General features: G+C 38.3%; 1 protein-coding gene across 1 annotated transcript; it reads right to left on the reverse strand.

The window, feature by feature from the left end:
* Window positions 1–804: 804 nt before the first annotated feature.
* On the reverse strand, window positions 805–45,860 carry trim71 (tripartite motif containing 71, E3 ubiquitin protein ligase). The gene is made up of 4 exons (XM_041245118.1): window positions 45,098–45,860; window positions 22,123–22,290; window positions 5,409–5,543; window positions 805–3,570 (listed from the first exon to the last, which is right to left on the reverse strand). The coding sequence occupies exons 1-4, from the start codon at window positions 45,779–45,781 to the stop codon at window positions 2,119–2,121; spliced, it is 2,439 nt and encodes an 812-aa protein (XP_041101052.1). The 5' UTR covers window positions 45,782–45,860; the 3' UTR covers window positions 805–2,118.
* Between the last annotated feature and the right edge of the window lie 26,229 nt (window positions 45,861–72,089).

Consider the following 72,089-nt stretch of genomic DNA (forward strand, 5'->3'; position numbering starts at 1 on the left):
TAATAATAATAATAATAATAATAATAATAATATGTGCCATACAAGGGGCATGTTGTGCTAAGTTCTATTCCTCAGTTATGTCCCCTTCCTAGATAAGACAGAGCCCTGCATAATAAAATTTAAAAAAAAAAAGTCCAGCAGCAAGGGCTACTTACATCACAAGATCATTTACAAATATCAACTGAAATCCACAGAAGTTATGGATTTTATCCTAAGCTTGTAAACAGAAAGCGCACCTTTTAAGAAAAAAAAGAAGAGGAAAATCTACAATATTGTTAAGGTACGTAATCAACCATGAATTTTCAGTCTAGTCTTTGAAACCCATTCATGCTAGCCCCAAAAACACCCTATTCTTAGAATTAAAGCTTTCACCTCTTTATCCACTACCAACATAAGTGAAAGTAAAGCTAAGGCTACGGCCTATAAAGGAACCCAAGACAAACCAAATATATTGTATGTTACACCAAATTTGGATTCTTTTGCATGTATTTATTTATTTAGTTTTTAATTTGGCAAGTCCTCCGAGAAATACCAAAACACCACACACCATGTTTTCAGCTCTCAGTATGGCAGGAAAGTCAGGGGTTTAAATCTTCCTTTCTTTGCGTCTGACATGTGGCTTCCTATTCCACAATTCTTCATTAATATACACACTCTATATCTATATATATATATATATATATATATATATATATATATATATATATATATATATATATATATATATATATATATATATATATAATATATATATATATATATATATATATGATATATATCTAAACAAGGTAAAAAGGGTGGGGGTCTTTGCAAACACTGCATATATGACAACATACTGTCGTGTTAATTAAATTATTAATATTATTAATGCCCCAAACGCTAACATTAATCCAGTTCTTTTTCTCTTTGCGCACACTTTTTTTTTTTTTTTTATATTTTCAATCAGCCTGCATGTACATGCTCTGTTATGCTAGCATTACTTCTCAGATGCCAACCAGTTTTCACAAGGTATTCAGTCCAGCTTACACCAGTGGGAACTATCGATCTTATTTCTGGCATAACATTTGAAAAAAGCCAAAGGCTTTTCTTTTCTTGTTTGTAAGTCACAGAACAGACTGTGATTAAAGTCTGAAAGTTTCGGGCGGTTTGGTTTTAACTCACTAAGTTATGAAGCTGACTTGCCACAGTAACCAAGAGGGTAATCATCTTTTGGTAGTAAACAAGCTAACAAAAAGCAAAACCAAAAACAGATGTCTCCACACTTCCTACAATTAACATGTAACCCGTGTATCTGAACATTGTCTCAGCAACACCGAGTATTTTAAATTGCTTAATGTGCACGGTAACTTTAGAAAATGTGTGCGAGCTGTGCAAATATAAACAGCACTTTGTTTCTTTTTTTCTCTCTCAAATAAAAAAAACCAAAAAAAACATTGAGGTAGACATTTTTTTCTTATAAATCTTTACGGACTACATCTCTGCACAACAAACACAAGTACATTCATATGTGAACAAGATGAGGTAGGTATGATGCAGAGTGTAAAACATTCCAAGAATGCAAAGAAATTCCCTGAGATGATTAACAAAAGGGAGTTTAAGACATACATGAAGGGCAAGGCCAGTCAAGACTACAGAGGATGGTGCTCTAGCAGCCAAGCAGTTTGGCAAATATTCTCACTGCTGCTTTTTTATATACCTGATAATAAGCACATCTTCATATTATGCTGTGATTTAGGTTGGAGAGTAAATTATATTCTCCAGTTTAGGTTTATGTTTCTAACAGCTATAACCAGAGGGTCTACATGGGACAAATAGATCCAAGACCACTCTATTCTGCTTTATTAAAATAACTTGACCTACTGACTGCTTCTAGTCAACTGTTCTCTAGTTTCAGCTAAGAAAAATTCCTCAACTCAACACACACATTCAACTGCTACAAAGAACATCAACAAGATCAGTTGTTCAGACTGATGGAGTGCCATATCCATCAGTGGAACACCAGTTTAAACCTACAGCAACCCTTGCTTAAATGACTGCCCCCATCAAACAATACTGTATATCTTAAAATCTCTTTTTTCTCTCTTTTTTTTTTTTACATTACAAAACAGAAAGCGGTTTTCAGAAAACTAGGATTCGATTGTTTCCAAAGTCGACAACCACAATCATTCCGTCAGGAGTAATGGCTATACCCGATGGGCGGTCCATCTGCCCGAAGCCATTACCTTGATTCCCGAACTTGCATAAGAAGTTACCATTGGGTTCGAAGACCTGGACCCTGTGGTTACGGGAGTCAGCAACCACAATGCGCCCCTCCTGGTCCACAGCAACCCCCTGCGGCCGCAGGAACTGCCCGTTGCCCGTGCCCTCTGAACCCAGAAAGCGGGCAGACTGGCAGTCGGGCTTGATGACAAGCAGCCGGTGATTGTTGAAGTCTGTCACCACTAGGTGGCCCTCGTGGTTGAAAGCCACTCCCCTAGGAGAGTCAAAGTGCTTCCAGAGGGCACCCTCAAAGCCATACTTATTCAGGAAGGCTCCATCAGGCCCGAACAGCTGGATGCGGTGGTTGCGGGTGTCAGAAACAAGGATCTTGCCTTCAGGGTTGACAGCAACATCCCAGGGGTAGTTGAACTGCCCATTCTTGGTGCCCTTCTCCCCAAACTTGAAGAGAAACTGTCCCTCAAATGTGAAGACCTGAATGCGGTGATTGTCCTTGTCAGCCACAATAATTCTCCTCTGGCTGTCGCAGGCCACGCCAGCAGGTCGGTCAAACTGGCCAGCTCTTGAGCCCAGGGTCCCAAACTTGTGAAGGAAGGCACCACAGGGCTTGAAGATCTGAACGCGGTTGTTGCTGCGATCGGCCACCACAATGTAACCCTCCTTGTCTACACAGATGCCCCAGGGTCGGCACAGCTTGCCATCTCCATCTCCCTCACCTCCAAATGAGGCCATCGGCAGCCCCACCACCACATAGCTGCGACCTGATTTGACCAGCACCTTGAATGGGCTGCCCTCGATGTGCTGGTTGCAAATGAGAACAGAGATAAGGTGCTCACCCTCTAGCTTGGGCAAGTAGTTGACAGTGTAGGTGCCGCTCTGGTGGTCAGTTACCTCTGCCCCAAACAGGTTGCCGTCTGGGCCCATGGCCACTGCAGAGATGACATCACCGCCAGAGAGTCTGGGCTCACCATCGTGATCATAGCCCACCACGGTGAAGGACGCCATCTTGCCCTGCAGAGCCCTCTTTAAGCCCTCGCCAGTTGCTTTGGTCACTGGGGCGAAGGCGCCGCTGCTGATCAGCCCCATTGACTTGAGTGCAATGAAGAGGGCATGGTCAGGTGGGGTAAACATGATGCGGTCATCCTCCTGTGGCTGCAGGACTCCCCGCAGGGCCTTGAGCTCCTGGATCTGGGTCAGCATGCGCTCCCGGGCCAGCAGGATGTCCATGTTCCTGCCCTCCTCTATCACCTGCTGAACCACATTGATGGTGCTGTCCAGCTTGTTGAGGTTCTGGTGCAGCTTCTCCACCTGCAGGTAGAGGGACTTGGCTTTCACCTGGCGAATCTTCTCCACCTGGGGGGAAAAAAAAAAAAAAAAAAGAGCATGCCAATCAGATTAAAATGAGGCACAACCATGTCCACCCCCCAAAAAAACTATCAGCAAGCTCACCAGTTGGAAACACCATAGTGATGGCTTGTTAGTCATCACTATGGGGTTTGCTATAGTATGATGACCAATCATTGAAGTGGAAATATGCTACCATTATTACGTGGAAATTCTTTTCAATGACTAACTACTGAGGTTAATATATGTTTCATATTGCAATCGACACAGCATCTTGCTTAATTTATAACCTGTAGATTTAACTTCTACTGCTCCTACCAAAGCTTCAAGATTTATAAAAAAAATAAATTAAACAAGCCATGTATTACCAACCTAACATCTTTTACTACTAAAGACCCTTCCCAGTGGCTCTCAGCTGTCACTTCCAGAAGGAAAACTTTATTTTTATTACAGCTTTTTCTAAAGAGTGAAAGGGTAAAAGTTCCCTTTAATGGTTGCCTGCTGAGTATCAAACACAATTCAGAAGTCCTGCTCTTGACATTTAAAACCATTAAGGGAAAGTCCTCTGATTATCTGATTATTTCTATGCTCACAACCAGTTTAAAATGGGTGGTGTTACAAACCATGCAGTGAAGAAACGATTATCTTGTGGACAATTAATCCTTACCTTACACCTTTAAAACAATTCAACAAAGAGCTCCATAAATACATTAGACACTGAACATTGGCATTAACAGACACCTTTGAAAACTGGTTTCAGTTAGAAATAGAGTGACATGATGAATATGTCTTAATTATTTTTCTTTTCTTTTTACAAACATATTCTGAATTGTTTTTCACTGTAACAAGGCAGCCACAAACATCAAAAGATCACATTTAGGAACTAATGTAAACTGTGTATAAAGCCATAACAGTCTGGCCTTAAGAGTCAGTCTATGCACACACACATCTGGGTACAGAAACAATAAATCAAAGAACAATTTAATAAGGACCATGGTACACCCCCCCCCATAGTAACACTATCCATTGGGGCTCTGCACGGTGGTTTATATGAAGTTATATATGCATGCATTACAACAAACAAGATTTTAATGATATTTCCAGTATTTTGGAGGCTTGGTGTTTATATAACAGACAGGATTATTAGAAGAAAATCACAAATCAGCCCCTCCTGCCTCCTGAGTGTCAATTACCATTGTACAGTGTGTTTACAACTGCATCCAACTACCAAAATGTACATATATTTATCTTCCATTTTGAATACATGTTTCTCATATATTCGAATAGGCAAGATCAAGTGATTGCAGGCATTGTGTTTCATTAATTTTTTTTTTTTTTTTTTTTTTTTTCTGGCGTGAACATACAATTTCATGTTTGCATTTGTAATGGACCACAGTACACCTATGAAGTAGACACTGCCAAGGTGTTTAAATAGACAGCTTGCATTTCAATGACACAGGCTAGGCAAATGATTACAGAATTGTTTATCACTTATTAACCCTTAGAACTTTTATTCCGCAACAAACTATTTGCGTGCCAGAGAAAGAACAATTTATATAGGCTATAATTGACAGATTTTTTTTTTATAATTATTATTATTGAATGCCAGTGAAGTGATATGTAATTCATCGGCATAAAATGGGCTATACAGAAATTTAGGAGGTACAAATGAGGGGAAAATAAACAAATTTAAACATTTTGCAGTAGTAAACCCTGCTCGGTATCTGTGCACTTTAAGCAGCATGGCAGGGGGAAATAAACTGTGCCTACACGTTTGCCTGCATATGTGTCCAGAATCTTAAGCAATTCTTAATCCGAAATGAATCCACGTTCCTCATTGCTCTTACCTTCCAGAGAAGCTCACATTCTCGTTCCTCCAGGGCCTTCTTATGTCTCAAAGTGACAGCTTTCACCTCGGTTTGCACAACCTTGGCCTTGATCTCAACCTGTTCGGCTATAGCTTGAGCCTTCTCAATACTCAGCTGAAACACAAGATAAACAACTGGTCTTAATGGCTAAGAAATTACATTTTATTTTGTAGTATAATCCAAAACTGTACAAAAGCTATGGTTATTAAACAGAATAACAGAAACAATGTGGTGCAGCTCTATGTACTCTCAATTTGGAGATTCAGACTTCAGGTACTTCAAACTAGATGCCTTTGTAGTTAATGGGAACATAGTGTAAAAAAAAAAACAAAAGCAACATTGTTACAGTATTAAAAGGAGATTCTGCAGTTTAATAAATTAGTAACATAATGACAGCTTAGTTCAGGTTGATGCAGAAATCCAAACCCCCCTTTTTTTAACTAGCATTTTGCCTTTTTAATAAGAAAATATGAGAGCCCAGAAGCATGCTGTTTCACCATGTGTGGTTGCCACATATCTTGGGAGAAACCGCCTGTATATTCTGCACATAATACAGGAGTTGGGCAAAGTCTGTTAGTATGGCCAACAAAAATGAAAAATCTCTGATCGTAAGCTCTTAAAGTCACTTTTGAGTGTGTGGAATGTCCAAAGAACAGGATTCCCCCGCCCGAGAAAGTCAAGTAGAAAAATAGACTTACAGGCTGAAGCCTGAGGAAACTGAGTGAGCCACTATAACAAACAAAATGGGCTTTAAAATGTAAAACCTTAAAAAGAGAATGCCTTAAAGCAACTGAGCTATTGATCTTAGCTACTCACAAATTTGTTTTTTTGCATGCATTCTAGGAAGCTGGGTACTCAACTGCTGTTGCCATGGTGTTTTTTGTTTAGAACAGTGCACAGTTGTCAGCCAGAAGTGCACAGTTGCATATCAGTGATTCAATTCAGACTAATAAACAATATACAATAAAAATAATTATAAAAAAATGAATAATAAAAAGTAGTCCTGCAGTGAAATTACATGCATGGTAAACAAGAACTGCATGGCAAGCTGAGTGTATCGACCAGGATCCAGAACAGCTAAATAAACAAAGTATTTACCCTGAGATTATTTGAAACATTTAGGGGAGTGCGAATTTGGTCAAAGTTCAGTACCATTATCATAAATAGTAACAAATCTGGTCTTCTAGGAAATACAATTTAGCTTACAGTCTAATAAAAACTAAAGAAAGATTTTATTAGTACATGTATTATGCTATTTTTGTTATTCATTAATTAATTTTTTTTTTTTTTTTACCAATTTAGTGAAAAGGTGCATTATTATTTATTTATTTACTTATTGGAAATCTTAGTTGCAATTAGTAATGTAATGACAGGAAACAGATAAAAGGAAGACGGTCAGGCAACGAGATTGGATTTGGTAGCTCTGGGCAGACTGAAGGTCACAAGCTCAGGGTCACAGTTCACTTCAGATAATGCCTTGAACACTGGGTGGAAATGTAAGCCAATACGTTGTTTTTGCATGGTGTGGGGTTTACTCTAAGGTCACAGAAAGGTAAATGTATTCTTTACTATACAGTCTACCTCTTCCAAAGTTTCAATACTTTATCTCCTTTGCTACTTAAGAAAAAAAATAAAAAGTTTTCTGACCACAGTAACAGCATTTGCATTCTAAGTACACACAGTCTATGTACAGTACTGGAAGGTGATCTGACAGAATTGCATTTTATTTGTATTTATTTTAAAACAGGTGACTTAGGTCAAATGCCAAAGGTCAAATAATGAATAAAAAGGCCAAGTGAACAGCAGAGCCTCTGCAGTCCTGCAAATTAGATTTGGTACTATCAGGCATTTACTGCTCACAACCCTTTCAAAGGGAATCCTGTTACTGTTAAACCATTTGCATTATTCAACTCCAGTGTGTGTTTGCACGATAATAAACAGGGGTCCTGCTTTCAGAGTAACTAGAGAGAGTCTGAACTGTGGGCTTGGTTTGTTGTTTATCCCAGTGGAATAAAAGGATTAACTAATTCCTTTGTTTTTCTAGTGCAGGGCCTCTAAGAAATAACCCATGGGTGCCACCATAAAAAGGTTTTGAAATTAATCTGTGTCAAAGCAGTCCTTTGAAAATTAAAGGAAATATACGCCATGTAAAGAAATCCCTGAATTAACTGATTTAATATAAAAAATGTGCACATTTTATTTATATATATATATATATATATATATATATATATATATATATATATATATATATATATATATATATATATTTTTTGAATGTTTGTTAACTTACTAACAAGTACATGGTTTTTATTTGCCTTAGGGGATCCTCCTACAAGAACCACTCATGGTTTTCTGGGAGTCCTTCTAAGGCGAAGAAAAAACCATGTGCGACAAACAATTATTCAGCATTTTTGGTACACGCTGTTGTTGTACATAAGTCGTAGGAGATTAATATATATATCTCTATATATATATATATATATATATATATATTATATATATATATATATATATATATATATATATAGATAGAGAGAGAGAGAGAGAGAGAGAGAGAGAGAGAGAGAGAGAGAGAGAGAGAGAGAGAGAGAGAGAGAGAGAGAGAGAGAGAGAGAGACATGCCATATTAGGGGTGTACTGATATATCAGTAGCATATCGGAATCAGCACTTATATAAGAAGGTTAAATTAATAGGGGTGCACAGATCAGCCGATGCAGATTCCCATAATAAAAACAACACATAGATAGTGTACAGTAGTGCATGTAGTCTAATTTATACTACTGAAACAAGGCATGCATTTAAACTGTTTTATAATTACAGCCGACAGATATTGCTCACTGTATTTATTTCTAAAAATGAACACCAATGGATAGTAAAAGATAGTGAACTTGTAATCCACTATTTGGCAGTGATTTATGCTGTACAAAAACTTTTGCAGCCACCTCTGTAACACAGGGTGGTGGGGAACGCTGCCCTGGTGGGAACTGACACAGAGCGTTCTGTGGAGCTGTGAGACCCATGTTTCTCCAGCATGCCCTTCGAGAAAGTAGCACAGAACTCACAGGAACTCCAGTTAGTGAGTGCCTCTTTTGCATGCTCCGGACCCAGGCAGGAAGAGCACCTACCATGCTTATCCTTCACTGGCAGATTGTCCTTGCACATATCAGCAGGATAAAACCTAAGTATGATGCAAGCAGCAACACAGTGTACAGTACTGTAAAACTGCCAGGTCAGTTCAGTACCAGTTCAGTGTCTAGCGCCAGTTTGGTACAGTAATGAGATTTGAACTGGAACAGTACCAGTCGGTTCGGTACTGGTATGGTGCCTTAGCAGTTGCTTGGTACTGTACGTGAACCAGCGCGGTACTGTGATGGTAACCAGTCCGTTCGTTACCGGTTCGGTCACTTGCACCGGTGTGGTAACCTCGTTCCCTCAGCAGAGCGTGTCGGTGACATTTACTGGTTTACTCTGTTCGCATTACCGCAGGAAGCAGTATACAGGGAACCTGCATAAGCTTCTGGCTAAACCACACAGTAAGTATGCATACAATACTGAGGGAAGCCTGTTTGTTAGACCCCTAACAGCCTTTGTGATAGAGCTGCAAGCAGGCACCAAGACGGCAATGAGATACTGTGGAACAGACTGCAAGCAGTGGTCAACCGAAGTGCGTATCTCGCTCAACGCAGAACTGCTGAGCCCGGCAGCTGCACTCTTATTTTGGTGAAAAAACAGAATAACCAAGAGAAAGAAACTCACAGAAACAGTAACAATACCATTACGTTTCAAAAAAATAATATTGTTTCAAAAACACTTTATATTTTAACTAAGCCAGAGCTAAGCAGCCTGTGAGGAAAGCACAAGTCTGCCGAGTAAAGTTGCTTGATCCCTGGGAAGGGGTGGCACAAGGCCGCTGAGGGGATGTAACAACCACCAGGCTGTGTGTAAAGTTCCGTGCGATTAGACAAACTAATAACAATGTTAATAATTACCCCCTTAATAGTGTACTGCACAATTAGCAATAATAAGCAGATAAAAGTAACAAGTACTCATCTTTCTATGGCTCTCCCATCAGGTTCCACTGAAGGGAAAAACGATGACGAGATCTATGCATGTAGTCCTTATATGCCCTTGTGGGCGGGCACGACTGCGTCACAGGCTCCGATGAGCAGCTTTGACATATTATTCAGGGTCTGGGTCTTTAGGAGATAAATACCCATTAGATAAGGTTACATTATGTATTTTATAGGGAACTTCTCCTGAGCTCTTTTTTTTTATCCTATAACCCTGTTAATGTAACGTGACGGAAGTCCCAATAGAGAATCAGCGAAGTTATATAGAATTTCATTGTATTTCCAAAGTCCTTGGCAAAGGGGCAACTGAAAGGTGTATCGAATATTTCACAACATCTCAGAACGAAGAAAATAACAATGTAACTTGCAACATTTGTTCATCTGTGCTTTCCTTTCACAGCAGTACTACTTCTCACATTATTTCAGGTCGCAAATATTTTCAAACTGTCAAATTACATAAGTGAATATATGTATGCATATTAAACATTAGCGGCCCTTAAGAAACATTTGCTGTGATTTTGTCCTGGGCTAAGAGGAAAAATTAATGGAGGGAGGGGTTGGCTTAACTTATCCTGGGACGCACTCTGTGTGTAACATGCATGACTGAGCAGCCTTGGGACACATCCATTGTATAACTTACACTTCTCCGAAGTACACCTCTTGCATATTAGCCTGTCAAAAAAGCACATAGTATACTACTGCACACCTTGTATATAATACACAGCATGTATTTGACCTACAGAAATTCACCCTACATTTGTAAAAGGGTGTGCATGATGTTCTGAAAAATTACAGCAATACTCTTTAGGATAAAAATATAAATATTATTGACTTATCTGAACTCTTGTCTTTAGGTCTGGTAGTATTTCTGCAACTTAAGATTTAAAAAAACATTTTAGTCCAGCAACCGTTGCTGAAATGTTACAGGGCGGCATTATGGTGAATACGTTGTAATGCAATAAATATAAATTTACACTACATACATACACGACATAGTGCTTTTAATAACAAAACGAGTTTAGGACCAATGCACACCTGACCCAAACTGGGGGAGAAAAAAAGGCCTGCATACAGAACTAAGATTGTACTTTTGCTTTGCCTGTTGTGTACATTAGTTCATTTAAACCAACACATTTATTTATTAATTGCTCTGGTGTGCATTGGAAGTGTTCTTCAGTGAAATACTGAAAAAAATACTGAGAAGTCAAACAGACTGAACAGCAGACTGGTGACTCCTTAAGCTCATTCCTCATATCCCTGTTCTGTTAAGTCACTTACTCTACTTTAAATCTATGTGATTTATTTACATTTATAGCTTGGTGTATCCTGTTTAAAATTACATAAATATTCACAACATTTGATGGTATTGAGATCAAATGCAAAACCTGCACGAGGCTTGTCTGAGCAGATGGACAAAGGTTTAATCCAATGTGGAGATCACAATTCAACTACTGTAAAATATTTGAGTAGATTAAGAAACATGGCCGTAACTAGCTACAAGGACACCAAAGTTGTGTTCTCTGTGTTGTTTTGTGTTTTTTTTTTAACATTATAAATGCTGTGCTCATGTAAAAATTCTGGCAAAGTTCATAAAGACTCCTTAATGTTCCCCTTTGGTTTGCCATGTTTCTAAGGTTGAATGGTAAATACCATGTCAAAACAGCATTGCAGAAAAGCATTGTTTACTGTGAACTTATTACAAATTAAATGTACATTTTGGACATCATTATATATACTGAATTGATGTCTCAAAGACTCAAATACTTTTAATCCTGTTGGCAAAGTCTAATAGCTTGATGGTAGACCTTGTAGAGATGTCTTGGTTGCACTTATCATATAATTTAAGAACAGGACCACTACAAATTACTTATTAAAACTTATTTCATGTTATTGTTAAAAAAATCAGCACACACATAGCTGTACACCACAACACGTTTCTACACACTCGTGTCTTTGTCAGATGGATAGTGTTTGCTATTTAGAAACAACCCCCATTTATATGTATCATCTTTCTTAATTAAATGATTATTCAATTAGTAGATTCAATTACACAAGCTTTAAAAAACTGTATACATAAATAGCGATCCACCTATTACAAAATACAACAAACTTCCAGTACAAGAAATAGTCACTCATGCACACTGAATAATTAAAAACATTGATTATAAAGCAAAGTGTGCTTATCTAATCATATAAATGAAAAATCAATGTGAAAATCCAGTATGATTCCCTTTTTAACAATAGGTTTATAATTGTACCTCCTCTTACAGGAACTACATTTTTTTCTAATCCAATAAATTTTAAACTAGAGGCTGAACCACGGTGCACAGTTTTATAATGTGGCTATTGCATAATCCTTTTTTTTTTTTTAAACTCTACTGGACTTAGCAGCCATCAGTTCCTTCGTTTTGTACAAGGAATGCACAAGGGAAAAATATCAGGAGAGATTTCATCTTGAAGCTAGCCATAGCAATCCGGCAGAAACATTGCTGCAGCAGCTCAACCTGGATTCTGTGCCGCACCGAGTGACGAGCATACGCAACGGAAAACACACTCTCGTTTTAAATTAAAAACGACTTTTGTTTTAACAGTTTTGTATGTACACATATCTGTTTACACACTAGTTTCTTTTGAAATGTTTATTTTATTACAGTTTTTCATTTTTTTAAGTTGTGCTTTCTGTGACAAGTTAGAAAATAACTCTTATGTTTAATTGTTCATTTACATAGTGTTTCTGCTGTGCAGATGTTTGACATGATGTGCTTGAATAACTTTTGAGTTGTATCCAATAGTTTGTCTTTCATTTTAATATTGATGTTAAAAATGTAACCATCATAATAACTGCCAGCAGCGATTTTAGGTACGAGTATAACCCAGGTGGTTCTAGTGTTAAATGGTGAAATACCAAGTAAAGGGTTTGCCTGAAAAAAGGGTGCTGCTTAAGTCCATCGTAATGTCATTTTAAATGTTCATAAAACACACATTAACCTTTAAAGCTGAAGTCTATTGAACAAAAAAAAAAAAAAAAAAAAGGATTGTAGCTTAACAGTAAAGCGTAAATCGGACTCCGAGCCTGTATTGTCAGATCTAAAACGAGAAGTGCTAACAATTTATTCAATTAATTTCACTGTACTGCACAGTTTGTTCTACTCACTTCAAGTGAGAGATCTGAAATCTCAGGCAATATTTGCACATGATATATATATATATATATATATATATATATATATATATATTATATATATTTTTTTTTTTTTTTTTTTTTATATCATGGTTATTAGAAAACTGTGAAACAAAAGATTGTTTGGGCTTACGCTCACATCTCAAATCGATCCACCAACCTTGGATTTACAGATTGAAGCCCAAAAGACCAATTGGTTGCAAACTCAAAATCAGGACAAGATTTACTGTAGTCTTTTAAAAAATATTTTCTTCATTTTATTAGTAGAACCACACGTTTCAACACAACAGGGCCTTGTCAGGTTCACAATAATTTCAATTACAGCTGTTGTCACTTATATGCACATACTAAGTCAATTAGATAATTCAATTATAATTAAGTCATTTAGTAATTTACAGACATGTCTAGTTCTTAAATTGAGACTTTCAGCTGTAACCACTTAAAAATGCATGATCAATTAAATAATGTAACTGTTAATTTAAGTTATTTGGCACTACATAATTATCCACACTGTATAACTGACATATTGAAAACAACATTATGGTTAATCTACTTCTAATTAAAACTGGAAAACTAGAATACAAACTTCTACTTCAGCAAATAGGGTACAATCGACTTATTCAGAGATACTGGCTCAAATCCAGCATTTCATTTAGTCCGTAAGGTTCCGTAGTAAAAATCCTAAATGATTTTCTTAACAATTGTTTAATTGCATTACCTTTTCACTCGCTGCAAACTTTAAACATGAAGCAGAGCCATGATTTGTGGTTTTGTAATGTCTCACGATGGCATAATCCATATTGTTATTTCTAATTGCAGCTTTATGTTCTGCTATCTGTATTTTCAAATTTAATTGTGTTTGTCCTATATACACTAGCCCGCAAGGCCATTTAAACATTTATATGACATGAGTTGAATTACAATTAATGAAATCACAAACTTTTGACCCAAATGTGGATGGTTAAAGAATTGTGTATTGCATGTATTGGAGCAACGAATGCATCTCCCACAGCGGTAATTCCCATGTAATCATTAGCCAATTTTCATTTGGTGCTGCTGGTTTGTACATTGAAAAGACTACTGCATCTTTTACTATATTTTAAAGAAGTAATCAAGCGTATAATTGTGGATAATCATTCCAATATTTTCCAATGCTTTAAAATTGTTCTCTTATATGGTTATGTTCACTAACAAAAGTAATTCTGTCATCACTAGATTTATTCATTTCTGTGGTTTCTGGAAGTGCACTGCGTTGTAATGTTTTTGTATGCCATTTTAATTGTGTTTCTTTTGTAACCTCTGGATCCAAAACGGTTCTGCGTGTCTTTATCTTGAATTTCATAATGGGACTCATTGTTACAGACTACAAACATTGCTATGTTTAGGATGGTCACTATTTGCATGCAGAACTGTGTTTCTAGCCGTGTGTTTATGAAAGATCATGTCAAATTTACCATCAACATTTTTTGAAATTAACAAATCAAGAAAATGTATCTCAGTATGACTAAGTTCCATAGTGATTTTTAAAGTAGAGTATGTAGCATTTCTATAATCTCTAAACAAATACAAAATCAGTCTCAGAGCCAGTTCATATTACAAAAAAATGTCATCAATGTACTTTTTCCACAATAACATATTCTGCAGGTGTCTTTAATGAATCTCAAAATAAAAAAGTGCATTCAATCCTCCCTCATGTGGTATATTGGTATATAGACTTTCCACCTCAAAAAAAAACATAGAAGAGAGTTAGGAGGAACTATGTGTTGGGAAAACACTCTAAAATCACATCTCAGCTATCTGCTAAATACAAAAAGGTAAATCTCTTACAATATCCTAAATAAAACAGTCTACAAACTGGCTTAGCAGTTCAGAAATTAAGCCGTTACCTGAAACTGAAGGTCGTCCTGGAGGTTTGTAAAGGATTCTTATGTATTTTTGGTAAGGTGTAAAATACCGGTGTTATGGGGAGTTCAACTTTTAAAAATTCTAATTGGTTTCGCGTGATCAGTTTGCTTTCCAATGTTTTTTCTAAAATAACATCTCTCCTGTTTTTTAAAAAATAAATAAATAAATAAATAAATTAGTGGTCGCCAATTACGTTTATTATTTTATCCCCAATTTAGTAATATCTAATTATTTTTAGGCTTATCCCACATCTACCACCCCTGCACTGACTTGGGAGGGACTGAAGACGAACCCACACTGTCCTCCAAAGCATGTGCCATCAGCCCCCTGCTTCTTTACACACCGCAGACTCACCATGCAGCCACCCAGAGCTACAATGTTGGAGGACAACATAGCCCTGGGCAGCTTACAGACCAGTCCGCAGACATCCGGCCAGACCACAGGGGTCGCTGATGCGCGGTGTTACATTTGAAACATGATTCTTGTTTTTTGACCATTCTTCAATGCAAAATTGTTCCAGTTTGTTCAAATTCCCGAGGGTTTCTCTTGTCACTTCTTCAACTCATACCAAAGACTCTCAATCAGATTTAGATCGGGACTTCGACTAGTCCATCCCAGAACCTTGATTTTATTCTTCTTTAACCATTCTGAAGTAGATTTTCACGTGTGCTTTGGATCGTTATCACCCTGGAATGTCCAGTTGCACTTTAAACCAAGTTTTGTAGTGGAGGATTTCAGATGATTGGCCAATATCTTTTGGTATACTAAGGAATCCACTTTACGTGTACTGGAACTAAATTCCCAGTGCCATTAGAGGAAAAACAGCCCTACATAGGGATATTACCACCTCCGTGCTTGACAGTAGGTATGGTGTTCTTTTCTTTATACGCCTCAGCAAACTTTCTCCAAAATGTAACAACTATCAGTGTGACCACATTTTTTTTTTTGGTTTCATCACTCCACAAAACTTTTGACTAGAACAGTCACCTATCATTCCAATGCCATTTTGCAAACTAAGCAATTGTCCTTGAAACGTTTTTTCCTTGGCCTGCGACCAGACTGCGATGAGCTAGCACTTTGGCATGCGTCACAAATCTCAGCCTATTTGCTTAGTTTTAGTGCCTTATTAGTTGAGCAATGAGAGAAGGCTTCGTGACATCCTCTGCTTTATAATTAATTCAGTGGAACAAAGTAAAGCCTTCACAACCTACCTGGAACATTACAGTTTTACATATTATTTTAGGATAAATAGTATTGGAAATTGCTTTCATTTTGTATGATTTAGCTGGGAATTGTGCAGCATGTGATTGCAAAGTAGGTTTTAATTCAACTTACATAAATATGTTAGTAATGAACTTTAGCTCATGTATTATATTAAGTTATATGATTGACTAACCTATTATGTTTGACCTGCTGTCAGAGCAATTTTTTTTTTTTTAAATCTTCCAAAACACCAAATGTTTTTCTCCAGTTTACTATAGAAAGTTTTAGGAATTTGTGTGGGGCCGTTGTGTGTTTTAAAATTAGAAGAAACAGTCTGGTTTTATTACAGAAATACATGAAAACTTAAGTGAATATGTCTGTATTTCCTTTATTTTTCATATGATAAACTAAGCATTGTTAGGAAAATTAACAATGCGGTCACCAGTAAGTGTTCTGTCACAGGAAACTGGCCGAAGAAACCGAGCCTGGTAGAGAGGCACAGAGCAGGAGAAGGGTACAAGAAAATTTTAAAAAGTCGCTGATTATCCCTCTCAGCACAGTGAAGTCCATCATTAAAAAGTGGAAGACGCATCACACCAACCAGACACTACCCAGATCAGGTTGCTCTCCCAAACTGAGCAGCCAGGCAGGCAGGAAACTGGTTTGGGATGTCACTCTGAAGCAAACAATGACCTTGAAAGATCTGCAAAGTTCTGTGTCTGAGATGGGAGTCAGTGTTCACACATCAACAGTAAGCTGGTCCCTACACAAAGCTGGCCTGTATGGACAGGTGGCAAGAAAGAAGCCATTACTCAAAAAGCCTCATCTTAAAGCATGTATGGAGTTTGCAAAAAAGCACGTAGATGACACTGCAGACATGTGAAAAAAGTTTTTGCGGTCAGACAAGACAAAAATTTAACTTTTCGGTCTAAATTCCAAGCCTTATGTCTGAAGCAAGCCCAACACTGCACATCACCCAGTCAACACCATCCCAACTGTCAAGCATAGTGATGGCAGCACCATGTTATGAGGATGCTTCTCTTCAGCAGGGACTGGGAGGCTTGTAAGAATAGAGGGAAGAGTGGATGGTGCAAAGTACAGGCAAATCCTTGAGGGAAACCTGTTTGAGTCAACCAAGACTCTGAAACTGGGGAGGAAATTCACATTTCAGCAGGACAATGACCCAAAGCACAAAGCCACAGCCGCACTGGAGTGGTTGAACAAGAAGAGAATTCATGTTCTTGAATGGCCAAGTCAAAGTCCTGACTGGAATCCAATCTAAAATTTATGGCAAGACTTAAAGATTGCAGTCCATCGACGATCCCCAACAAACTTATCAGAACTGGAGCAATTTTCCTGTGAAGAATGGGCAAAAATTTCACCAATCTACTGTGAAAAGCTAGTACAGACATATCCAAAAAGACACATAGCAGTAATTGCTGCAAAAGGTGCTTCCACCAAGTACTCACTTAACGGGCTGAATACTTATGCAACCAGTTTCATTTTGTACATTTTCTTTGCAAGTTTTGCTTATATTTAACCTCTTCCTCATATAATAGTGTTCAGTTTAACCACTACAGGTTTGAATAAAAAAAAAGTTTGAAAAACCATAGATTATTTGTAATTCAACACAATGTGACATTATTGGTAGAGGGTGAATACTTCTGTAAACCACTCTGTCTTTCTGTCTGTGTTTATATATAAACACATTTCCCCCAAAAATGGGCCATGATGATGAGGGTGTTTTAGCAATTCAGGGGCTGGAGATTGAATGAATGCAGCCATGTATTAAAACATTCTACAAAGTACAATGATACCATCTGCTCGTAGGCTGATTGGAAGAAAATCAGAAGTTCTGGAATTGCCTTCAAAATCACCAGATCTCAATCCAATATAAATGCTTTGGACTAATCTGAAAAAAAAGCATTCTGCATTCAATCTGTCTGAGCTGAAGGAAATATGCAAGCCAAAATGGGTCCAGATTTAACCAATATGTAACATACCGTTTACGAATTATCAAACTTCTGAAAGCTATAATAAAAGCAAAGAGGACACACAAAAAACCGGAAATACCAGAGCCACAAACATGACGCAGCAGCAAACTCACAAAACGGAATCACCCTCTGTCACACGCACCCAGCGGTCAAGATAAGATGCGTAACTCAGTTTTTAAACATTAAAAAAATCTGAAATATGCACAAAATTTAAACTGAATGCATAAAAATAAGCAATTTTGCAGTACAGCTTGTCTGCCTCCCCTAAAAATTCCACTATCAACTACATCTCCCAGAATACTAGGTCTTCAGTTATAAGGAAACGGCACACAAAAAAAACCAACCAACAAACATTAGCCCTGTTGACTTTCCAGCCAATCACAGTAAAAATAACATTTTGAAGCTACACTGGTTGAATCATAAATGCCCAAACCAACATAAACCACTGCCCGAGGCAACGCTAAAAAAACAGGTGCCAATAATATTATTCAAACTGTTTTATACCTTATTGATGTATTTTCTTATTTTATTTACCTGTATGGCTTTATATTGAAGTTGGAAGATGTTCACAGAGTTTAATAATTTAAAATATAAAGCAACGGAGTTAAATTTCCAGTCAGTGATGCCTTGAAAAGAATTTTGAGCCAATAAAAGACCCTTGTAGCACGCACGCGTGGTGATACAGTAGTTCAAAGTAACACTGCAGTTAAAATGGAAGGCTCTTATAATGCCTACCCCATTACTATTAAAGATTTTAGAGTATTTATCGAGATTACACATGACTTCAAGGTAATGTTACATTTTACCCCTCTATAAAATAAAGTGTTCAAAATTAGAGGGTTTTACTCCCAAAAGTTACTCCCAAACCCCAAAACTTATCTGGAGCACTGCACCCACGCTAATCAGTGGTGTCTGACATAAGCAGCTGTAATTTTAGTGGCCACATATATAAAAGCTCTATATTAAAATCGGTGAAATTTCAAAAGGGCACAAACAGACTGGATATTTCAACTTTAAAAATTATTTTTAATATGGTTCTTTTAATTACTACTGTACTGTTTAAGTTACTTAAAGGATATATTAGATAATTGTTATTTTTAACTTCCAAATGTTCTAAGTTTGTCGAATACAGTTGTCCTTTTTTCTACAAAATGTTCTAAATTCATTAGATATGTATTATACGTGCTGCCATTTCTACAAATAGACCACTTCCCCATATGCATTGAAAAAAAAGGTGCTGTTGGATACAACATACCTTGCTATATAGTACCGTTTTTCTGGTCCGAATGTGTACATGTGTGTGATTACACATACATACACACACACACACACACACACACTGTTTTTGTATGTTATGAACTGTTAAGCAACCTAATTAGAACAAGTTGTGCACAACAGGAGGATGTTTTTTCACTTGAAATTTTAAGAGGTATGGGGGAGGGGAGAGGTGGAGGCACAGTGATGCTGATGTAGGGTGGGTGTATATATTTTGCATGCAGGAGGAGCCTTTTCCCTGAATTCCTTTGTCACATCCTCTTGCCTTTCAAGAGCTACATGGTCTTCAGCTCAAACCCCCCCCCCCCCCCCCATTCACAGCTGGATGATTCTTATCACCTTGCCAACGGGCTTATGCAAGGCCTGCAGTTTATAGCATTTATTTGAATGGGCCAAATGCCCCACCCCCCAAGCCCTTTGAAGTTGGGAGATGCAAGAAACATGTCGTCTGTGTTCTGCTAATGATCCGTCCTGCTGCAGCCATGAACCATCTGAATGCAAACTGTCATATAAACACAGCGGAGGCCAGCGCCCCCTCCCCCCTCTCTTTGTTTTGCAAGAGGGCACCAACTGGGATGCCATTTGAAATTACCTTATTTACAAATTCAAAAACAACTAAACAAAAGCAAAAATCCCTCCTTGTTTCTTGTCCCATTGAAATCAGTGATTTTTTTTTTGTCCACAGTAAGCTACTGAATTCAAGAATATGTACAACAAAGCATGCCATTTCTCTGAACATGAAATTAGACCTCAGATTCCATTATTTCACAACAACAAGCAGAATAAAACGGCTGAAGATTTATAAATGGTAAAAATAAAAGGAAGTTGAATTGACCGATTGCTTAGCCTAGCTGACCTTTCCTTTAATCAGATGATTTGAACAATGCTTGCAAGCCTAGTACACAGTGGCTTGCAAAAGTATTGACCAATTCTCTTATATTACTGAATTACAAATGATACATTGAAATTTCGTTCTGTTTGATATTTTATTTTGAAACACTGAAACTCAGAATCAATTATTGTAAGGTGACATTGGTTTTATGTTCGGAAATATTTTAAAGAAAAATAAAAAACTGAAATATCTTGCTTGCACAGGTATTCAACCCCTGTGCTGTGGAAGCTCCCAGTTTGCACCGATGAAAGAAATTGCCTAAACGAGGACACAATTACCTTACCATTGAACTCCACCTGTGAACCATTAAAGTTGCTGTCACATTTTCTGGATAAAAACCCCACTGTAGAAGGATCATTAGTAAGGCTGTGAATCTGAAGGAAAATGAAGACCAAAGAGCATTCTACAGAAGTTAGAGATAAAGTAATACAGACGCATAGATTTGGGAAAGGGTACAAAATGATATCCAAGTGTTTGGATATCCCAGTGAGCACAGTTGGATCAATAATCAGGAAGAGGAAGCTGCATCACACCACCCAGGCACTGCCAAGAAAAGGCTGTCCCTCAAAACTCAGCGCGCAAACAAGGAGAATTGTGAGAGAAGCCACAGAGAGGCCAACAATCCCTTTGAAGGAGCTACAGAGTTCAGTGGCTGGGAGTGGAGTAATGGTGCACCAGTCAACCATATCAAGAGCTCTGCATAACACTGGCCTGTATGGGAGGGTGGCAAGAAAGCAGCAGTTACTCAAAATACCATCTGAAAGCACATCTGGAGTTTGCCAGAAAGCATGAGAGTGACTAGCTGCGATGTAAGAAAAGGTTTTGTGGTCAGATGAGACCATGATAGAGCTTTCTGGCCAAAACTCAAAGCGCTATGTGTGGCACAAACCTAACGCTACCCATGCCTCAAGACACACCATCCCTACAGTGAAGTATGGTGGTGGCAGCATCATGCTGTGGGGATGCTTCTCATCAGCAGGGACTGGGCATCTTGTTACAATTGAAGGAAGAATGGATGGAGCAAAATACAGGAAAATACTGCAAGAGAATCTGCTTCAGTCCGCTAAAAAACTGAAGCTTGGGAGGAAATTCACCTTTCAGCACGACAATGATCCCAAGCAACATTGGAGTGGCTTAAGAACAAAAAGGTAAATGTCCTACAGTGACCCAGTCAAAGTCCTGATCACTGTCCCATTGAGAATCTGTGGCACTATTTGAAAATTACGGTTCACAAGCGTCGTCCAACCAACCTGAACAACCTAGAGCAAATCTGCCAAGAAGAATGGGCCAAAATCACTCCGACACTGTGTGCAAAGCTGGTACATACTTACCCCAAAAGACTTAAAGCTGTTATTGCAGCGAAAGGTGGCTCTACCAAATATTAATGTGTGGTGGTTGAATACTTATGCAAGCAAGATATTTCAGTTTTTTATTTTTTTTCTTAAAAATATTTCCCAACATAAAACCAATGTCACCTTACAATAATTGATTCTGAGTTTAAGTGTTTTTAAATAAAATATCGAACAGAACGAAATTTCAATGTACCATTTGTAATTCAGTAATATGAGAGAATTGGTCAGGGGTCTGAATACTTTTGCAAGCCACTATATATATATATATATATATATATATATATATATATATTTTTTTTTAAACAGGAAATAATCACACCATAATGCTCCATGGTCAAATGGATATAGTCCAGTAAAACCACACACAAGTAGGGACTTGTACTGTATATACATACACATGTCCCACTCAAGATCCTTATATACCTAGATAATAATTTGTCCAACTGTGATGCCACTTGTTTAGGACATTCCTCAGCACCAGAAAGAGTATCAGAATCTGTGTATATGAGGAGTTTTAAAAAAAAAATATTGACATACTATACTTGCTTTTTCAATGCTCATACTCTGATGCATAGCATAAAAATGTTAAACAAACAGCAGAATAACCATTACAATTTCAATGTAAAGTCTATTACAAGTCACTTATACCAATTTAATTGATTGACTTGTAATGATGTAATCAGAAACATTTTTATTGGTGGCAAATCAGCTTTTAAAACAGCATAACATATATAATGCCAGTTCATGGCATGGGGGAGTACAGTACACATGAATAAAATGTGGGTATTTATGCATCAGTGTAAGAATTACTGGGTACCTGCACAGCCTGGCGTCCCTGCTGTGCGTCTGCCAGCAGCTGGATGGTAATGGCCCTCGAGTCCTGGACGGCATCTTGGAGGTAGATGAAACTGTGGCCCACGTGTCTCCCTACACTGCACTCCCGACAGATAGGCACCGAGCATGTGTCACAAAAGAAACGAAACACCTGCAACAGGAAGAAAACAAATTCTTTTTTTTTTATACTGTACACATTATATAAAGACACACTTGTGTCCATATTAACAGTGTTAAGTGCTGCAACAAGAAAATCAAATTACATATTTTTACATGAACATATGGATGTGCCAGTGTGAAATATGTAAAAGAAATATAGATGGACTGGCACCTCTGTCACAAAATACTGACAGAATGTCAGAAACATACGATACAACACAATACTATAAGCAGTTCTCTATATACAGTATGCATAAAAACTGTGTTATTACTATATACACACAAACATCACCACCCTAGTAGTTCAGTAGGCTTTACCACAATATAAATGCACCAATTTGTATTTGAAACCCTTGTGATATGTTCTCAGTTTAACCAGGTGTACAGGCTTATCTACAACCACAAAGGACAGTTATACAACTGTAATCTTAAACATTACCTTGGCTCAGCTTTAAAGTGGTCCGTTCTGCTGCATTTAGCTGCATGCTGTTTGATTTGATTATTGCTGATGGCCTGGCTCGTATATGAATTCCCAACATTGATTGGGGGTGGGGGTCAAAAACTGTCATTTATGGTCCGTGGCACAATAAGGTTGTCACAAAGAACAGTGACATCATATACCTATCAAGGAAACTCATTTCTCCAGTAAAGGCAGTAAAACAAAGATATAATCTCTATAGAAACATATTATGGTTGCAGGGTATAATTCCTGCTATTCCTGCTCCATCAGTTGTGAAGGGCCTCAGTAGTTGGTGTTGAATTGCCCTTTGGGATTCAGTAACAATCAACCCATCAATATCCAATGAATGGATTCTCTAGTGAGATACTATGGCCCAATAACATGCCCTTCCCCTCCCTTTACCACCCCTCCCCCTTCTCAGGCCCATCACCAACCCCCCACCCCTGTCCTTCCCTACTGAACATTTCAGAAATTCCTGGATCAAAATGAACAAAAGAAAGGAATTCAAAAGCCATCAGAAATAAGGCACCTGAACTGGAGAAGAGAACAGGGCTAGTGCAGGTCAGTTATTATCTCACCATTCCAAAGTGTCCTCAGCAAAACTGTTACTGTAGCAGGTTTATCTTTTTCAATAAAACAAAGGGCCAGCCAAGTACTTTCCTGAGCTCAGGTAAACTAATCTTTTAAAAATAAATAAATAAATAAATAAATAAATAAAACACCCAACAGTGTCAGTGGTTCCCAATAATGCATTTAGCATCTTGAATCTATTTTGCATGTAAAAGTATTGTAGCTTATTAATGGTTATACTTTAATCCTATACTGTACATGGCATTTACATTTAGTGGTGTTTGTTTAGATTAACAATATTAGGCCCATTGTTTGGTACTAATGTTACAGTAGCCTGACCTTGGCCACCCATTTAATTAATAAAATCTTGGCCACACATTATAATTAAATATATATAATATATATATATAATATATAACCATATATATGCTTGTTATATTCAACCACAAAAACCTTGTAGTGTCTTTGGGATCTCACTTTACTAAAAGGACATTGAGTGTACTTAGGGAATATAATATATATATATATTCTATATAATATATATATATATATATATATATATATATATATATATATATATAATTGTGGGCACACACACACACACACACACAATATCTATATGTAGCTTTGCAGCAGGCACACATTTTTTTTCAAAAGTACAATGCTGGCTCATAGAAATTATTTAATGGGCAAAACTAAATTATTCACATCCAGCAAGGACTTTGAGAATTCTCTCAATAGGGTTTAGGAATTTTACCAGAATTTGGTTCACTAAAACCAACAACACTGATGCCCTTGGACTTTTGTCAGGAGAGCATGTCACTGGTCATTAGAAGAAATACGGCTTTGTTATCTAGTTCTCTTACAGCACAAAACACCAACCACCACAACAGCATATAATGAACATGGCCACAAAGGAGTCTACCCTACTGTTACAAGCCATTTGTTGTTCGAGTGGAAACAAAAAGAGCAAAAGCCCATTTAGTTTAATGAGATCCCAAAATATCTCCCCACCCACACTCCAATTGCATAACAAAACTTATCAGCTACATGCTAGATGAAGTCTTAATTACCTCTCAACTTGCAATACATCTAGGCCCATCAACCAACAGCGATGAAAAGGCATTTAATTACATTATTAACTATATGAACTATTAAAACTAGTTAGCAAAAAATGCTTTTCTGTTTACATGCCATGTATTTCCCTGCTAAGTGGATGTATTTTGGATGCAGAATGCGTTTAGAAAAGTTTGAAGCGGGGCAAAAATAAGAGCAGTAAGGCTGTCCAAAACAACGATAGCTTCTTAGGAAAATACATAGGCTTTAGATCTGCTTTTATGTTTTATCCATGCAACATGTTGGGATAGTGTTCAATGATTAATAGAAATGCAGCAGTGCAACCACGATGGGTCAATCTCCAAATAATTATTAAGCGGGTCAAAGGGCCATCTGTAATTGAGGACAAACTGAGTTAAGCATTTTCCTCACTACTGTGGACACAATAAATTCCCTAACGAGAAGTGCCCAACAAGTCCTACTGACGGATGCATATTAATTAAGAGATCATACCGATTATTTTAAGAGGAGATGTATTGTGTAAATATGTTAAGGTAGGGGAATCAGGTTAGATACTGCATTAACATTACATTACAAATAAAGTAATGGAATTCAAGTTTAAATTAAGGAAAACATGAATGGTTTTCCACATTGCGTGAGGTAGAAAGCAATAAAAGTTACTGATCCTTTTTGTTCCATTTTGTGCTTTGTGTACTTGCTACACAAAAGTATAACTATTACTTATTCCTGCAGGATTTGTACTTTTTTTTTTTTTTTTAAATCTGAACATGTACTGTATAACAGATCAGCAGGTTGCATAACTACAACATTGGTTACACAGTGCTAATCTGTGCAGATAAGACATTTAAAAAAATTAGAACCACTAATCAAAGTACATATTAACGCAGCAAGAAGCTTCATCAGTACAACAGCATTTTTTTAGCAAAGTTAGAACTTCACTGCTCAAGAAAAGCTGTGAAGTCCACGGACACCTGGGAACAACATGTATACCAACACAAATACCCTGACTACTTTGGCTACGTTTGTGAAAAGTTTGAATGCATTAACAATCAAAAATGAAAAGGCTGCTACTGCTGCTGTTTTTATAAATATGACAACTGATTAACAATCTTGAGCTGTCAGATGAAACTACAGTTCTTGGAGAGGATGCAAGGCTTTATCTCTTTGCTCTAGGTATTACACCGGGTGATTTGAACATAAGAAAATTAAACAAACGATCATTGTGTTATTTTGGCACAATCAATATATATAAAGTTAAAACCGTACCTGTCAGTTTACTGCACTCGGCATACATGCTTGCAAATATGAAAAACCCTTATTAAAAGTAACCCTTTTTTTTATTATACTGCTGATGCAATGACTGATAAAGCCCATCTTCCAGTAAAGCTTTTCAGCTGTTATTTTCTTTATTTCCTATACTGCACTTGGAAGATTAGAGTGTTGTCATCTGAAAATCATATACCAGCTTAAAAAAAAAAACTGGTGTTGGTAATTTTGATTTGACAAACCATGTTAACTTGATATAACTTAAAGAAAAATGTAAATTACCTGAAGTTCACAAAATGTCTGGCTCGACATACATTTTTGGTCTCTTGTAACCTCCACTATAAAAAAATAAAAAAATAAATTACCCCATACAACAAGAATGGACCCCATGTAGTTCAGTGGCTACACTGCAAACAAGAGTTCCCTTTTGTGACAAAGGTTCTTTTTTTTTGTGCCCAATTATTTTACAAACGACTTTTTCCCCCCAATTTAGAATGTCCAATTATGTCCCCGCACTGCACAGCTCAGGTGAACTGATTTTTCAGTGGGAGTCCTCCGATCTCGTGTTCAAGTTAATTTCCTAACTTACACCCAGGAACTCGAGAGCAGATGTCAGTGAACAACCGGCCTTTGGAGGACAAAGACCAGCCCTGCAGGAGTCTTCCTGAACTCACCAGAGACCTGGGGCCCATTTCATGAAAGCCATCTGCAAGGAATCGCCGCTGCAATGAGGTCGCAAGTTAAACTTTGTGTGTCATGAAGGGATCGCAGATTTTTCAGTGGCTGCAATATCGCAGGTTTTCTACTGAAATCTGCAACTGTCTGGAAGCAACTGCAAGTGGCCTTTTTCATCACAAATCCAGAGTTAGCATAATAAGATGAAGTATGTCACTCACTACTTCATTATAAGTGCTAAACTACATTAAGGTTTTTTGATGGCGACAGTTTTCAGGAAGTGCTTTGCGATTGTTAAGGCATAAGTAAAGCCATCGTGTCATGATGCACATGGAAAGTGTCTAGTGCTTTGTGTGAACACATTGCCCAACACATAAAATGTCATACAGAACGTGAAAGGAGGAGGGTGACAAATGACTTATTAATTATGTGGCATAAGTATTCGGGGCAGTAGATGGCTGTCAAATACCCATCCGAATCGCCTTCTGTGGATGAGCACTTGGATGTCTGCAGGAAAGGGTTTCACTCTTTAAATGTGCAGTTCATCTCGGACGCCAACATGTACGTGCTGGAAGTTGTTATTTGGTACCCTAGCAGCACACACGACAGCTTCATCTGGGTGACCTTCAACATTTCAGAATGATCTGCCAGTGGTGAAGCATCAGTTTTAACATTACTTCCCTTGATTTAAAGTGTTGAATTTAAATCAAGGGAAGTAATGTTAAAACTGTACAATGCATTAGTAAGACCTCATTTTGAATATTGTGTTCAGTTCTGGTCACCTTGCTACAAAAAAGAATATTGCTGCTCTAGAAAGAGTGCAAAGAAGAGCGACCAGAATTATTCATAATAAGACATGTCATATGCAGACAGGCTAAAAGAATTGAATCTATTCAGTTTTGAACAAAGACGACTACGCGGCGACTTAATTCAAGCATTCAAAATTCTAAAAAGGTATTGAGAATGTCGACCCAAGGGACTTTTTCGACCTGAAAAAAGAAACAAGGGCCAGGGGTCACAACTGGAGATTAGACAAAGGGGCATTCAGGACAGAAAACAGGAGGCACTTTTTTTTTTTTTTTTTTTTTTTTTTTTTTTTTTACACAGAGAATCGTGAGAGTCCGGAATTAATTCCCCAGTAATGTTGTTGAAGCTGACACCCTGGGATCCTTCAAGAAGCTGCTTGATCAATAAGATCAATAAGCTACTAACAACCAAACGAGCAAGATGGGCCGAATGGCCTCCTCTCCTTTGTAAAGTTTCTATGTTCTTATGAAATAAGCAGTGGATAGCTCTTTATTTCATACCCCCAAAGCATGATTCTACACAGTTATCTTGCTGCAGTAATGTGTTTAAGATTCATTTATGTGCCTGTTTTTCATAATCACAATCACTTACATCCATGCAAGTAAATAATCCCTATGTTATATAAATAAAACTTTATTTACTAACATATGAAAGATAGTTGTATTTGATTAACAAACCATTGTAAACTCGTTTACAATATACACATAAAGCAACGGTACAATATCAAATGCCCAAAGTCCACAAGAAAAATATTTTTTTCTTTGATTTCACAGGTATTTTTTAGAAAAATAAAAGGACATTTAACATAATATTGCTATTTTTAAAATTGCATTAATTAGTTAAATCACAGATGTATATTTTCACATGATTTGGTTGTGTTGTTAGGTATCTCTTACAGCCTTGGCTGTTCACACCAGTGTTACGCCCTTCCAACAGAGCTGAGGAACGCTACAATGCAGCTCCCAAGAAAGGAAGCTGCATCATCGAAAGATCCTTTGGCATCCTAAAGATGAGATTTCGATGCCTTCACAAATCGTCTACTTTATAGGCCTGAAAGAGCAGTCAGGATAATAGGAGTGTGTCTAATTCTGCACAACATCTGCCTGTGAAAGAGCATCCCCTTACCTGAGGCAGAAGAGATGCCAGATTGCGACGATGACGAAGAGAACAATGAAAGTTCCAGTGAAAATGATACTTTGCCAGGAATAAATGTTAGACACAACTTCATTAGACAGAGCTTTGTGATTCTAGCAAATTATAAAAATAAATAAATAAATAAAACAAATTTCATGTGATTTAATATCCCCACATCACAGTTTGTTCTTTTTGTGCATATTATTATTATTATTATTATTATTATTATTATTATTATTATTAGCAGCCAGAGTCATGTTGGTGCTGTTATTCTTCCTCTTATTATTATATAATGTGTTTTAGAATAAACTTTTATGCAGATTAGTTTATATCTAACCGTTAGGCTTGATATGCGAATAGTTGAAATGTATATAAATTGTATACCCAGTAGTACAAAAAAATATGTTTTAATTAATATTAAATTATCGAACAAAACAGAACATTTCACAATAAATAACAAAATGCAGTAACTTACACTGGAACAACATTTTAATAAAATGTGCAATTAAACAGTAAACCTAGAAATATAAGTGCTTTTAAACAGTAAAAACAACAGAACACACTATGAACTAACAAAACGTAGTATAGGGTCCGCTGTAGCGCAATGAGGAGAAACAGACCCTGCTGGTTTTGTCTCCCTATCTTGTGGGAGCGTCAGAGCCAATGTGATGTGGAATCCCCATCAAACCTGGGGTCCCCAGACTCTAGGACACCGCAGAGCCGTGCTTTTACCAATGAGTCACAAGACTGATTAAGCTTGATGGACAGTTACTGCTCTTAATGATTCACTGTAAGGATTCTGACTGAGCAATTAAAGCAATTTCAAATAGTGTAAATTTTACATAAAAGCTGGTGAGATTCAATGGATATCAATATGTACTAAAGGCAATATAAAATGTGCAATGGGTACAGATGGAGAACCAAATACCAATTCATTTCAAATTATCTGAATTGGAAAACTGCATTGTATTTTTGTCTGAAAGACTAAGTAATTCTAGGAAAACTATCCAAAAATAATTGGTTCTTAGAACTGTCAATCATATAACTACAACATCATTGTTATATGGTACATTTGTGACAAATATGCTTTTGTATTGAAATGTCATTGGTTAAGTCATAAGAACAGACAGTAAAGTCAGCTGGTTGGCATAACTCATGACTTCAATACTAAACATTTGAAATGAGCCTGCAGTAAAACAGAGCTACACAATCACTGCACAATAAACACTGTGTACTGCAATAAACAGCAGAATGAAAACAGGAAACCATTTCACCTTTTTAGAAGAATATTTTTTCTAATTTAGATTTGAATATTATTCAACAAGCACCTTTCCAATCCCCACTTAATTTAGCAAGGGCATACATAAAATGGTCCTCAGTCCTAAGTTTGTGAAGGGCGTTTTTAACACATACATGAAAGGTGCTCCCTCTGCATCTTACTTTCAGTTTCAGGATTCCTCGAGCAACAATATCACAGACTTGTGTGTTCTGAAATCTTAACTTTTAGCCACAGTTTCACATACAGATTTAAAACACACACAGTCTCTGATGGCCTGCCAATATTTCAAATTATAGTCGGTGCAGAGAGTGTGGGATGTTTTTGAATGTGTGCTAGCAGAGGCTTTCCTCTATCTGCTCACAGAGATTCGACTCATTCAGTACAATGTAATTTGGATAAATGTTAGATAATACCAATAATAACAGCAATAATAATAATAATAATAATAATAATAATAATAATAATAATAAAAAATGCAATACAGTAGAATAGTGGGTTAACCCATTATCGTTCATTAGCCGCTACAGCAAGGGAACAAAAAAATAAATAAAAATAGCACTTGGCTCTGGACATTTAACTACACGAGACGGGCCTTACCAGACGATACAGCTCTCTTCTTCGGGTTCTATTGCTTAATTCAGACACTGCTTTAAACAACCAACAAAAACAAACACAAAACTTACCGTACAAAGATGAACATCTTTACAATAAATACATTTTACTGAGGTGTACAACAAATGTAAAAACACAAACTTTCACATATAAAATTAAAAAGTACCATACATGTTACTATGGTAATCCAGCAATTTTTCCAATTTTTATGTCCTGCCCATATAATTAAAAGCAGCAGGAGTAGCAAATGTATGAGTTAAGATTTATCCTTAAATCTCAGACGCAAACCGCTTTACTAATCTCGGGATTCTGTGTTTACACTGTATGCACTTTTAAAATATTGAAAATGTCCATAGATAATTTGGAGCCTAATTTGATTCGGGACACAGGGGTCCAGGATGCTGTGCTTCATGGTATCTTAACACACTAAACCCCAATAGCCACTGGTCTGCAACTACACTAGAGCATTCAAAACCTCTACTGAGTACTAAACACAACTCTGTGGGAAATGTTATCACTAAATTTGAGGTATTCTCCCACTCTTAACTTGGGGCATTCTTCTTTCTCTTAATTATTTGAATATTTACAAAAGGTACAGCATTTCTGCTTTTTAAATGGCAGTCAAGGAAAAAAAAAAATCAGAGTCAGATCTTTGTTAGAAGCCAAAGAAACCAAAGCCCGGTCAGTTCTCTGTTAAGAAGCCCAAGAAACCAAAGCCCTTAAGGACATTTTATTGCCTAGCTGTGTCATCAAGTCTACAGACATTACTGCATGCCATAAAAACAAAACAAAAAAAACTAAAAGGTCCAATGTTTTCAAACAAACCATAAAACAGACCTTTTACTATTTTAATGGCAGAAAGAGAGAAAGAAAGATGACCAAACTGCCAGATGTGGTTAAAAAAAAAAAAGAAATGGTGGAAGGTTATGGGTTTGCCCCCCTAAATGGTCGTTCACTCAACCTAGTGACAAAAAATCTAAATGAATGTACTCCAAGAGGCAGCCTGTGTGGTGGATAGTTTAATCCTCAATGCTACAAACAAAATAGTGATGTAGACCTTAGCTAGTGTCTGTCTGTTTACGCTTTGAGAAAGGGTCAGCATTACAAACCAAATGAGCGATCACTTTGAAACGCTAGCCGAGACTGAAATACACCAATGACACTAATTACGGTTTTTAGTTTTGATTTCCATGTACTGGGTATGGTTTGAAAGTGCTTTAAAATGGAAGACAGATCCCATTTGTACTCATCCAAAACTCACCTTGTATTTCCCCTTCCTCTTTTCTCCCACGCTACACCACTGCTCCGCTCTCTGCACTGGCTCCTTATTGCTACTCGCATCCAATTCAAAACTCTTGTACTCGCCTATCACTGTCTTGACCTTTCTGCTCCCTCCTATCTCCAGACTGTCATTTCTCCCTACACCCACTCTCATTCCCTCTGCTCCCCCACCACCAGCAGATTAGCTGTACCTCCCCTCTGCTCCCACGCCTCCAGATCCTGCTCCTTCTCCATCCTTACCCCTCAGTGGTGGAACGACCTACCCACGGATATCAGGACTGCTCAGTCCCTGACCACCTTCCGGCGCCTCCTCAAGACACACCTGTTCAGACAGCATCTGTAAACCTCTTGAGCATACTGGACTATATGGCACCCAATTGTACCAGTACTTGCATCAGCTTGTACTTGCACTGAAATGCTCCATATATTGCTGTATTCTACTAGTGCTCTTAATTATAACTACTGTATCTTGTATTTGACTTTACTCTTATAGGTATCGGTATTCATGTTTTTTGTAATTGCTCTTATTTGAAATCATTCTCATCCATTCATAGTAAACTTACTATGTGCTCATACTGGACTTCTCATATAAGCAAATAGTTTTCATAAAAATGAACTGTTCTTAGATCGAACCTGCTCTTACTTGTAATTACTGTATTCTCTATTTTTGGCACTTATTTGAATTTGATATTTTGCTACTGATTTTATTGTACTTTACAACTGCTATTATCTGTAATACGATACTCTGAAATGTCATATTTTGCAATGCGATACTTTGTTCTTCGATATTTTTAAACAATTGTAAGACATCCTGGATAAGGGCATCTGCTAATTAATATAAATAAATAAATCAATAAATAAATAAAAATATACAGGATCCTTGTCTTAATTTCCAGTGATCCACATAGCTTTAAATGGGTATAAGCATCTACTTACATAGACAAGTCTGTATGAGTCATTCCCTGCATCACCACCTGTTTCCATTTATACAACATGTTGAAACATATTTAGATCCTGTTTTGAGCTGCTCATTTAGAAGGGATCAAGCTTCTTTAAGGTCTAGGTTCCAGAGAGGGTCTGCAGTAAGCAGAAATATGACCATGTTCAGAAGCTATGGGAGGCTTTCACTGCTTTGATAGAAAACATCTTTTACAGGCCTTCAACTCCAACTCTGTTTACCAGAAAATAATGTAAATTAGGTGATGGGCCACTAATGTTACACCTACTTCATTAAAATGTGCATGAATATTGCACTTTTACAGATTTGACGCATGTAGGATGTTGCAGCGTGCACAGGATATTTTCACAATTGTCATTAGGGCAAATGATAAAAACACCAATTACAAATTGAAATCAAATGATAAAAACGGCAATTACAATTCGAAATCAAATGATAAAAACACCAAATTACAATTCGAAGTCAAATGACAAAAACGCAAATTACAAATTGAAATCAAATGTCCAAGTCGTTCATTTCATGTTTGGTAACTTTATTAGGTGCATTTTTGCCATCTTAAAAAAAAAAAAAAGGCTATAGATACACCGTAGATTCTACGAATTCTAAACTCTTCTTCACTTCAACTCAAAATCTTAATTTAAATAATTTATTTGCTGTATCTGCAATCTAAGCATTCTGTATTTTCTATATTAGATACTGTATTTTGGCACTGTGGTAAATGTCAGCAATTCAAGCAATGAGTCATTTGTTATTTATGGATTTTAGTCCGCTCTTCTGAACCTACAACAAATCCAGATGAAAATGTTAGTGGTTATTTATTCCCAATTTGTTTTCCGCATGCAAAACCTTTGACAGTTAGTATCAGCAGCCTACCATGCAAACAGCTGAACACCACATGATCTAGCCCTGTTAAACAAAAAGGTACATTTGTAGATACTTTTAGCACCAACCTTTATTTTTGTAATTCCCCCCCTCCAACCAACCCTCTGCCAGAGACTATTATCAAAACTGATCTTATTAAAATAAAGAACTAGAAATCTCAATTAACACAAAAACAAATGCATTTTATCATCTGTTTTATAATGACAAGTTTATGTTTAAACTTCTGAAAGAAAACAAAACTGTTTGAGGTGTAACACCTCTTTGCTAGCAGTTATCTTAAATTGTCAAAGTTGTGAGACAGCTTTTATTTTGCTTATTTTTTTCAAAACAAGGATGGATTTATTACAATCATTACTGTAGCCTTTAGTGTGGCTCAGGGGGCAGGATCTAAGGCTTCTTCCCTGTTCTATCTTTCAAGCTCCCTATTTAAACACCTTGTTCTCTGTCTTGCTTTTTCATTTGCTTATCGCTATGTTCGTGCATCGCTACACAGCCTTTTCTCCTCTCTGACAACTTCTTCTTCCATGCAGCCCTTGCTCCTGTTCCGTGAACTATAAGCCCAGTTATACAAGCCAAGCCCACACATACATAATTTGGAAACTTGATGCAAGTTAACAACTTGTGTAGGTGTGGACATTGTACTGCTGAGACAATTTTTTGTTAAATGTATCTGTCAGAAATTACACAATTGGTAGAAATGAGAAATACATTTCACAACGAGTTTTGCATTGCAGCGATTCATCACTTTGCCAGAATTTGTGTAAGAGTTTCTAAATTAGCAAGAGGAAAAATACCTCTGTCTCTGTGGGATTTATATATTTACTTAATATTATATATGAGGTCAGCATGGGTAGAAAATCCGGAACCGGGTACCTAGATCTTTTTTGGGCAATGATTAAAAAAGAATCACATATTAATGTTTTTTTATGTGCATGATACATAGTTAAATACTATGTACACCTACATTTAGTCCCTTCAGATCTGTAGACTTGTGTAACCTTTCAGTACTGGAAACATCAAAATAATAATAATAATAATAATAATATTTTCATTGCTCATTTCTTGTAAAGATGCTGATATCTAAATTTTGTTCATCGCGGTTTTCTTTTGGAACCTCTGCAATCACATGAAAATGATTTGTTATTTTCCTCATCTTGGTTTGATAAGTTTTTAAAACTGTCTGGAAAAGAGTAGCCATTGCACTGACAAATCAGTGAAATTGGCAGGGTATGGGATTTGTAGTTTTTTATGTGTGATTAACAGAGGGCAGTGGACACCAATAAACTACATTCCCAGCATACATTACGATTGAGCTATGAGAGTTTAGATCTGTGTTATTTTTAACACAAGCACATTTTTAGTCGCATATTTGACCAAATCAGGTTGCACTGTAGAGCCCTGTTATGTTTCCGATTTAGTTCCGGAGAAGAACAGTCGCCGATGTTATTATTATTGAGGTGTACTTGCCGCTCGCAGTATTATTGTTTTCTGTAAAACATGCAGCCAGAGACATTAAACGTGGTTAGCCTTTCCATTAAGTCATTGTCAGATCCTCAATTAAGTGTGTTGAGTAAAGGTTTATCTTTTCTTCCACCTACCTCATGTCATACATTAAGTTTTTTTTTTTTTTTAAATGAAGGTTAAAGAGAGCTTTTTTTTTCACCTTGGTAATTCGGATATGACTTTGACACCCTCTTTGTCAGCCTTGAATAGTGTTGAAAATATGGATGTGATGGTTGAAGAAATATCTCCATCTCAAGATTTAAGAACAAATACCCCGTTTAAAGGTAGATCCACTTTTCTCACTCCGAAAATAGAAATGCCTCAATAGAAACCTATAGCACGTTGGTAAAAAAAAAAAACTCAATTTTGAACAAAAAAGAATTTAAGACATTTAATAATTTGTTAGAAGGTGAGAGAGAGGCAATTGTAGAATTTAAAAAAAAAAAAAGAGAGCTTTCCATAATCAAACCTTCTGACAAGGGGGGTGCCATATGATATAGAATGTAGCAGACTATGAATTTGAAGTAATCAGACAATTAAATGATGAAACATTTTATATATACAGTACTGTGCAAAAGTTTTAGGCAGGTGTGAAAAAATGCCGTAAAGTAAGAATGCTTCCAAAAATAGACATGTTAATGGATTATATTTATCAATTAACTAAATGTAAAGTGAGTGAACAGAAGAAAAATCTACATCAAATCAATATTTGGTGTGACCACCCTTTGCCTTCAAAACAGCATCAATTCTTCTAGGTACACTTGCACACAGGTTTTGAAGGAACTCAGCAGGTAGGTTGGCCCAAACATCTTGGAGAACTAACCACAGTTCTTCTGTGGATTTAGGCAGCCTCAGTTGCTTCTCTCTCTTCATGTAATCCCAGACAGACTCGATGATGTTGAGATCAGGGCTCTGTGGGGGCCATACCATCACTTCCAGGACTCCTTGTTCTTCTTTACGCTGAAGATAGTTCTTAGTGACTTTTGCTGTATGTTTGGGGTCGTTGTCATGCTGCAGAATAAATTTGGGGCCAATCAGATGCCTCCCTGATGGTATTGCATGATGGATAAGTATCTGCCTGTATTTCTCAGCAGAGACCATTAATTCTGACCAAATCCCCAACTCCATTTGCAGAAATGAAGCCCCAAACTTGCAAGGAACCTCCACCATGCTTCACTGTTGCATGCAGACACTCATTCGTGTACCGCTCTCCAGCCCTTCGGCGAACAAACTGCTTTCTGCTACAGCCAAATGTTTCAAATTTTGACTCATCAGTCCAGAGCACCTGCTGCCATTTTTCTGCACCCCAGTTCATGTGTTTTCATGCATAGTTGAGTCACTTGGCTTTGTTTCCACATCAGAGGTATGGCTTTTTGGCCACAAGTCTTCCATGAAGACCACTTCTGACCAGACTTCTCCAGACAGTAGATGGGTGTACCAGGGTCCCACTGTTTTCTGCCAATTCTGAGCTGATGGCATTGCTGGACATCTTCCGATTGCGAAGGGAAGTAAGCATGATGTGTCTCATCTGCTGCAGTATGTTTCTTTGGCCGACCACTGCGTCTACGGTCCTCAACGTTGCCCGTTTCTTTGTGCTTCTTCAAAAAAGCTTGGACAGCAAATCTGGAAACCCCTGTCTGCCTTGAAATTTCTGCCTGGGAAAGACCTTGCTGATGCAGTATAACTATCTTGTGTCTTGTTGCTGTGCTCAGTCTTGCCATGGTGTATGACTTTTGACAGTAAACTGACTTCAGCAACCTCACCTTGTTAGCTGAGTTTGGCTGTTCCTCACCCAGTTTTATTCCTCCTACACAGCTGTTTCTGTTTCAGTTAATGATTGTGTTTCAATGTACGTATTGAATTGATGATCATTAGCACCTGTTTGGTATAATTGTTTAATCATACACCTGACTATATGCCTACAAAATCCCTGACTTTGTGCAAGTGTACCTAGAAGAATTGATGCTGTTTTGAAGGCAAAGGGTGGTCACACCAAATATGGATTTGATTTAGATTTTTCTTCTGTTCACTCACTTTGCATTTAGTTAATTGATAAATATAATCTATTAACATGTCTATTTTTGAAAGCATTCTTACTTTATAGCATTTTTTCACACCTGCCTAAAACTTTTGCACAGTACTGTATATGAGCAAAAGTTACAAAAAAGAAACATCATAAATCACTAAGGTATTAGCAGATAAGAACAAATCATGTTGTGTAATTTATACAATTACTTCTGAGTCTACTTTGTGGTCAAACTTTTTTTTTTTTGACTAGATTTGAACAGAAGCTTATTTATTGGATATGTACAATCCATCGATTTATGAAAGCATCAACATTGTCATCTCTGTAAATCTCATGGCAATGTGTTAATGTATTAATTAATGTATTTATTTTTCAGTGTAAGTAGTGCAGTGAAAGAATGCTGCCCTCAAAAAAAAAAAAAAAAAAAAAAAAAGCCATCAGGGTATGAAGCCAGGAACAAACTGCTGCAGCACTGCTCCAGTTAGCCATCATGGGACAAGATGTCAGATGAGGAAAAACCGCTGTAAAATGTTGTAAACTGTTTTTAAAAAAAAAAAAAGTACATGTATATTAGAAATAAACATTTTGTCTTTACATAATTTGATGGAGCCTACTGTAAATATTGTGAGCACTTTGGTAGAAAAATAGTAAAAAAATAAATTAGGTTAAACACAAAAACAGGTTATATACAAACCAGTTAAATCTGGGGTTCAGCAGTAACAAAACAAAGAATGTCAAGAAAAATCAGAATTCCACAAAGCTGCAGTAGTACTAATAATTGTCAATGATTTTATATCTGTGATGCAACAAACTAAAACTGCTGTAGTACATCAGGAGCTGAATTCAGCTTATAGAGAAAGATTGGAAAAAACAGGTAGAACCTATTTTTATATTTGAATAACTCCCAAGTATTGCTGATTACAGTTGTGCTCTTAGTATGTTACTTAAATTTACTAGCAAATGTGTTCCAAACAGCAATTAATGGAACATTTCCTTAAAGTGTGTTACACATTTATTGAGGTTAGGTGGGGTCACAGGGAACCTTTCTGTATCTTGAAGAATTTAGTGAACCAGTCAAGCTACAAGGCTAGATCCACCCCTGTTAATCACCGATTGATTATGTTCACTGTTAAATAAAACCACACTCCTACAAGTTATATTCTTGTTTTGTGTGTGCACTTTGTGCATTAGGGGAGGGGCAAGTAGACTTTTAAGAAGGACAAGTAAATGTTTCTAGATTATTCTAAGTACTTTGAAAACATTCACAACAATTCCCTAACTACTTTTAAAACACTCCCCTAGGCAACAAATAAAATAAAAATGTGTGGTTCTGGTTATGTTGGGGGAAAAAAAATTGGGTAGGTAGGTAGGTAAAAATGTTTTATTTTATTATATATATTTTTATTTCCAGAATAAGCAGTGTGAGCATGGTGAAAGTGGCAAGTGATGTTTTGCAAGTTTACAGAACGTTGTTCATAACCACTGTTGTACTTTCATAAGTTACACTGTAACCTTGCTTCATTCTCTCACCATCTGGTATTTAATAAATTATTACAGTTTTCGAAGACGTTGCTCCCCTAGGCGTTTGGATTGCGATGTGTTCCATATTTAATATGTATCTTTGTAAATAGCCCCAACATTTAATCTCAAACCTTGTGGGATAAAACACTGCAAAGAAACATGTTCAAGAATAATGTCTACATATAGGCATGTTAGTGATATGAGTGAGTTTCTGTAAATGTGTTCACAGTGATTTAATTTCCTGCAAAAGGGTGAAAGTGCTATTGTACTGATACAGCTGTAAGTTTCAGTAGCTGAACGTGTACAAAAGTAGCTGACAGCAGTCACATTGACGTTAAAACTGATATTATAATTGGATTGTTAGAGAGAACTTGCAAATAAATTATCTACCTGCTTCAAAAAAAAAAAAAAAAAAAAAAATCACCTATTTGGATGGGAAAATGTTTATTTGCATGTAAATCATTATACTATGTGAAGATTGGATTGAGTTTTGTGTTACCAATAATCAGTATAATAATTAGAATTAATAGTAGAAGATGCTGAACTGGAAAGCTCTGCCAATCTCACTGTTGGGCAGGTTGTTTATGGAAGGTTCCCAGCCCAGAATAAAGAAAAGGAGACACTGACTCTGTAAACTAGGAGGGCTTTCCTTGCTTCTTGAGAAATATTATTTGGCTGCAAGGCTATATTCAGTGCAATACTGGATTTTCAAAATATTTTAATGCTCAATGTACCCCCTGCTATTTAACATACACTAAATATCTGATATGTTTAAAAATATTTAGGATTAGACAATGATTATTTCAAACTAAAGGTTATTCCTTCCACAAAATAGCAAAAGGTTTGTATCAATACTGCAGGACGTCTCTCAAAATGACACACTATCCTTTGACACAGCACAGTCAGTCACAATAAAATATAGTAAAGGAACTCTTTCAATTCTTTCAAATGACAAGTCCTTGAAATGACCACAATACAGCCTAGTCACTAATATCATACGTCCAACTGAATAAATATGAAATACTGAACACATTATTTTGAATAACAAAAATTGATTTTTTTAAAAATTAACATGTATTAGGTAAAGAAATAAAAATCACCAGGAATCACTTGAAATGAAGTGCAAATTACAGAATTTTAAAATTCTTCTTAAGCCTGATTTGCACAGGACTAAAAATCTCCACATAAGCAGGTGGTTTCTGAGTTGTTACCGACATCTGTGAAATTTAGGCCCAGTCCACACTACATAAGCAATCTCGAGAACCATACTCAAAAACGTTTTAATTAATCCAGCTCGCCTCGAAGCAACACCAGACTTTACAATAAATCATAATATAATATTAAAATTGGTACGATCTGTCCCGAGATTCTACAGTTTAGTAAAACACAAGGATTGGGCATAACCAAATTGGGGAGTGGGGAAAAAAACAAAACATAATTGGTGACTCTCCTTTAAAAAAAAAAAAAAAAAAAAAAGGATGCTTTGAACAGTGCATTTGAAGGTATGTATGGAAATACATATCACTCAAGAGACTCATTGGTTATTCTAGAATGTATAACGACATCAGTTATTTACACCCAGTTTACCGTTTTTCAAATCATGCACAAAAGCGTCCCGAGCGACTCGTGCTTTAGTTACTTCATTTGATTACTTGCATCAAGCATTTCTATTGACATTTAGAACATCAAGAGTGCTTATGAATGCTTGCGCGAAATTAGATACAGTGAAAGAAACGTGTCAAAGTACAGGTAGCATGAATTATAACCTTGAAGAGTTAATATAGCAGTATATAAAAACTGTGATGCTCACATCTACAGTACACCCCCCTAATGAGTAATTACTACTGTAGTGGGGGTTTTTTTGTTTGTTTTTTTTTAAATCCAAGAACAGCTGGGAGCCATATGATAGTTATATGTCTACTGATATTTTACATACCCTGGAATCTGGAGTTCTTGTGCGGTCACGCAGCCTTTATTATGGCAATCCTCTACTTGAATTATAACTCCAAATAAGTATGTAAAACTATTTTAATTGCACTAGATAAACTGTTTATTCTAAACTGTCTGTATGAACATGAAAGGGATCTGTTTAAGGTTAATCAATCTAGTATTATAAAGTTACATTGCTCTGATATTTACCATAAATTACAAAGATCAATTCAAGTTCAATCGATAAAGTTATTCATAGCTACTTAACTTGACAAGCACTCCACTTATCTCAAGAAGCAACAACTTAAACAGATTAATTCATCAATTTAAAAGACCAACACTTCACTGTCAATTGCACTTTTTTCTTCCAATACCAATACACCTTGTCATGCAAACAGCTTATCTGCAGATTTTTTTTTTTTTTTTAATTAAAATAAAATGTCATGAATAATACTAGTATTAGTACTGGTGCCCATACTGGCTCATATGAAAAGTTGGAAATATGCCCCACCCTTCACGTCCCAGTCTTCCTTTTATAATATTGTAAGTAAAGTAATATTGTGAGCAATATTGTTGTATTGCTCTTGTAAGTGTACTTTTTATTTCTTTACTGTTTTCTTTTAAATGTACAGGTTAAATGTTGATCAGTGTGAAGCTGTCTTGAAAGAACTGCTATAAAGTATAGTTAGAAGTTTACTGCTCTTAGTTAAATGTAATTATTTACAGTATTCTTTATTTTGCTCTTATTTGTATTTGATCTTGCTGTCTACTGATTTGGTATTGTACTTTATAACTGCTCTTATCTGTAATGTGATATTTTGTAACAACTGCAAGTCATCCGGTATTAGGTGTCTGCTAAGAAATAAATAAACATGTGACCAAAGCGTAAAGGGTTAATTAAACTGGCCACATGCTCACCTTTAGCACTGATGACAGCAGTTTGTTCCAGCTCTTTACCTACTGCAATACAATTTCTACATTGCTGAAAAGCAATAGGAAAAGGGTTGGCTCAAAAATCAATAATTCCTAGAAAAGCCAAAGGATTATGAGAAAGCAGAATGAAACTTGGTTAATCACTTGCGGTCACAACGAAATTCATTCTTTTCCATTCAAGAACAGCTGACAGGTTTGTAAAGGACTATTTACCATCATACATTTCCAGGTGTTTTTGGAAGGAATTTCAAAAAAAATTAAATTTAACATTTTAGCAGAATCCAAATCAATTCTAAAACATGCATGTACTTGCATTTAGATTATTCAACTATATTAAGACCCTAATGAACTAAATAACAAAATAACTCTACAGACAGATATACTACCTTCACAAATAAGAATTAAGCATTGGTATTTAAACAGTGTTATTTTAAAAAATGCCTTACTATTTGATAAGGCATTTCAAACCAAGTTACTAAAAAAATAAATAAAAAAATACTTTCCCAATACATTTATTCTTCATTACACTTCTGAAATGAACATCAGGCTAATTAAAATGATACTGTAAAAAGAAAGGTATTACATGTTTTTGTTTCATTCAAAATGCATCAGCATTCCAGTGTATTGGTTTTATTAGCCTGCTGACAGCTTTCCATGGAAAAATAAATCTCACTCTTTTCTCACTCTATTTTGGTAGTACTTTTGGGTTGTGTGGGTTTCCATGTAGTTTTCTTTTAGCCAGAGAAATTATCCTTCTAAATGCAAATAACATGCATATTAAAATATTCATGCCTGAGTTCCAATTTGGCCTTGTGGGATAATTGATATTGTACAGCTATCTTAAACTGGGTTTCCACAAACCTTAAGGTTGTGTTGAAAAACCGCAAGTGCAACCTACCTCATTTGACCAGCAAAAAAAATGCAATAAAAAAAAAAAAACTATGGGAAAGAAAACAAAAACTGAAACAGTGTTACATAAATACATACTACAGAATCGGAGCTTCAGCAATTCCTACACCTATAGTATACAAACGGAGCTAAAATACCAGCACTATAGGTTAATGATATAAAAATGATCGTCAAAATGTCTAGTACGTTTTTTTAAATACTGGTAGTAAATCTACAATAGGCCCACTCACCCACATTTCCCACTACATTTTTTTATTTTTTTTATTATTTATTATTATTATTATTATTATTATTATTATTATTATTATTATTAATAATAATAATAATAATAATAATACTAGGGAGCTCCTGAGTGGCGCATCCTGTAAAAAGGCTCCCCGATGAGTGCAGGATGCACCCTATAGCCTGGTCGCCAGTTCGGGTCCAGGCTATTCTACTGCCGACCGTGGACGGGAGTTCCCAGGGTGGCGGTGCACAATTGGCCGAGCGCCACCTGAGTGGGGAGGGCCTAGGTCAGTCAGGGTGTCCTCGGCTCACCGCCGCCAGCGACCCCTGCAAACTGGCCGGGTGCCTGCGGGCCTGCCTGTACAGAGCTGCGTGGTCCTCCGAAGCTGTAGCTCTGAGATGGCTCCATGGTGGGCCAGCACAGTGAAAAGAAGCAGAAGGCTGATGGCACACGTTTCGGAGAACGTGCGTGTCCATCTTCATCCCTCCCGAGTCAGTGCAGTGAGCCGGGTTGAAAAAAAATAAAATTGGACATTTCACAAGAAAACAAGAAAAATAACTGCAGATTCCAAATTAAAAAAAAAAAAAAAAAGAAGAAGAATGTACTGCTTAATGTGTTTCGTTGTTTTTTCATTTGTAGGGCCTTTACAGCTTTGTTAAACAGAACCACACAAACATACTGAAATATTATAGGACAGACGTGTAGCAGACACTTGTATTTAAAAAATGGGGAATCCACTGACTCATCCTTTTGTCTGAAACATAACCCAGTGCTGCAGTGCAAGGTAACGAGACAGACTAGACCCATCATCTGAACAACACCCTCCGAAACAATGGACTGGTCCTGTATGCTCAGCCTCTATCTGCTCACACCACACTCTTGAGTGTAACCCTTCTCCCAAAGGATATCAATAATAACAAAAACAACAACAACAACAACCACCTCGTATATATCTATTCCACTATTCAATTAGCCAGATAACAATACAAACAGAAAACATCAGTTTTGACGTGTCAGCCTTCAAATGGTGGGTGGGTGGGGGGGGGGGGGGGGGATTTTGTTTAGTTTGGCACAAACACATCAAACCGTGTTTGTGTTTAATCCCTACTTCCATTATCCCACATCCTGAGCACAGTGACAAATGAAGTAAGCACAACAAGAATATGTAGGAGCTGACTGTCTTTGACTCAGGCATGATCAAAAGAACAAATAACATCTGATATTTGGTGAACCAAACCAGTGTTAACCAGATGTATTACAAATTGTAGCAGTCCTAGGAAAAAAAAAAAAAAAAAAAAAAGCATTGGCTGAAAAACGTTATACATTAGTTGCTCTGCTCAAAATTAAAAGGACAATACTAAGCTAAACCTTAGGGACAGAACAAGAGCACCTCTGCATCTGTGCAACCCAATTTAGGTTTACATACTTTTGTGTGAGTCTAGAACCCCAGTCCACCAGAAACTCCAGCAGTCCAGGTTTTGTTAACCAGTAACTTAATGTTTATTTTAAACATTTGGACATTGTTTTCAAATGCACAAAAGACATGCGACTTTAAACTACAGGCTACTGTGATTTGCATCACAGTCTATGTTCATAACCAGACTGCAATTAATAAAAAAGATAACTGGCTGGGGGTAAATATATAATCCATAACTATTAAACACTCAATGGGGTGGGATAATCGTAATCTCATAATCCTCCAAGCAATTTAGTGAAAGTTTCCTTTGTTCAAAAGGTTAAGTAGCAAATATTAATTTGTAGCAAGTGACAGGTGTCACTGTATCCTAATAACTTCTTGTGGTTTCCAATAAAGTATTAATGATAGGCTTTGGTAAAGTAGTCCTCCAACAGGCAACCCTATTTGCTTCAACCATGTTGGCTTGTGTTTCAACTTCCTTTATGTTTTGTTTGGTCTTGTTTTCTTAAGCCTTTTTACCTATTTGATTGTGAAGCCTTTTGGGATGGCTCACCATGAAAGGCACTATATAAAAACAAGTTGATTGATTGATTGACGTGAGCAGGTGTTTTGTTTACAAAGTGACTGCCCCAGATGAACATGGGATCCCTATGTAAATTCCTTTAGTAACTCGAACCTCAGAAGCCAACTACTGTTTTGTTATATATATATATATATATATATAAAACATTAAGGCTTACCATCCGTGACACCATTAGAACTTGCTCAAATGAATTAATTAGGTTTTGGCCAGAGTCATCACCTGTGGGGCCTAATAATGCCAATGTTTATAAACAAACAAAACCACCTGTAATTTAGGGTCTTATCCAACTCTCCACTTCCTCCAACGTTTTGCCAATATTATTTGCCACAGGAGAAAATGTGAAAGGGGGCAGTTTTAATAACCACATATTCTATCACAAAATGTTTTTTTTTTTTTTTTTTTTTTTTTGTAGCCCAATAACCTATTGATTTCCTAAAAGTACACACAGTATTTAACTAAAAACATATTTGAATAGTTGGTATAATTTATTACATAGACTAATATATATTAACCTTGCTCAACACGGCAACAAATTGCAAATTGTGTTTGACAATAGTATTATACTTAATAACTAACCCTGATTTCCAAAACTTAACAACCTACAAAAAAAAAACAAAAAAAACAAAACAAAAAAAAAAAAAAAACAGCCAGATACTGTGAGCACACATTACAGAGGAGAAACTTTTGTGTCTTATTTTGTTTAACGCTTCTCCATAAAGGTATCTATAATAACATTTCTGCATGTACTCACCTCATTATCATGCTGCTGGCAGAAGCTCGTCCGGTCATGAAAGACTGGCATCAGTGGGTAAGTAGAATGGAAGGACTGGGAAAGGGTTATAGCGGCATTATTTGAGTTACTGTTCCTGCTCGCCATTTGCAAGCTATCTATAAACCTTTCAATGAAGTGGTCTTTGGTTAGTCGAACTCGCTGGTGAGCCCGGACGCAATTATCGCAGAGGTACTCCTGACAATCTAGGCAATGTGAGGTAGCGGGGTTGCCTTCATCGCATGAGCTGCACTGTGCCTCCCTGAGGTGGTGGGTCCCGAGCAGGCCGTGAGAGTGTTTGTTACTCCGGCAGCCGTTCTTGTTCTGTTCTTCAGAGGACACCACCACGTCCAAGAGATTGTTGAAAAGGAAATTGGAGGATGGCAAGGCTTCCACTCCAGATTCGGAGATGGAGACCTTTTGGTCACACGTCGGGCATTTGAGTTTGAGAGGGTCCCCGGGGCTCCGCTGCCCTTCCAGGCACTGCCTGCAGAAGGCATGAAGGCAGGGCAGGACGTGGAGCCTCCTAGAGGATGAGGTAGAAGAGCTAGAGGTCTGAGATGAGGAAGATGAGGTAGATGAATTGGAGGAGATCGGTGCAGAGGAGCCGCACATTTCCTTGCAAAGGGGGCATGTCTGCAAATCGTTATCTGGAAACGAAGCCATAGCAACTAATGTAAAAGAAAAAAAAAAAAAGAAATGTTACATTGGGGCCAATAATATCGGGTAGTCCAAACTGCTTTTTTTTTTTGCGGGGGGGGGGGGGGGGGTGGGGGGGGTATTTCTGCGGGCAAATAAAAAAAAAAACAAAAAAAACAAAAAAAAAACAAAAAAAATAAAAAAAAAAAAAAAAACACAACAAAAAAAAAAAAAAAAAAAAAAAAAAAAAAAAAAAAACAAAAAACAAAAAAAAAATGAAGCTTCTCTGATTTAATTAATCAATACAAATGTCCCGGGCTTACAATGTTAACAAGTTACTATCTTTAAGGCAAAACCGCGCGTACTTTCAGAACTGTTTAAACGTTTGTTTTGTTTTTTTTAATATTATTAAAAATGAAGAGACTTTAGATGTTTTCAAATTACAGGCAGTAGTCCCTTGCTTTAGTTAGTTTTTTTTTTTTTTTTCCCCCAAACTGCTAAATAGTGCTAACTAGCTTTCGTGTTAATGATTACCCTACGTATAATTTTGTTGCATGATTTTTAATATAATCCTGCTAGGTGCAGAAGCAACATTGCTGCAAAACATGAAATCCAATGTGAGGTTCCTGCTCCGATCCTCCCCCAACACCGCATGACGACAAGGGTTACACACCAATACTCATTTCTTAAATCACCAAAAAAAAAAAAAAAAAAAATGTTTCTTTCTAGTCCACCATCGGAGCCACTTTCCAAACGTAAAGCACGTAAAACGAGCAAGGTCTGTCCGGAGCAATTAAATAATTCATTAAAGCATTTGATCAGAGGTAATACGATCTTCCACAGTTACGCCGTATCGATTTTCTTTTAATACATCCAGCTCTTGTTTTGTATGTCTTCTGTTTTAACACATCTCCACCACCACCGAGCCTGTGTTAGATTGGCTGAAGCACACATGTAATTACCAAGCAGCCCTTTACCCTCAACAATATACTGTATTTTTCCGCTGGGTTTCTTGAACCTCCAAGGAAAAACTTAAGTCCATGCCGCGAACGTTTCCACTATATCTCAGAATCCACAAAATTATTTTCATTAGTCCTTTCTTCTTCCATAGGATCTTGAGGTACCAGAATTCTATGTGCTGGACCCTGACCGTGAAGACGCGTGTTGTCGAAACTGAGAGCAATCCCTTTAAACATGAATGGAGTGAACACACACACACTTCCGCCTGAGCATTCAGTGGGGAGGGGACTGTGCAACAACTGAAAAACATCCAGCTTGCTGCCTCAGAGCACCGTGAACGCCAGAGCTTCGGTCGGCATGGCTGTGTGCTGCTGTGCGCTGAATGGCCTCTTAAAAAGTGGTGCTGGTTCATAAGGGGTGTGGCAGGGAATGTTGTAATGTTTTCATTAAAAAGCTAGCATTGTATCTTTCTGTTTCACAAATCGATATTTGTAGCCATTGTTTCAGTCAGTACTGTCCAAAACCCTTTAGTTTCAATAGTATACTGCTTCTACATAATATAGTATATTGTAAGAAACTACAGTGATGCTGTCTGCATATTCAGGTTAGTTAGACCTCATAGTTAGACCTGCAATAAATACTGTATTTTGGATCCAGTAACTTTTACACCTGTGATATCTGGATTCTAAAGTATTATAATAAAGTATAATTAATGAGGCTGCTGTCTTTATTGCATGTTAGGTTATTTGCTAGCCTAGATGTGTATTTACATCAAGTATGTTAGTAACATACAGTTACCCCCCTCCAGGTTCAGTGATATACATAGTCGGTATACATTTGTAAAAAGGTAATTAGGCAAGTATTTCTCTAGATATGTGTACAGATTATAATGTGACATACACAGGTGGGCCTCATCTGTATTTATGTCTGTGGGCTATAGGCCTGAGAGGGGTGTCAAACGTTTCCTGGACTGACTACCTTTTTATGGAGGTGAGAGACCCGGTCTCCATGCACGTCAAATCTTCAGCCTCTCTTTTTGAGATAGTCTGCAAAATTAACCAGGCCTGTGCCAAATTGTGCGGTGTATTTGAAGATATATAGAGTTGATATCTGGCCTAAAGGGAAGGGTGCACTGCAGCACCTGTTCCTCAGGGAACATCCATTAAAGTGCTGACCAGGCCCAACAATGCTTAGCTACTGACTCCAAACAATGTATGACTATGCTTTGTACTCTAGGTGCAAAAGCTGAGACAGGAAGGTGTATGAAATGGCATTAGCTCTATATGGTATTTGTTTATTGTATTCCTCTAGGGTAGAATGTTCCAGAGGGAAAGGTTTAAGTGACAGTAGCTAAAAACAAACCAAAAATGCTTTCCTGTTGTGCACTTCCAGCCAAAGAGGTTTCAAGAGTGCAATTTCATGTTAAAACATGATATCTGGTACTATGCTAGGTTAAAGAAAGTTCTCAATGCCCTTGCCTTGTAGAAAGTTGTTACTGTTTTATATCACCTAGCTCATTTCTCCTCAGCAAAGTCTTTAGAGTCAAAGCATATTCCCTGCTGCAAAGCATGTCATTTTATAGGGGAAGCAACTGGTTAGTTTTTGAAAAGACAGACGTACCAGACGGGGTGGGAACAATTGAACCCTGTAGGTGAAATGGCCAAGGAAGTGCAAAATTAGCTAAAAGAAAGACTTGCAAACAGTTATTTAACCTAGTGCAGTACCAGATAAAATATCATGTTTTAAAATGGCAAAACATATAGCATGCTATAGCATGTGTTTCTTTCAAAACTGCACACCTGAGACCTATCTAGTGAATAGAAGTGCAAGGCCGTTAAGAATTAGTTTATTAGCTACAACCACTGTAATGGTTACACTCTGAGATGTACATGGCAATGTTGCTACAGGGCAGAGGCTGGACATCTTAACCATTCTGAGAAAGGTGGATTAGATTTTGGAATTCTAAACCAACATCATAAAATGTATATTCCCTTCAGTCGCTGTGCACAATTGTATCATGTCAAGTTTCCTCTCTATGTATCTATTTTATAATGCATGCATGTTTATTTACAGAGTTATGGCAGGTCAACTTTTTGAACTCCATAGGCTTCACACAAATTGTTTTAAAATTTCTAGAAATGTTATAAAAATCAATTGTTTTTTGTACTGTCTGAGCTTATGACCTAAAAACATGTATCACACAGTTTCAGGGAAAGACTGCACAGTTTCTGCTACCTACGGAAACCAATACAGTACAAGGATTATTGTTTCTATGTGGTTACTTGGCCACCTTGTACTAAGCCTATTAGTTTTTCTTTAACCCTTGGGAACAAAAGATGGGAATACTCAGGCAGCTAACGTTCAGTTGGAGACCTTGACCTTGCAGTTTTAAGCTATTAGAAATCTGACTGTCTTGAAGTGATGGATATTTCTTCATAAAAGAACAGGTGGATCTGTCCAACATTACATGCCGTAGTCCCATAGCTTTAAAATACATGTCTCACTGGACCCTTTTATTGTATACCTGTAGTTCAGTTCCCTGCGGACCAACATGGAGGAGAGTGCTTCTCTATGGTGTTGCACCTTCAAAAATGTTTCAAGGTTTAGAAAACTTTATTAATCAGAGGGTACTGAAGCTAATTCAAGAGTACCTTTAATGTAATTTGAATTGCTGTTTTACATTTCCCTTACAATATTATGCTGATAGCAATTCTTTGGAGTGGTTCTGGGACTTGTTGCTCCAATATTGACTGAAAAGACTTCCTCATTCAATTCAAATCATGTGACCTTTTAAACTCTGCCAACACACCCTGCTTTCTGTAGATGGAAATCCCAATTAGGTTAGACTAGCAGAGCTGAAAAATAATGTTGTCACGTGATTTAAATGGATAGAGGAAGGTTGTTCAAGGCTGGCATTTAGGATTCCCCAGACAAGGTTAAAGCAGCTCAGAACCAGGTCAAGGCAGATTTAGAGAAAAAATAAAACTTAATAATGAAGCAATACCAGAATTACTGAGAATGTTTGCAAACATAATAAAATAATACAAAGAAATGTAATAAAGAAATTAAACATTTTAAGGTAGAACAATTCATTTCTTTTTTTTTTTTAAAGTAGTTATTGTATTAATAAGATGTACAATTGCACTCAGTAATTTTACAGGTGGTTCACTATTATTTTAGTGTGCTACTATACTTTGCTATGCATTGAACATGCTTTGGCTCTGCAGATTTTTATAATAGGTTTTAATGGTGGTATGATTCAATTATTGTTGTATACTAATTACACCAGAAGCAATCCAGTTCACTTACAATATAAGTAATCTAATCAATCAACTACAAATTACTGCTTGATTAAAAAATATATATAACAACAAAAAATCAGTCTAGAGGTAGGAACTACACATTCACATAATATTTGTTGAGTGTTTTTGTCAGTATTGATGCTATTGCTATAACAATTAGAGGAAGCCTGACTGATGTTTAGCACATTCTTGTCCCTCCCATGACTCATAACATTTGTCATCCCTGCCATATGTTCTATAATATATATACAATCCGCATATCCCTGTCACTCATCTGATTCAGACATGAGGGTCAGCAGATCTGGCTGTAAAGTTTGATAAACAGCTGACAGAAGGCACCAGACTGCACACATTTCTGGAAAATTCTGGACAATTCTGCAGATTTTCACCTCAAACTTAGATGACGAGAAACGGTCCTGTAACAACAACATGTAACATTTTTAACACCTTTCAGGTTTTTGTAGTTTTTATATAGTCGTTATATGTATCCTTGTCTTTTTTATTCTGTTAACATGTAGTATATTTCCCATTCATTGAATGGCACACTTATTATATACAGTCGGATGTTCATTATTAATATTATTGTTAGCGGACATGCTCACAAGAACTAGCAGAGGTTGTGAACAGGGCTGCTATTTGTAAATTTTTTTGCTTCAATTCAGAACTGCAATTTAAAGGCTTTTAAATTTAATAATGTGTTTTTCTTCTTTCAGAACAAATAGCATAATATACATTAGTGTAAAAAGATCAATCACAGGGAGGACTTCTCATCCAGATATAGACTTAGATCTACCCGACACATTTTCACACAAAATACTTACAAAATAAGAGAAATGGCGACATCAAAGGCACAAGGATCTATTTTCCGATAAATATATATTTGTTTTTCATGTTTGTAGATCAGATGCACGAGACAAGAGCTGTTAGAGTTTGGTTGCCATGGTCACATCTTGCTGGCCATTCAAGCCACAGTGAATAGTTTCATATTGTGCCACATGATCAGTGTCCCTGGGACTCATAATTTGAATGTGTTTTTTTTTTAATTGAACTGAACTCATTGTTCAGTTTTTTGGGGGGTTTTTTTGTTGCTTTTGGTCCCTTTTGTATATATGGCCATAATTCCTTTATTTATCATCATATTCATTTGTTCAAGTGTTCAAAACATTTTTTCCATGTTCCCTACATGTTGAAGTTTCATTGTATACTGTAAGATTTGATCTGGCCATGCTTTTCCTGTGGTTTTTGTTATCTGTATTGAACAGGGTGAGTTTCAGACTATTTCATTTTTTTTTATGGACACCTAGTATGTGCAAATTCATTTAATGTATGACATGTACATGTAACCTTTATAGTTAAAGAGTTATAGCCACAAATCTAACAACAGTAAAAAAACAGATGAAAATAGCTTGAACCCTAAAGGGTTAACTCAAAACTTCTCCCAAGCTCTCTTAACCCTTTGCATGCAGCGTGGCGTAAGTCCCCATAGAGAATAAGAGGAGTTGAATATCTTTGGCCTAGCACTTTCAAATTACCCACAATTAAGTTTATTCGAGGGAAATACAGACCGGATGTGGCAATCTAATTAGTATGCATTTTTGATACAAAAAAATCAAATTGTTGAAATCAAATGTGACACAATTACTGACAAGAGAATTTTTACTTCTGATATCAAAAAATGCATTTTTGATATGAAAGCTAGAATTTCTATATCAGAAATAGAATTTCTGATATCAGAAATTGAAGATTAAATGTTAAATGTTAAAACGACTTGCCATTGAGACATGCGGAGATAATGTTGTCAAATGGAGGTGCCCAGGTTTTATTTACATAAATACCAACAGAAAATCACATGACGCTACCAGCGATGGTAGCCCAAGACATACGATACAGCATACAAAAAGTAAAACAAAACACTGTTCAAAACAAAACCACACACTAAAGGTGTCATGAAGACAGCAAGTGCTGCTGCACTATACAGGAGGTCTCGTTGATACACCACACTCCTACACTGTGTGTGACCTAAACATTCCCAAACAAATCCCTGTGTTTACACAAGTTAACCAAACCGCGACCCCAGTGTCAGAGGAGTCCATTCCAAGTTAATTTTACACAAATTAAACACAAAACTACTTTCAAAATTTAAACACAAATCCCACTTTTCATGTGGAAAGACTTCAGGCCTGCCACAATGTCTTATTGCAAAACCTGTTGGTGTACATACAATTATGCCATTGCTATTGTGCAAATAAATAAAACAGCAACATGGTTGAAAGGTAGCTTGTAGATATATGATATTCAGAAAGCATTTTTTTTTAAAGGCAGTTCAGTGGTGTAGTACCCAGCATTTGAATTTACAATAGTGAAATCTCCCAGAATACCACAGGAGTGAGCTAGGTGTACTTCAATTTAATTAGAAATTAGAAGTTAAATCAATTAACTAAGCAGGCAGGTATAAAATAGCTGGTCTGCCTCCGGGTAGAGACATCTGTGTGAAGGGAAAGGCCTGGAGGATGCCTGTGGGGGACAGGCTCTATATTTAAAAAAGGGCATTTAATACTTGAAAAAGTGTTGCTTTTGATCATTGGTAAATGGTGTAGCTGTCCGGTTTTATTAGTTAAAAACTTGTACAAGTTTAGTTAGCACTCCTTGGAGGAGTTAGGCTTTGTTGTACACCAGAAGACAGTGGAATAAGGTCCTGAACATGGCAAAGAAATCCACACTTTTTTATTTGTCTGTGTAAAAGAAGAATTTTTATTTATTTATTTTAGCTTGCCCTGCCATGAGCAAGCTGAGCTAAGGAAACTGTGTGTTTGTGGCCTGACAGCATTTTTGGAGGATTGGGAGGACTGGCTATACTAGCACTGTGAGCTCCTGCCGGAAACAGAGAGAGTTGCTGCCACTGGAACCAGAGAAGCAGCCTGAAGCATCTTTCCACAGAGTACACTGGTGTGAGTATTGTGGGGAGCAGACTCACCGCTGGAGAGAGACTGCCCTGATGTCCCGCTATACTGGTGTGGACTCTGTGAAGAGTTTGGATATAGATGGCAAGATTGCCCATACCCAAAGCCAGAGAGACAGGAGCTGCTGCTGTATGCAGAGCCAGAAAGAGAAGCCTTGCTGTCTTTAGAACCAGTCTCTAAGGGAGAAGTATCGCTGTCTCCAGAACCAGTTCCAGGGGGAGAAGCCCTGATATCTCTAGAACCAGTACTAGAGGGAGAAGCCCTGCTGTCTCTAGAACCAGTACTAGAGGGCTAAGCTCCACTGTCTCCAGAACCAGTGTCAGAGGGAGAAGACCCACCGATTCTAGAACCAGTGTCAGAGGGAGAAGCACCACTGTCTCTAGAACCAGTTCCAGAAGGAGAAGCCCCGCTGTCTCTAGAACCAGTTCCAGAAGGAGAAGCACTGTTGTCTCCAGACCAAAGTGAGAAACACCTTCTCCAGAACCAAAAGGAGAAACACCGCTGTCTCCAGAACCAAAGGGAGAAACACCGCTGTCCCTGAACCAAAGGGAGAAACACCACTGTCTCCAGAACCAAAGGGAGAAACACTGCTGTGTCCAGAACCAAAGGGAAAAACACCACTGTCTCCAGAACCAAAGGGAGAATCACCACTGTCTCCAGTGTCAAAGAAAAAAGGGCTGCCATCTTCAGAACCCGAGGGAGAAGAACCATTGTCTCCAGAACCCAAGAAAAGGGAGATGCTCACTACAGAGAATGGGGAGGAGGTGAAGAGACCACCACCTGGTGCACAATCTGACACTGGTAGGTCAGCTCCCTTGATCCGTGCTCCCAGACACCCAGCCTTTGTTTCTGGACCTCTGGTCACTGGGCCTAATTCTCAGGTCGCTGCACGACCGGGCACAGTTGTTCGTCTGGTCTCCCATTCCATTCCCCTTGGTGAACTAGATATCACTGCTCCAAAGGCTCTCACCTCTGTCTGTTGCTAGAGCCGCCCAGTCTCCAACCTGCTCTCACGATGCCACATCCACAACGCCCTGGTCCCCTGTTGTCAGTTCTTGATCCCATCCCGGAGGCGCCTGAATGTAGACTGACCCACCCAGCAAGCCACCCACAAGAAGGTCTAAAAATGGACAATTCAGGACGTGAGGAAGTGGCTGGGTTTCAAGGCGGGGTGGTGGGGATTCGAGGTGTCCGTGGAATGGGGAGAGGATGTGTGACATGGCAGAGGCCCTGCACACTGGGAAATGTGTGTCTTGTGGCTGCCTATAAACAGTCACATGAGGTAAACTGGGGATTGAGCCAGGCAGGTATATAAACCAGGTCTGAAATATTTGGTTTGTCTGCGTTAAAACGAAGACTTGGAGCAGCAGTTCCCAAATTGTGGTACGCATACCCCAAGGGGTACACGAGACGTGTTCAGGTCTTATGTGGGACAAATTGTGTAGTGGCAAACACTTTTGTTTATTTGCATATATTAAAGATAACATTAACATATAAACTTGTATGCTAGGGGTACGCAGACAGTTAGTTCTGGAAGGGGGTACATGACAATCAAGTTTTGGAATCACTGGCCTGGAGGAAGCCTGTGGGGGACAGACTGGGAAAAATAAAAAAAAGGTATTGTGGTACTTGTAATGAACAAGTATATTTGGTAACTGGTAAATTACTTAGCTGTCCAGTTTATTAGCTAAAACTTGTTTAGGTAAGCACTCCTTGCTGGAGTTAGGCTTTTGTTTTGTTTATTTTGTTTGTGTTTTGTTCAATGAAAATAAATATACAGGCACAGCTCTGTTTTGAATTCAGCCATGGTCCACAGTACTTATTTTTATACAAGAAGAGAGTGTGAAAGGTCCCGAAGAGTGGCAAAGCATACCCCCACTTTGCCACAATATATTGTATCTATAACTTGACTTTTGTTTTTTGTACATTTTTGGTGTGGTAAAATATAATTTGCTGGTATTCTAATATTGCCTATGCTTGACAAATATTTTAACTTAATCAAGCCAGAAATGTAAAGTAGACAAATGTTTTGGCTTAATAAAAGGAAACACTGTTAAAGACATTTTCCGTAGTTTTGAGGGGTTTTTTGAGAATAACTGAAGGACGTGCTGCCAGACTTTTTCAAAATCTGGACCAATGTTGTTATGCAGACCAGCAGTGATTCCATTGATAGTCTTCAAGCACATAAAGGATAGTGATAGATAGAGGCTGGCCTTGATAGTAAGGAATCCACAATGTATTTTCAGTTCCTTTAAAAACATATGCAGCGGACAAAAAAAGTGTGACAACAAATTGGGCTAGTCAAGTTATTTTCTCACAGATATGTTTTTTTATTTCACCTTTAAAATAGAGTCAAGTTGAATAGCTCTGTTTAACACAGCCGTTAAGTCAGTTTCTTGTGAATGTGTTTCATTTTCTTGTGTTGTTAGAAAAATCCTGCCCTGGCGCGCTGGAATGTTGTGGCAAGGCATTTTCAATGTCAAGAATGTGGTTAGCTCTTAAGAGTTGTGGTTTTAAACGTCCAGCAACTAAGTTTGTTCTGTGTGGCTTGTTTGTTTTACACTAATTTAACAGGTTTCCTGAGTCGCGTAAACCCTTCTCGATACCCCAGCTATATTTACAAAAAGACACAGAAACTGTTATATAAATAAACATTTTGGAAATGACCTACATTTCTATAACAAGAAAGTGCGGGTGTGCGCTTGTGTGTTTGTGATCTTGTCCAGGTTTTAAAACAACCAAAGGCAATATACTTTCCAAGCCTGCACAAGCATGTTTCATTTGTTAAGCTCACTGAACACATGGTATAGATCTATGGCACTGCTACTTCAGTGAAAGCTGCTTTAATAAAAATCCATCATCTGGTGTATATTCCTGATATATGCTATTCCAAAGAAAAAAGCTGAACTTTAAAGCCACGAGCCACTAAATGTCCCATTTTGGTCAAGACTAAAAGAAAAGGTTGGCAACCCTGGCCAGGACAGTCCCAGTTTCAGAAAGGCTGTCATGGTGTCCCAAAGGTTGTGATTTTGTCTCAAATTTCCACCCCAGGCGCTGGCTGGGCTGATGTAACTATTTTCCCGGTGGAGGAATAATGTTTTAATTTCCCTGGTCTTCCTTGCACATACAATGTGTTTCTACCAGCTTAAGTCTATATTTCAGTGGTTTAACAAAAGTTCACTGGCACAGGAGCAGACGCGTAAGCTACACGCTGTCTGAAATGCAAGTCTGTGTTTTGTGAAGCCAGAACACAGATAAAGAGTAGAACAGGAGCGAAAGCAGGAACCAGACAATAATAATAATTACTTGAGAATTTACTGTTCACATTGCACAAAATATGTAAAGCCCCTTTCACACTGGCACACCTACCCGGGTCCGGACCCGGGTCCTGGAAAACCGGGTTACAATCCCATGTAGTGTGAAACCAAGTACCCGGGTCCCAGCAACCCACCTCAGGATGTGGGTTGACACACTTTGATCCGGGCTGAGCGAGACAAAATGCTTGATGGTCGTTCGTATGCCATCGCAATAACAAACAGCCACGCCTGGGCGAAGGTGTTACTTTCATTGACTGAGACACAGCATGAGCCAGACTGCAGCAGGAATGTAGAAACATTTGCTCTAATCAACATTTGGGCCGATGGTTCAATCCAGAGAAGTTTGGATGGAAGCGTCCGTAACAAGCTGCTTCCGAGGCATTGACACACGTATTGTTTACTTGCATCTGTCACCCAGGTCAACCCTGCGTTATCAAACACACTGTGAAATGGCGTACCTGACCCGCATTACACCAGGTCCTGACCTGGATAGGTTCTGACCCAGGTAGAGAATGCTAGTGCGAAAGGGGTTTAAGAAATTACCTTCCCTAGAAATTACAGTAGTGCCTTACTAATACTGAAAAACCGTCCGTTATACTGACACCAAAGACAGCAGGAAAATAAATGGAAGAACAGATACAAATAGCCTACTAAATCACTAAAATTAGCTACGGCCAAAATATTTGCGTGATTTTATAGAATTAACAAATTTTGCTTCATTAAAGTTAAGTGAAACCTACGTCTTACTATTGAAGTTTAAAACATGTAGCCTGTATCGCACTCCGACTGTTTTGTATAATTCTCAGTATTTCCATTCCTGGGTGCTACTTCTAGGATCAGTGTCCCAAATATCCCAATATTGCTCACGATTGTTACAAGTAGAGGTGCAACACCATATTAACAGATTATAAATCAAATTTCAATTCTTTATTATTTATTATTTAAAAATGATTTAAGTTAAAAACAAAGCAACATTTCAGCCAGATGGTCTTCATCTTGCTGTGGATGTAGATACAGTATATAAGTTTGCATATATCTAGAAAACCACTTGTCCGCTAGTAGTGAAACTTGCTGAGGACCTTACTTAGCTATTAAAGAGAAATGGGTATCTCCGTTATCTTAACTAACATCCTCTTGTTTATTTTTATATAGCTTTCTGTTTCCAATCTTGGTGATGAGTGTAAAGCATCCCTGTGGCCAGCCCATGATGCAAAGTGAATCTAAACAACAAGAAAAATGCATTTGTTAAAATAACTTTAATACAATATCATATTTTTATATCATACTAACCTGAAAAAAGTGGGCCTACATACAAAAATAAGAACATGGCAATAGACAAGTTATTTTCTTCATATAAATGCAACGCAACTTCCACAGTAAATCATTCACATATTGTAGACCACTGTCCTTGTAATGTTAAAGGCTTGGCTATTACTCCATTAACTTGCACAATTCAATGGCCTGATGCATTTGGAGAAAAGCTACTTAAAACATGAGCATCAGGGAAACTGCCCTAGTGTTGCTTGTGACTGTGACATTATGACAGATGAGCATCTCACACAGGAGGGTCTGTATTCCCTGTATCATTCGAAACACTGCAGTCATTTTTAGTCTGGTGAAAACACTGCTCCAAATCGTTCAAATAAAACGTACAAGGTTAAACGTTCATCTTTTCAAGCAATTTCACACTGCAGACAGAAACAATCAACTTAGGGTTTAAGATTTGTGGAACAGTAGAATGACATTCTGTGTGTATTTGTCCTGGATTTGGGGGCAGAGGTATATTATTCTCACAAGGCTAGTTTTTAAAAATTATATTTTTAAACAATTGTACAGTTATATTATTTGCAGCTGTAATTGAGTTTGTGCTGATGACAAATTAAAAAGTTCTAAAGTAAATGTGGTTGTAGTGCTATAATACACTCTCAGGACCAAAGTTGTTGACTCGAGTCGGTGACTCGGACTCGAATCCGACTCGGTTAACTTTTTTTGGGACTTGAGACTTGACTTGAATGAATTAACTTGGAATTAACTTGGAACTTGGACTACTTGACAAGACACTTGACTTGGGACGATGAAAATGAGGAATGCTCGTCTTCTCGCTCGCTCTCGCCCATACCTGTCAATCCTTTTTGAGCCCAACTTGTATACCAGAGATTTCAAACCCTTAAGGAATGCTTCCAAACCTTAAGAAAGTCAGTTCTGGCTTGAAAAATCATAGTATCAAAAAATATGAAAGAAAAAATACAGCACTTCTCCCAGTTTATTAATTGAAATCTGCAGAAAACAGCTTTTTCATCATTTGCTGTGTTGATTAATATTAACATCTTTAACATTATGACCATCGTACATAATGAACATGAGTCAAGTTGAAGTCCAGTGCATCATGGTGCAGGAGTTAAACATGAGCTTTGTTTTTATTCACTTGTAGCTTTTTTGGCTGTCTCAATAATTGCTGGGGTTACTTGGGATCATCACTATTGATTTTGCATTTCAAGAATGCAAGTTAGTGTCAGGAAGCATGCTCTTTCTGAATTCTGTTGGGATCTTGCAGGTCAAGGAGAAGGCTCTCTCGCAGTCTGCATTGCTGTGGGACAGGCTCAGCAAAGCAGCAAAGACCCTTGCCATTTCAGGGAACCTTGGTACATCAAAGGGAGTTTTCATGTTGATCACTTTAGCCCAGAAGCTGTCCAGGTTATTCTGTTGGCCTTTATCATCTGTCACGGAGACTGCAGTATCAGGAAGGAGCTGGAAGTCTTCCCACTCCTCTTTCAGCAGCTCTATCCACTGTTGGTGCAGATCTTCCAGCCAGACTAACAATTGGGACGTAGTCTGTCTCAACTTTCTTTGATTAGTCTAGAACCACCAAGTCTGGCATACTGGATCTCCAAAGGCTAATTTGTCAAGCATCTTCTGAACTGCTGCACTATAGAAGGCTCTGACATCACTAAAAAATGTATTTTGCATTTCTGGGGATATCAGCTCTGCCACATGCAGATAAGTCCTGGCTGCTTTTCCAACTGAGATGGTGTCATCATCATGCTGCAAATCCCTGTCCACCAAGTTGATCTTCAACAAGTCTTGTTCCTGTTCATCTGAATGAACTTGACCAGAACCTTCCGCAGGAGATGATCCATTTCTGGCAGGAGAGCAACAACCTTTGTTTCAACTGCCTGAAACAATTTGTTAAAGTTGTTCAAAACTGGCGGGATGTGCTGCAGGAAAAGTCGACTTGGTCAGTGGGTTTGGCACCTTCTCTGAGATGGCATGGCTGGCTGTCACAAAGATGGCTGGAGTGGGTGGCGTCAGACCAGAGCCAGGAAATAAACAAAGAGAGAGGTGGAGTTTGGTGGAGATGAGCGAATTCTTTCGCTCAGCATTTAATAAATAAACAGAACAGAAAATAAAAAGGATGTAACAAACAAAAATACAGGACATGGCACTTTTGCCAAAATAAATAGACAAACAAAACGGACTATACAGACAAACACGGTGAGCTGATTTAACGATTCTTATTATTCTTATTTCACCCGAGTGAGTGAAAACATGCAGCTTTTATGCAGCTGTACCGCGACTCAATTGCTAATCAATCATTCAACTGGAGTCTCGGTACAACTGCACGTGAATTAATAAAGTGCAATTCCCCGGGCTCACATATTATTACGTTTTACTTACACGTGAAGTGCTATGCAATCCTCGTGCCTAAATACAAATATACATTTTAAACACTTGTGTTACACAGACCCGTTTATATCCCGTGTGCCAATGACTATACACCAACATTTAACACACCACACGTAACATATAACAGAAAAAACACACAGGGGCGGGCACTTCGTCAGGGACTTTAAGGGGTTGATGGGCGGCAATGTTGCCAGTAGACAGCTCCCAGACTGACTCCTTCTGCCGGGGCAAGTCTAGCAGCGGAAAAGCTGCTGCAGTTGGTGGTCTCCAGACCTCCCCCAAGATCTCCGGCAGCGAAACTGCTGCGAGGGAAGGTGGTCTCCTGACCTCTCCCCCCTTTATTGCCGGCAGCTCCCTCTGGGGGGACTCCAGCCCCCAGAACTCCTGCAGCGAAATTGCTGCGGGGAAAGGTGGTCTCCTGACCTCTTCCCCCTTTTTCATAGCTTGCAGCTCCCTCTGGTGGGGCTCCAGCCACAATGACCCCTGTGGCCAAGCAGAGTAAGATTTGCATGGTGGCATTTGTTAGCATATTAGTGGTGTATCAACGTGATGTATCTTTACTACAGGCTTTCCTACTGTATTGTAGTTTGTGTTTTATCACACTACTGGAAATATGACTAATCACATCATGTGTTGTGGTCTTTAAATCTAAATGCTATATTAATGTTTTAGGTAAAAAGCTACAAAATCAATGACAAGAGCATTATTCCCTGCAAGATTCTGACCAGGAGAGGCCTCTGGTTCTCACCGAGTCAGAACAGTGGGGTGGGATTGAATAATGAGTCATTAATGACGTGATGGTAACTGGTTAACCTGGTTGAAAAGGCTCTGAAAGGTAGCCTCGTGTGGGTTGTGTAGGAGAGCTTTGGAAGCAAGAAAAAGAAAACAAACAGAGAGGGGAACAGATAGAGAAAAATAAGATCAAGGCTGGGTCAGGGGTATGGAGGAAGGCCTGACCAAAGGTGGAGCAGTGTAGGGGTGACAAGCACTACACTCAAAAACGGGGAAACATATTTGTTTGGATATGAGCTTTCGTGTCAGAGAAACGGATTAGCAGTCTTGACTTTAGAAAGGGAAAAGGAACCAGTACATCAAATGGAGTTAGGCATTTTTTTTTGTTTGTTTTGCTTACCTGTATTTGTGAAAAATAACCTTACCCTGTGGAACTAATTAAATACATGTGGGTTTGAACTTCAACTGCACGACTCCAGTAATTTATTATAGCAGCCCAGGCCCCTCACCACAATGTTGTATACAGTGCATTTTTAAACATACACTGGGAGTGTGTAACAGTTTAGTTTATTAGAATAAACTATGATGGGCTACTGTTTTATTTTCTCTTCTGGCTAGTGGAGAAAATATATTTAACAGCCAAATTGGTATAAAATGGTGTAAAAGAAGATATGAAAATGTTGTCAGTCAGAATACAATAATAAGATTCTACTGCTGCAGCCCCCTGCCTTTTTTTCTGCCTCCCCATTTTTTGGGGCTATCAGCCACCACTGGTCTATATAGGACCCCGTCTCCAGGCTGCAATATATCCCTCAAGGCAACATTTTTAATTTGTACTTCGTGGAAAACAGAACACTACAGTAGTGAGTAAAAGAACTACCGGAAGCTTTACCCTGAAGGCAGAGATCATACAGGCAATCAGCCTCCCCTGAATAGCCTACAAGGAAAACTAATTTCACAATCAAGGAATAATAGAATAATTGTGGAGCAGCAGAACCGGTGTGAACCAAGTGAGTGCGAGAGTGAGAGCTTCCCCTAGAGTTATTCTTTGATGAGTTATTCTATATTGGTGTTGTTTAATTTCTGTAAAGAATTAATGTTTAGATGCTCTAGGTTTCTCCTGTCTCCTACTTTTTAGTTAGGGCCGGTAAAGGGATCAAGAGAACCGCTCTGTAACAGTTTAGTTAATGCTCAGTTAGAAAAGTGGAAAACTGAACAGAATCCTCGAGGGAGTAGTGATTAAAGGAACTACCGGTGTGTTCTTATTTTGTGGTACGCATTAAAACATGGTACAAATGATTTTAGCTCAGAAAAAGCCCATCTGAATGGAGTACGATGTACAATTCAGCAAATTTATTTGACTTTAACTGATGAGCAACACATTGGGTTATCTAAAATTGTAATTGTTTTGATTTTGTGGGTGATCTACAGTTTGTCTTGTTCATAATGATTTGTGAAGTCAATCACAACACTTCCGAGTCAATGTACCCTTAATTAGAGCCATATATGGCTGGAAGTCTAATCTACTTTTAAAATTATCATATGAGATGTGTATTTTAAATGCAATAGGCTTTAAAGTTATGGGGCTATATTAAGATCACAATGATAACTCTGAGCAGTATTTTTGTTTGTTTGTTTTTGTTGATCGCTTTCAGCCCTGTGTTAGCTAGCTAATATACCTTCCATGCTAATTTGCTTGACTGTTCTACCCCTGGTTGGTATCAATAAAAGTGTTTATCTTTTATTGTCTATTTATTTTACTTATTATACTGAAAAATAATTGCATTTTACAAATGCAATGTGCTCTGAGTGTATTGAACCGAATGTTATTTAAACAAAAGTCAAATCCAGGGCGGGGAAAAAAAACAAACTCAACATCCGCTGAAATTTATTTATTTTTTATTTTAAATAATGGTACTTACCTTTTAATCTATTTCGTGGCATGCTGTTTATATTCCAATGAGGAGACTCCCTGAGTAGTAGTAGTGTAGTTCCAAGCAATTCTCCAGGTGGAATTCACACATGTTTTTTTTATTTGTGTTTTTTATCATAGGGATGCAGTACAGTATACTGTAGCTGTGCAAACATTTTAATATTCTGTATAATTTCCTTTTTTGTTATGCATTTCGTGCATCAATATTAGCACTATACTCTTGAACAATTACCATAGTTCTCACAACGGATACTATCTTTGTCTTTATGGTGTATATTATGAATGTGTGTAATGGAAATATTGTACAGGTGTTTTCAATGTCGATTAGGCTTCATACAGTGAAGGATCCTGAAAAGGTCAAGGAGGGCAATTTGATTTAGTGTCAAATTTCAATGACATAATCTCATGTGAGGGGAGTCAGGAAATATACCCACTAGACTTCATCACACTAAATGACACTCTTATACCATTACAGCCAGGGTCAACTGCACATATTAACATTGCTTACATTTACATGGTAACATTCCTATATACAGTGAAGCGGTATACTGCAAACTATTTTATCTCCAACATAACATATTCAATGTTGAGTCCTTGGTATACAGTACACACATTCAGCATAGATATACACCTCATTTAATACAATTATTATACATGCTATCCATCTGTTTAAATAAGGGATCGCAATCAGATGAAAATAATGCAGATTCCACAAGATTAAATCTGCATATTGTTTTAACGCAATGTTAAGGTCTGTAGCAACTTAGGAACACAACTAATGTTTCTGAAAAGTACATATTTAAAGCAGTAGCCTATTCAATACTTTCTTGCTTCACATTGTACTGTAGGCTATATCGGTATCAGTGTATATATTTAAAAAAAAAAAAAAAAAAAAAAGGAACCGGTACATAAACTGGCAAATGCTTTAATAAACTTGAAATACCCACATACCACTTTTTGACAGCATACCATTTTCTGACCTTACACAGATCATGTTTGGTTATGTGTACCACTTTCTGACCCTACACCGGTGGATTTACACTAAGGGCCTCAATGCGCTAAACTATATGGTGTGCGATAATTGCAATTGGTGTGCACTTTAATGATTTCCATTTTTATTATTGCAATTTTATTCGTTATCGCGTGCAATACTTGGCATATTATGGCGTGCACTAAATTTAGTGCTTCATAATTTGGTAATCAAAAAATATGTGATTTTTATGGTAATGCATGCTAATGTATTTAAATGAACATCTAGCTCAGAATAATGAGATGAGCTCTACTCACATGGTATTTACTAAAGGACGTTAATTTTAGTGCGCACATAAAGTGATCATTTATTGGTGCGTATGGGAACCAGGCTTTAACCACTGATAGGCACCCTCTTTTTCTGGCCTGGAAACTAGTGATGTGCAGTTTGATTCTTTTTACTGACTCAATTAGTTTGATTCATTCAGTTTAGTGAATCAATTCAACACATTTGTTCATTTAATGTAAGCCACCCCTCCATCTTTCACTACTGACCAAAAGATACGTCAAGACTGCTGGGGCTTTTAATATGAAGGTGGTCACGTGTAGTTGTGGACATCATCATGCGCGTTAAATTATCACTCACAATACATGTAGTGTGCACGGCATGGTATGTAAGTTAGCCAAACACTGTGCACGTAAATTAATGCATTCTGTTAGTAAATGGGGCAGTAAAATTTAGATTTATTGCGTATGTTAGGCTCACTACTTTATGTGCTTGCTAACTCCAAATTTGTCCTTTTGTAAATGAGGCCCTAAAGGCAGTTAATAAGATTTCCGGGGTCAGTTGTACTAATGAGATTAAAAAGAAATGGGATTGGATTCAGGATCATTGGAGCCGGATGATTAGAAACTGTTGTACTAAGCGGATCTGGATTAGGCTCCACTGATCCGTAATCCTGATGTGATCCTGGAGCTGCAAACACCGTAACTGAACAACAAGAAGCGAACATGTGTGATTTTGGGTGTTGGTAATATGTTGCCTAAAATAATAACACAATATGCAGAAAAAAAGTTTAATTCTTACCTTAAACAGCAGGAACCCACCGTCTGTAGCTTCGTGTTGTTTATATTATTGTCTAATGCTGTGGTTGTAAGTGGATGGAAGCTGAAAGTAATTTTTTAAAACACCTTTTCTTATACCAATGCAGTACTAGTATCGTTTTAATAGCAACACTGTATTTATCTTATGTATTTAAATTGTGGGGAAACCTCAACGCTTTTTAAATATATTTTAATTCTCATACCTCCCATTAAATCAGTATTATGTCACACGTGGTCTAGCGCTCGGAGATAAAGGGGACATTATAACGTGGAAATTGGAAGGTCTCCAACCTCCTTTGGTAAAAGTAGAGCTTTGGATGAAATTGTTGTAGCTCTTCTTAATATAAATGGTAATTGATATACTTTTAGAATGATTTTTAGATTTATGTAAACCACTGGCAATTCATTAAAATCAATAAAAGGATAACATTAGTACAATTCAGGAGCTGCATCAAGGTTTAAACCAGAGTCTCCTGGGCCAATAAGGGGCTACTAGGAGCCTCTTAGCCGAGTGCCTGATTTTCCCCACTCACAGCAGGAGCAAGGCAAGCAGTGGGAAGGCATATAACAGTTGCCTTGGCCACTGGTGTGCCAATGCATCTACCCACAGCTGGTCCCCGTCTCCTATTATGGAGAGCCAGAGGAGACTGTAGGTTTATTCCTGGGCAGTACTGCCCGCAGTGAGAGTAGCTTCTTGTGTGTCCAGAGCAAAGCTTACGGGCCACACAATGGAGACTGGGCGACCTGAGGCCGCCTTTCTGCTTAACGTAAGCCACCACTGTCTGCCCTGACAAGCACATGCCTGCCTCGAACCCTCTGCAACAAATGCTGCAAGGTTAAACTGACTACTGTTCCAAACCATTATGTGGAGTGCTTCCCTTTTGGTGACCATTACGGTGACGGCCTCCCTTTTGGTGACACTGCCCAACGCTACGCAGAGGCACAGATGGGCAAGCTGTTTGCACCAAGAGAGTGCCTTTAGACAGAGCTGAAACACCATCAATTGAGGGAGAACTTAACCGCACGGGATGCGCTATATGACTCAACGTCCTCAGATGGAAACGCCAGCTTCTACGGATGCAGAGTGCTCTGCAAAACTGCAGGAGAGACATTTCTGTAGCGTACGCTTGGAGAAATGCACACAAAACTAGCAGAAAAGCGGTCTGATGAAGACAGCAACTGGGCTGTCAACAAGGCCTGATTGTACCAGACAGGCAGGCTGGCTTTGCATGTGTCACAGGGATAAAACCCAGGAATAACACAAATAGCAAGCAATGTACAGTAAAAATGTATAGTTGCTTCCTCAGCTTGCTAAAGACATTAACTGGACTGTCAACAAGGCTTAACCCGGATGGTACCGCAATGGTATGTGGTCAGTTTGGTACCGGTTCGGTGCCTGTAGCACCAGATAGGCACATTAGTGTGCAATGGGGTTACACATCTCCTGCGCCCCTTGTAACATCGATCAGTAAGAGGTCGGATTCTAGATAACGCCTCAGCCAAGGCTGGACGTGTCTGCTCAAGCAGAAACGCCACTGTGTAACAGAGCGGGTGCAGTGTACAGTACTGTAAAAACTGCTGCCTCAGCTTGCTCAAGCTACAGCTCCTGTATACAGTACTGTAAAAGGGCTGGTGCAGTATGCAGTACTTGCAAGCTGTCTCAGACAACACAAGCAGCAATGCCGCTGTACAGTATGTTACAGGCAGAAATACTGTAAAAAATTGCGAGAGTCGGGCAAGACTAAAACCAGGTCCGCTGGTACTGGACCGGGTATGGTATCACTGTTTAAACCCAAGTACCGACTTTAGTCTGAATGGTTAAGAACCAAGCAGAACTAGGACAATGCCCGTGTCAGTTCAGTACCATTTTGGAGCCTTAGCTCCAGTTCGGTATGGTATGGCACTTTATTATCAGTGATATGAACCGAGATAAACCGATCAGTTAGGTTCGGTACAGTACCCTCGGTATTGCAGGGCACACTCGTTACGGTACCGGTAAAAGTTCCGGGAGGAGCATTTGCCTGAAGGATTACGCCATGGGCTGACTGACGCCAGACGCAACCAACAAAGCCAGATTGGTGGAAGTGATCGTGGTGGAGCGGTTCCTGGAGTTTTGGCCCCGGGACCTCGGCTATGGGTACAGTGGCAGGCACCTGCCACTCTGGACTGGGCGGTCGAGTTGGCGGAACAATACCAGGCAGTGGAGCCAACGCCCGCAAGACTACCTGGAAGGAGTGTGGCTACCGGACCATCCCCTCCACTGGCCCCGGAGAGGGCGAAGGGACTGGGGGGAAGGGGTAGTCAGGTATTTGGTTGAGGGGTGTCAGCGAGAGCTCCCGGCCTGGGGCAGGGTGGGGTCACCCACGGGCTACTGCGGTGTCGGACCGGGGGCTCACATGGCCACATTATCAGCAAGCTCCTTTGATGGCTCCGATGTACCCACCTCTTGCTGAAGCTCCAGGGTGAGAAATCAGTCCACCGAGGTGTTGGACGTGCAGGGAGGTGGGCCACATTGCCTGGGATTGCCCCGTGATGGAGTGTGACCTCAGCCGGCCAGGTAAGCACGTTCAATTACCTCAGTCACTTCAGCAGACAGGTTTTGTTATTCCTGTGACAGTGGATAGTACAAAAACCCAGGCTCTCCTGGATTCAGGGTGTGGTCAGTCTCTAATACAGGCGAGCCAAATCTCACCTGGGCATAAACACATACTGGGACACGTGCACATTAAATGTATTCATGGGGATGTACGCTCCTATCCCAAGATTAGTGTAAATATGATTACTGGCCAGCAGGTGACGCAGGTGCAGGTAGGATTATGTCCTCAATTGCCAGTGCTGGTAGCTCTGGGACGGGACTGTGAAGTTCAAGGATTGGTTAGCTGCCCTGACAGCCTCATCTTCCCTATTGGTTAAGAAGGAGGAAGTAATTGGCGAGATATTCCCCTTCCGTGACCCGGCTTGTTTCGCCATTGATTTAGACCTCAGAAAACTAAACGGGAACTCCGGTGGTAAATGGTTGGCCCAGACACGCCGCCACGTACCCCCACGTCAAAATTAATCGAGACCTTCTGTACCGTGTTGATAAATTACCCCAGACAGGGGTAGTGCGTCACCAGTTGCACATTCCTCTTTAAGGAGGATTTGTTGCAGCTTGCTCACGCTAGTCCCCTATCTGGTCATTTGGGAAGGGACAAAAATAAAGCGAGGCTAGTGACACAGTTCTTTTGGCTGGGGATGGGTGGTGATGTCAAACGGTTTTGTGAACGTTGTGGGGAATGTCAAAAAGCCAGCCCTAGAGCCGTCCCATGAGCCCCACTGGTGACCTTGCCCCTCGTGGAAGCTCTGTTTGAGCGTACTGGGATGGACATAGTTGGGCTTCTGGAAAGGAGTGTGGCAGGATACAGCCATCTACTGGTCATTTTGGATTACGCTATGCGTTATCCATAGGCCATTCTAGGTTTTTTTCCACTTTTCCCCTAGGAAATACTAACTTACCAAGGCATCAATTTTATGTTCCGGCTAATCCGCGGAACATGTAAGCTTTTGGGAATTAAGACCATTAGGACCTCGGTGTTTCATCCTCAGACCGACAGTTTGGTGGAATGCTTTAATAAGACCCTTAAAAGCATGTTGCACAGGTTTATTTGTTGTGATGTGCGTTACTGGGACCAGCTGATTCCTACCCTTCTCTTTGCGATCAGAGAGGTACCCCAAGCTTCCACAGGGTTTTCACCATATGAGCTGTTATATTGGCAGAGACCCCGGGGCGTGCTCGATCTGGTCAGAGAGATGTGGGAGGAACAGCAGGATAATTCGACCAGTGCTGTCCGGTATGTGTTGGACCCGCGCAAACGTCTTGAGTCTGTTGGGAAATGGGCGCATGACAATTTGCAGCAGGCTCAGCACAGACAGGAGACACAGTACAATCAAGGAGCCTGGTTGCGCACATTTCAGCCGACGGATAAGGTACTTCTATTATTACCCAGTTCCGAGTCAAAACTTCTGGCTAAGTGGCAAGGACCCTTTGAGGTTACACGCTGGGTTGAGAAGATGGACTATGAGATCTGCCAACCAGAGCAACGGAGAGAGAAACACATTTGTCACAAACTTCTTGAAGCCTTGGTTGCAACCGGAGGTGTTGCTAGTAGCGCATGTAGATGACGTCCCTGGTCTTTCAGTTGGTGAGAAAAGGGTCGGTACAGATTGCAGAAAACCAACACAGAAATGTCAGGCTCATGATCTGGTGGTGGAATTTCCTGACGTATTCTGTCCCGTCCCAGGGCAGACTCGAGTAGCCCATTATCACATTAATATTGAGCCGGAGGCGTAAGTTCGCCAGAGGCCGTACCGTATACCTGAACGTAAAAGACAGGTAATAAACGCGGAGATTGATGAAATGCTCCGACTGGGGGTAATAGAAGAGTCCCAAAGTGACTAGAACAGTCCTGTAATTTTAGTAGGTAAGCCGGATGGGTCAACTCGGTTTTGCATTGATTTCAGGCGAATCAATGAAAAATCGAAGTTTGACGCTTATCCGATGCCCCGGGTAGATGAGTTGCTGGAGCGTCTGGGCACAGCTCATTTTATGATGACACTGGATTTAACAAAGGGGTAATGACAGATACCCGACCCCGGAATCTAGAGAAAGGTCGGTGTCGGTATATCAATTCAGGACCATGCCCTTTGGGTTGCACGGAGCACCAGCCACTTTTCAGCAGATGATGGATCACATCTTGCGGCCCCATCAGCAGTATGCCGCTGCTTACATAGATGACGTGGTTATCCACAGTGAGGATTGGCCGAGTCATCTGTGTAAGGTAGCGGCGGTGCTGCAATCCTTGCGGGAGGCGGGGCTCACTGCTAACCCAAAGAAGTGTGCCATTGGGATGAGTGAGTCGAGTTAATACTTGGAATAATGGAAAACAGTAATGTAGCGCGAGTTTTGTACTAAAACAGTGTCAACTGTGGCAGGGAAAACAAAGTATATTTATTAACTATTTAAGAAATATTAAAGCACAATTTACAGAAATACTTGGGACTGTAATTAGGAAGTGTACTGTTGAGAGCAAAAGAAAAAAAATAAGGACATTAAAAATTAAATGTACTGCAGCTTACTTGACTGTAGTAAAATAAAATGGCATTCACTAAATTTAGCTCTCAGATTGTGCTAACGAAAATATCTAAAATATATGATAAGGAGAAAAGATTTCCACCTGCAACTTTACATTGAGGCTGTGAGGCCTGTTTTTCTACCCCTGCTGCTGCACCCCAGATTTCTTTCACCTGTGTGCCCTTGGACATCAGAGTTCTTAATATTGCCGCCAACTTGGACAACCTATAAATGATATTAGACACAATAGGGGATGTGAAGCCTTTAGCAGACTTTCCTCCCTAAATCATTGGCTCTTTAATGGTGTACTTCAGAGAATCTAATTGGGATAGTTTCTGGGAGAAGCCTGTTTTTTTATTCTTAGAAGAGATGGTCTGCATCTAAATAAGACAGGTTCAACCATATTGTCAAAAAATATAAAAAAAAATACTGTAAAGACTGACTGATTACATTGCCATCTACCAAATCCAAAGAATCATTTAAAATCAAAGGTATCCTGCCCTCCATGCCACCTGCAGAATATCCAAAGAGGTTTATGTTCCAGTAATCTTATTCAAATTCCTTACATCCATGCTCAACCCCATGCCCAGGTGTGTAAAAATCTACATCTAGGCTTATTTGATGTTAGATCTTTGTCAAATAAGGATCTGCTAATTAGTGATTTCATTCAGGATAAAAGTATTGATATTTTCTGTCTTGTGGAAACCTGGCTTGGGGAAAATGACAATACATTATTAATCGAAGCATCTCCTCCTTTTTGAAAAAAAAAAAAAAAAAAAAGCTTACTCTACTGGGCGAGGAGGTGAACTTGCCACAGTTTACAGCAAAGAACATCATATAATGATATTGTTAAAACATATTCATCCTTCAAAGTTCTTACACTCACTCTAATTATCCAACATCCTGTTCATATTATAACAGTCTAATGTCCACCCAAGTCACACCCAAAATTTCTATACGAATTTGGAGAGTTTCTGTCTACACTGATAGGATTATTCTACTGGGTGATTTTTATTTCCATGTTGATATTATTTCTGACTCTAATTTGTTAACCCTAACCTTACACTATTAGATTTTGTATTGCATTTTAATGGCCATACACATAAGCAGGGCTTATGTGATGTATTTATTATCGTAAATATAGCAGAATGAACTCACTGCAATTTAAATGTGTTTTACGGTTAATTGATAATCAATCAGTCAATTAACTCCTGGCCACCTGCTGCACATTAAACTTATATTAATCAGGGAGGGAAGTCTAACCTCCCAGCCCTGCCATATCTAGCACATACTTTAATTGACAAAAATTTTCAAATTATACAAATTAAATATATATTTACAAACAAAACAAAAATACATTACAGTGATCTCCAGCTAAGAAAACACCCTTCGGGAAGCAAGTGAAGTGATCTTATAGCCGAAGTGTTCTCTAATCGGAGTCAGCCACCAGTCACAATACGAATCAATCAGTAAATAATTATTTATTACTTGTCACAATGCACGTACATCAACATATGAAATTAACAGAATAAGAGAAAAGCAATACAAACTGAGGCACTGATAAATATCGACGGTTCTGGATAAACAAATCAGTGTGCCTCACTATACATTCCCGATGACAAATCACTTTTTAAAAGACTGAATAAACCATTTCAATTTGTTGATGAGTTATCAGGTTACAAAACAGTACTGTATCCATTGTGAATGAATCACTATCGGTGCAAAGAAGGTGTTCTTTTAAACAAAGTTCCTGTTCCTTTAAGCGGAGCATTTACAATGGGAAAAATCAGTTTCACCACAAGGTTGTTCTCTTAGCCGAAGTGTTCTCTTAAGAGGTGTTCCTATACCTCAGTCTTGCCACAGTGCCTATATTGTATGTTGCTAGTTTTGTAACACATTAACAATTTATTTTTTCATTTACAAAATAGATGGCAAACTGCACTTTGATGTAAAAGACCCCCATAAATCAGTTCCAGTGACAATAGGTGGATTATGTTTACTGCGAATACTGGACAAGCTGTGTGCTCTTTTCCTGTATGAGCTAAATAGCTTGAATGTTACAGTTTATTCTCCTACTACAGTTTAGCCTGCAGAGTGATGTAGCAGTGTTAAGGTTTCAAAACTACCTTTGCTGGATATAAATAAACTAGGCTGTTTTTTTTTTCTTTTCATTTACCACAACACTGAGCTGATAGTGTTGTGGCAGGTGTTCCAAAAGGTTCGTACAGCTCCTGTCCATTCTTCATTGAGTTGTTAAAAAAATG

The sequence above is a fragment of the Polyodon spathula genome, chromosome 3 (genome assembly GCF_017654505.1).
Source record: "Polyodon spathula isolate WHYD16114869_AA chromosome 3, ASM1765450v1, whole genome shotgun sequence".
In the NCBI taxonomy this organism is placed as follows: domain Eukaryota; kingdom Metazoa; phylum Chordata; class Actinopteri; order Acipenseriformes; family Polyodontidae; genus Polyodon; species Polyodon spathula.

What these genes read in the sequence shown, in the direction of transcription:
- trim71 (XM_041245118.1), bottom strand. Translation starts at nt 45,781, where the DNA reads ATGGCTTCGTTTCCAGATAACGATTTGCAGACATGCCCCCTTTGCAAG. An exon ending in GCCAGCAGCATGATAATGAG is followed by an intron (nt 22,291 to 45,097) that starts GTGAGTACATGC and finishes TTCCTGTTGCAG; the next exon opens with GTGTTTCGTTTCTTTTGTGA. An exon ending in AGGGACGCCAGGCTGTGCAG is followed by an intron (nt 5,544 to 22,122) that starts GTACCCAGTAAT and finishes CTTGTGTTTCAG; the next exon opens with CTGAGTATTGAGAAGGCTCA.